General features: G+C 39.1%; 1 protein-coding gene and 1 non-coding gene across 7 annotated transcripts; both read left to right on the forward strand.

The window, feature by feature from the left end:
• Positions 1-19,219: 19,219 nt before the first annotated feature.
• On the forward strand, positions 19,220-48,416 carry LOC101401621 (retinol dehydrogenase 14). 6 transcript variants are annotated; one of them, XM_087437117.1, is made up of 10 exons: positions 19,220-19,252; positions 21,044-21,134; positions 21,524-21,654; positions 22,265-22,402; positions 23,710-24,165; positions 24,466-24,633; positions 25,771-25,900; positions 28,339-28,461; positions 28,860-29,044; positions 40,335-40,667. In XM_087437117.1, the coding sequence occupies exons 1-10, from the start codon at positions 19,220-19,222 to the stop codon at positions 40,665-40,667; spliced, it is 1,788 nt and encodes a 595-aa protein (XP_087293243.1). The 6 variants fall into 6 exon arrangements, with proteins under 6 accessions (XP_087293243.1, XP_087293242.1, XP_004418360.1 ...); XM_087437116.1 differs by having other exon boundaries at positions 21,044-21,133; positions 21,472-21,654; positions 22,265-22,406; positions 23,708-24,165; XM_004418303.3 differs by having other exon boundaries at positions 21,044-21,133; positions 21,472-21,654.
• On the forward strand, positions 25,283-25,394 carry LOC147916020 (U6 spliceosomal RNA). The gene has a single exon (XR_015553706.1). It is a non-coding gene; the product is annotated as a U6 spliceosomal RNA (small nuclear RNA).
• Positions 48,417-72,089: the final 23,673 nt, after the last annotated feature.

The raw sequence follows: 72,089 nt of genomic DNA on the forward strand, positions 1-72,089 counted from the left end.
ATATTTAATATATATATTGATTCTGGTGAACTTAATCAATGAGCAAACAAGTTATTTTCTGTGAACAACAGCAATATCATCTTTTAATTATTCCTGACTCGGGTTGCCAGATGAAATACAGTATATTCAATCAAATTTGAATTTCAGATAAACAATTTTTTATTGTAAGTATGTCCTTTGCAATATTTGAGAGAGTCCAAACAATATTTGGAACATACATATAATAAGAAATTATTCATTGTTTATCCGAAATATCAATTTAATTGGCCACCCTGAATTTTTATTTGCTCTATCTGGCAACCCTATTCATGATGTCATTTCAGAAAGCCACATTCTCTGCTCTGAATATCCATTACTCTAGTTCCAGCAGGGGCTAGAACAATTGAATTAACCAGAAACCAGTTCATCAAGCTAAAACTCAAGCTTTCTAATTCACAGGAAAACACTCCCAGGGAGGACACTTGAAGAGATTCCAAGCTTGTAAAACTTGCTGTGTACACTGCACTGTAATTGCCTTTGCAGACCTCGCCCTGTCCCCATCCCTGTTGCACAGTCCCAGATAAAACAAGAGCAGCAGGGAATCCAAGCGCCCTCATTTCCAACCTAATCCTAAATGAAATATGTGGGAGCCCAGCAATCCTTCCCCCGACTCTGAGAGCCGCCGCCGCCGCACCGCTGCACCATGCAATCACTGCACCACGCAACCCCTAGAGGAGGATGGCCCTGCACCAGCAGCGGGTCCTCTCTAAAGCACAGAAAGCAAGCGAGCCAGGGATCGCCATAGTAATTCCTGTCACCATCGGAAGAAACAGAGATGAAGTTGTGTAGCTTCCTTCTTCTTATTTCAAAGATGTTTTCTCAGATTGTCATCACAGCAAAAGGGCGGCTGGGCAAGGACAAGAAGGGCACCTGGGCTGTTGATGTGTTATTATCCTATGGCTGTTATTCCATTGTTATATGAACAATAAATAAAGATACAGAGCAAGAGAGGCAGTTATTCAAACCTCTGCTTCACAGATAGATGAGGACTCAATCTCCAAGAAGACTTTGGTAGCCAGGTGGCTCTCTGGATCCTTTACTAAGTGCTGGCCCCAAACCCCAAAAGATATCTACTCATTGTTTAGTGCATTACTTCCAGGAAAGTTTTTTTAGAGGAAGATCAGCAGCAATACTGAACTCTGAGAACCAGATCAGGAGGAGAAAGAATGAATCCAGCAGAGGGCCTCAAAAGAGGACACATTCACTCTCTGACCTTTTAACCAGATAACCCACCATGCCAACAGGGACTCACAAGGGCAGGTCCAGGTTCCTCCCTGGATGACATCCCCTCCCTGCAATTCTCCAAGACATACTCCATCTCAGCAAGGTTTTATAGCCTAGTGGAGAAAGTGACAAGCAGACAGCTGCATGGTTCACTCCTGCCGTTTAATCACAAAAACATGAGCTAATACTCAAGCTGATAAACTATACATTTATCATCCTGCAATTTTACATTTATTCACCCTGAAACTGTCCTATTCACCTGCAACTGTCCTGCAGACACTAAATCAGGACAAGCACCGTTGTCCGACAGTTTGAAATCTATTCTATTAGCCCAATGCTGAATGGATGCAAACCAAGAAATAGAAATCTTGCTTTCTGTATTCTAAATTTTGCAACTTAAATATCATTTGCCTTTAAAATTACTTGCATTTGCTGAAAAGCCAATGTTATCCTGGTGTGTGTTTAGCACATTTTCTTTTCGCCCCATCCTTTGCAATGCTATATACTTTAGTTATGTATCACTCTCCCTAAGAGCCAGTGGAAATCCTGTTTCCAGTCTGCTTCACCCAGTCTGGCTTCTCAGCTAAACTTTTCTTACCTATCTAGGCTGATTGTCTCCAAATGTCTTGTGGCTGGGAGTTTCCATTCAGCCAGCCCCATAGCACACCCAAAGAAGCAGACACCTGAAAGAAATGACTCCTACCCATTAGGAATAATTTCTATTTCCACCTTTCCAGTCTTTTTTTAACTGATACTGGCAAAGAAAGGCATTTTTCCATAAAGGACAAGACCCAGTTGGCTCTGAAAATCTTCAAGAAATTGAAAGGTACTGTCTCCGTCAACAGAATATTTCTGATAACAGTTTGCAAATCAAGCCTGCTGTTAGAGAACCTGGAAGTCTGGGCTCTCCATTGACCCAGGCAACCACATTTTCTCCTTCCTCACTGAATCCATATGAGTGTGAGGTGGGAATGGATTTCTAATTCGTCTTGGTTACCTCTCTGTCTTGCGAGAGGACAGCATCTAAACTAACATGACTCCATCAGGCTACTTTCTCTTCACAGAAATGGAAGCTGGGTTAATCCACTATATATTTTCATCAGGAGAGTAAAACTCTATTTCTGTGCATCATAAAAGGACTACCTCCCTCTTTTAGTACAGTACTGGGGTAGGGAGTGGTCAAGAGGCTAAAGGTCTAGTTGAGTCCCAGGGCTTCTACTTGCTAGAAGTATTGTAAGGGTCATTGTGCAAGGCATGGTATGAGTGTTAGCTTCCTCATCTATCGCATAGGAATGAAACCCTACTTACCTCCTAGGCCTCTTGTAGGAAATGAATGAGATAATGTGAGTGAAAATACTCTATAAACTGTAACGGCCCCAATAAAAGCAAGTTCGTAGTATGTGAGCTATAACTACAGGGGAGAGTCAGTCTCTAGGGATTCCCCTCAAAGCAGGGGCAGAAACTGTGACTTGAACATAATGTTTTGTTTTAAGAGAAGTATTTTAAACAATGTATATGTGCACCAAACAGATATGTTACTTTGGAAAACAAAACCCAGCATGCTGGTATTTTCAGTTTGTTTATTTTACACCACTCCTACAGAATAGTGTAGTTCCTCTCTCCATAAAAGCCTTTCCTGATCAATAACGTGTTTAACTTCAACGTTAAGAAGGTATTTAAATTAGTGCATGGTTCTCAAGTTCCTTCTTCCCAGAGAAGTTCCACAGGGTGACTTTCTAAATATTGCTTTTGTCTGGGCCAAATCAACTTGCAATGCCAGAAATACATTACTGCAAAGTTGCATTATAAGACAGTGCCATCATAACAAAATGGTGAAAACCAGAGCAGTTTTTATTAATAACAGCAGGACCTAATTTCATGGGTTTTAATTTACCATTTTTACATTTTACTATGACATTATCCAGATATAAATTGTTATGATGAGAAGCTATTCACTAGAGACAAAAAAAAAGTTACAACTCTGTTTTTAAAAAAAGACTTTGCATATATCAGTGAAGGACACACTAATAAAGATTGGTCTGGAACATTTCTCTTTATGACGATTGACTTATCAGCGATAGTTACTGCAGCAGAGTTGGAAATTACATAATTGCCAGAAACTGTAGATATTTGACTTGGCAAGAACCCTAGGTTTATCTGATTTATTTTTGTAAGAATTGGGCCCTGTGGATATTTAGAAATGTTTAATGAAAGAACAGTAGAATATAAATGAAACAAGCAAAAATCCTCTTTTCAAAGGCTGCATTTAACTCCATCGTCACTGTTGTGATAACACAAATAAACCAAAGACAAACCTTTGGTGATGGCATTGAGCAAAAACACTACTCTAAATTTAAACATTATGTGCTACTAACATCTGGACATTTTCCCCCTCTTCATAATCATTCTCGTCCATTGTCTGCCTACTATTTATCAGTGGGTACTGCAGAACGTGACACTGAGCCTTAGAACATATGCACAATAATGAGGAGCAAAAACACGAAGGGCTGCATTCACATGCAGGCGTGTTCTGACCTCTGTCTGCACGCAAGAAAGAGGCCATCTGTTGTTGAGAGAGAGAGAGAGAAGAGAGGGGGGTGTTTCGCTAACCCAGACTCTGTTCTCCTGCCTTTGGATCTCCAATGCCTGGTATAATGCTTGTTACTAATCTGATCCTCAATAAGTGTTTTGTTGTTGAATTGAGGCAAATACGAAAGATGGACTGACTAAGAGAAAACGAAAGAAAAGAAAGCAGCTAGATATAGTAAGAAGAGATAGAAGGCAACGACCTGGTTTCTAGTCCTGTTGCACCATCGACTTGCTGTGTGACTTTAGGTAAGTCCTCTCTTCTTTCTAGGCCTTCTTTCCTCATCTGTAAAATGAGTTCATTTTTCTTGATGGTATCTGAAATATCATCTCCACTATTAAATCATAATTTTTTAAAAGCTTGTTGTCCCACTAGAAGTGTCACACTTCCTCCCCAATGCAACAAACTGTTTGCATTCACCACTGTATTTACTTGACCAGTTCACTTATTTTAGTAATGCTCCTCAGCAGAATTTCCTCCATTCACTAACTTTTCTATTCTGTTTCCTCTTGATTTTTCTACCTGGAATAGCTCTGATATAACCCAAACTCTGGGAGGCAGAGTTACATGGCAAAAAGAGTTCAAGCTTTGAAGTCAGACCAACCAGAGTTTGGATTTTGCTTCCTTCATTTTCTCAGAAAATTACTTCGCTCCCATGAAGCTTGCCTCTGCAAAGTGAGATTCCTATTTGCGTCACCACTGAGTTGTTGTAAGGCTGAAATACGATAAATACATAAAGCAGTCTTTGGGCGCCCAGCAGTTCCTCAATATGTGTTTTTGCTTATAATCCATCTGTTGCCTTGCAGATCCTATTTCAGAAATGTATGTATGGCCCTTCTTTCCTATACCACAGCTTCACATCATGAGATCAGGTCTGGAAGTTAATGGGTTAAATAGATCCTAGAGAAGGGGAAAGCCACGCATTTCAGAAGTTAGTCACCCTTCCTTCATTCCTTCAGACACATTTATTGAGGGCTGTGATGAAGCAGGATGGTATTACGCATCAGAGTACAAAATATAATCAAGGTGTTGCAGGAGAGACAGACATATAAATGACAATCAAAGTGTAGGGTAACATGTTTGACAACAGAGGGATGTACTAGGGTGATATTACAGGAGCATCCATATCTGGTAAGAGCTGCCACTAACTTGGTAATTTCAAAACTCTCTTGTCTGCATTAGTAAAAGAGAGAAATCCTGCTGAGGGAAATACCCAGATCTCCTTGAGGCTCTTCCTTAAAGCAGGGTAAAAATTAAATAAAGAATTGACCTCCTCAATAGGCATATAAGTAATGGGACTTTAGTTGAATAATTATTTCACAGATACCTATGAATATAAAAAGATTATTACAAAGAAGATCTATTTGTACATTAGAACATATTAAGCTTGTGGTTTTTCTCATCACTTTAAAAATATTCATGCCACAAGATGTCCACAAGATCTTCATTTATTCAAAGTCAATATGGGTAGCTAAGAAGTTTCTCACATTAGAATATTATTCAGATTAATAATGATTAACTGTTATATAGATCAAGTATCTTCAATGATCCAATTGCTAACTGACTAGCAAAATTAGCAGAATTCTAATCTAATGCTTATCATAAACATAGTGTTGACTCTGTTTTCAAATATTTTTCTCAATAAAAATGACTTAAGTTCCTTTTAGGTCCTTTGCATTTTATCTTTCATTATCTCTTGAGTAGCAAGTAGCAATAATGGTTGCAATGTCAGATGTTCAAAATTTGGTCTGGTAGCAATGCGGAGGTAAGAAATTGGGGCAAAAAACATCGGAGGTAAGGAGACAAAGAAGAAGGCTCTTAATGTGTTTAACAAAACTATATTTGCACAGTGTTATGAGTTAGAAATTCTAAAAATATCTTATGTATACTCTAAAGTTGAGGAATAAATATGTTGAGAGAAGCCAGAAGAAGGGGGTTACAAATATAGAAAAGGAGATTAGAATGAACCCTGTAGAGCTGGATTGCAACTGGAGATACTAGCATAAAGTAGTAGCATAAACTACTAGCACAAACTCATGGTTTTTAATACTATTGACAAGTAGATAGATATGGAAATAAACATAGATGTGTGCATGTATGTGTATGTGCATGTGTGTGTGTGTGTGTGTGTGTGTATTACATAGCTCCATCCATTGGAAGGGCCTCGAAGAAACTAGATACTAGATACTAGATACTAGAAACAACAAGCCACTTAATGTCTATATATTGGTGTCTAAATATTATTGTCCACTAAAAGGAAATAGAGCTCTGGAGAAATAGCTGATTCCAGGGATGGAAGAGAGAAAATACAAGATAAGTCTAGAGAATTTTGTTATTCCAGAAAGTAAGAAAATAAGAAACAATCATGGGGACATTTAAAAGGCACGTAGGAAGCCACTTGGAAGGGCTACTACTGGCCAAATCTAGGACAATTTGAGCATCAAAATAACTAATGAGAGTAATGAATTATACCCATTGAAGAAAATAAGAATCTATGAGTTCATACTTATAGAAGGGAGTAAATGTGTGAGAAGAGAACATATTTTATTAAAGCAGAATGCCACCTAATAAATAAAGAAGGAATAATAGAGCTGGAAAATCATCAACGGAAGATAAAACTAGAGATGGAAGTTTAATGAAGAATGGATATTTACTCAGCCTCTCAATGTATCTCCCCACAATTACATATTGTTTACAAAGGGACAATTAGTAACTTTATAATGAAAAAACCTGGAGGACACAAATTCAACCAAGTCATCAAACTAATATCACCAATAGTGGGACAAATTGATATTGTGATTCTCCTAATAAGATGCACTGAGAAAGACACAATATTGCTTCAGTGACATTACCGCCAAAAATACACAACCAAATCTAATGATAAGGAACTGTCAGACAAACCTAAACTGAGAGGCATTCTAGAAAATATTTATCTAATAATTTTCAAAAAGTTCAAAGTCAAAAAAAAACAAAAACAAAGAAAGGCTGAAGAATCATAACAGAGATAGAAGACTACGGAGATGTGAAAACTAATGTAACATGTGATCCCAGATTTGATCCTGAACATGAAAATAATAACTATAAAGAATATCATATTGAGATAGTTGCCAAATGTGAATATAGACCATGGATTAGATAATAATATTATATCAATGTTAAGTTTCCTGATTGTAATAACTATATTGTAGTTATAAGAGAACATCCTATCTTAGTAAATGCACACCGAAATATTTAGGGGTATAAGGGGCACAGTGTCTCCAACTCTCAAATTGTCAAAAACAAAAAAACAAAAAACCACACATTATCAATCTATCTACCTACCTATCTAGGAGGAGAGAGGAAGAGAGAGAAAGAGAATTAAATGGGATAAAATACAAATAATCAGTGAATTGGAGTAAAGGGAATTCAAGAGTTCCTTTTACTATTTATTTGACTGTAAGTTTCAAATTACATTAAAATTCAACTATATCATGCATTTACTCAATGAACATGATTCTTTCTCTCAATCAGTTCACAGTGTAGTAGGGAGAATTCAAACAAATACAGGAAATGCCTTGTGTTGGTAGAGATTTTTCATGGGCACAGTGGTGGCCCAAAATAAGAAGGGGTCATCTCTGCTTGGGGAAGTCAGCGAACCTAGTTCAGAAGTTCCTATCAGAAGTGATGAGGGCTGGAACTAGACAGTGATGGGGAGGAAGAGACAGATTCAAGAGATGTTATGGAAATTGAATCAGTAGAATTCAGTGACCAAATGAATGGCAGGATGGTAGAGCTAGGAGAGGCTCTGCATGACTCTCGTGTTCCTGCTCAGGTAACAGGGCTCACTGGGATAAGAAACACAGGATGAGGACAAGATTTTGGAGTGAGAGAATAGGTCCAATTTTGGACATGTTGAGTTTTAGATGTCCGTGGGTCATCAGGCAGCACTGATACCTATGTCCACTAAGAATAGTTTCTGTCAAGCTATCAATTAGACACTAACTATTGAGTACATTTTGGCTGAAAGTTCAGAAAACTCAAAGAGGTACAATGTCATTCAAGCCCAGGGTTGATGGAGATAGGATTAGGGGTCTAATTTTAGGATCACAGAAAGCACCTCCTCAAACCCTAGTCTGTTCTCTGACACAGAATGTCTTTCCAATTGGGGAGGCAATGTCTTACACTCACTCTTTTATTCATCAAGGAAACATTTACTTCAAACACTGTATGAGGCACTAGAGACACAGAGACGATTAATTCTTAGGCCCTGACCCCCAAGGTTTTCATGGACTAACGGAAAAGAAAAATAAATAAATAAATCAGTGTGCGTAGTGCCTAGGATAGAGGTTGCAGCAGGTGGTGTGGGAGGGACCAGAGTATGACAGGGAATGCGTAACGGAGGGACCTGGCTGCTTTTGAAGGATATTAAGGAAGTCAAATCGAAAGAGGCTGAGGAGTGCCAGGCTGTGATCGGGAGGAAGATACAAGAATCTAGGATAAATCTGGGATTTTACCTGAGCTACTGGGAGGACGGTGGTCATCCACAGGAAGAGGACAGAGGAGTAGAAAGCTTGTTAGTTTTACTGGGGAGAAGAAAGTGGGCAGCCAAGGGGACTTACTGGAAAAGAGAAGAAAGGCTATCAATCTTGAAGCCAAACTCCAAAAAACTGAAAAATGTCACGAAAGCCAATTTTGCCCATATGCGCTACCAAAAATACAGAATCCAAGCTGGACTAGACTTGGGACTCCACTTTGAGTTGTGCTGCACTCAGGGGCATTCATCGCTGACCTACATTTTGCACAATGTTGAGGGAGGGAGGAGCACCTCTCGAAACAAGCTGCTTGCTCCTCAAATAGCAAACACATATTTTCTCACCACAAACGGGGCTGTTGCCAGGAAATCACACAGACCCCAAATAAAAAACAGGCCAAAGGAAAACAAAGAGACAAGACTCCTAGTCTCCTGTTCATGGGGCACTGAAGTTCAGGGCAAGGCTCTCCCTAGGTGGTCACAGGGTCCAGATAAAATCCTCCCCAGAGCCCCTGACTTTTGTTTTTGCAGGTGAATCAGGAGGCAGGGGACCTGGGAAGAGGATGGTTACGGAGTGCCTGTTCTGTGCCGGGCATTGTGCTTCATCCTTCGCATTCCTTGTTTCCTTTCTTTCTAGGAGGTCAGTATTATTATCACTCCTATTTTACAAATGAGGAAGCAGGCTGTGAGGTTAAGCAATGTGCAGAGACCCCTAGGCAGTGGCAGCACTAGTGTTCAAAGCCAAGCCTGCAGACGATGAAGCTGTTTCTTTTCTCAGCAACACGTTGCTTGTCACAAGGAGGTAAACACGCTGCCTGGGAGCTCCTGGTGCCTGGAAATGAAGCACCTACACCTGCTACCCCCATGCAGGAAATAACTCAGTGACAATACAGGGGCAGTGTGATGAACGAGCTTATGTGTGGATGTGTCAACCCTCTCTTTTTTATTGTTGTTTTTTAATTTTTTAAAAGATACCTAATAGAGAAAGCCCCTTAGTCCCCCAGTCCCTCTAAGATCATGGGGTCTCGGAGCAAGATGATAAAATCCTGACGGTCCCAGGCCAGGAGGTATTTCCCTGCTTGGTTCTACTCCAGCTACTCCAGACCTGGCTCTGGAATGCAGAAGCATCAGAACATCATACAGACACAGAGAGCTTAGACAGCCTCTGTGACACCCAGGACACATCCTCCTTAACACACTGGAGTTCCAGGTGCAGCAGCCTATGGCCCATCAACATGGGCAGGGTACACATTTAAGCTCTATTTAGCACTTGTTCATCTGGCTGGCATGCAGCAGGAAACTGGATAATTTTTTTTTTTTTGGATGAGGCATAGCAAGCTGATTAATGATGTGAGGGAGAGTGGGCTAAGGAGGGGAATTCTACAAATGTTTCTTTTAGGAGAGCCATAGCAGGCATGGGAAAAGAAAGGTGTGCATTGTAAGGGGGTGGCAGGCAGTATTGGCTAATTAGGGTTTGGTTAACGCTGGTGAGTGTCGAACATTCCTGCTAATGGCTGTTACTAATGGGAGAAATGGAATCATTTGTTAACTTTACTTAGGAAAGTGAGTGTTGAAGGCAGGATGGAGAAAAAAGGTGAACATGGACCATTCTGTCTAAGCCAAATGAAAAGTGGAAAAACCTCCTCATGCTTTTCTTAAAAAGAGCAAGACCCCAATTTCACACTAGCACCAAGCTCTCTTGCCTTTATAAGAAAGTGTTACCAATTCCTACTTAGCCTGCCTGATTTTCAAGCCCTTTGGCCATCTGCCAATTGACTTTTCCTCCCTGTTCAACACGCAGATTTTTCAAACGGAAGTTGTCTTGAAGGCATGTGTTAATAAGAACCTAGTGAACTGTGCTATATGCTTTTACTTGCATGATTTCATTCAAGTTTTACAACAAAATTGTGAGATGTATATATGCAATTAATTTCTATTTTACAGATGAAAAGATTGAAGGTCAGAGCCCTAATCTATACAACAGCTAAGTGGAACTTTTATTTTGCAAGGTCTTAGATTTTATAGAGCATCTTTACCTTTAAGGCCTCCCCCAGGATAATTTTTAAAATTTATTTTCTGAAGTGCAAATGTTTTACATTTTTTTATTCTTTCCTAATCCATCAGACACATTCCATCCCAGTGTCCCACAGACAGAGTTCTCTGGCCCCCTGAATCCTTGCTAACCCCTAAGTCATGTGAATGATCAAGATGGATGGACTCAAGAAATATGAACTTCAAAAACAACTTATTCTTCACTGGTGAATTCTGAATGGTATACTCTCCTCTCTGGATAACCTTCCCAGAATTTGTACTTTACATCCTTGACCTATGTAAGCAGAATGCTGATAAAATCACCATCTGGGCAGAGCCTGGTATATGCACATTGGCCTCTGGTCAATATTTTGGACAAGGAATTTCCACTTAACAGCTTTGTGCAAAAGTACTCTGCACATGCACTACAAACAGGGTTGATATGAGAAGCTGCTCCTTAATCATGCTCTGAGACTTGTAGTCTCATGGGACAGGGCTTATATTTAGACACTATGAAGACTTGTCTGATCCAGTTCTTTAGGCTATTGAATCAACTGCATAAGATTTCAGACTGACCTGTTGTTAAGCTGGGTATAGAAGAATGGGCCACTGGAGAAGCTCCCTGAAGAGGAGGTGTGATTAAACAAATAAACAATCATTGCTAAGCTTTAGAGGCAGGTAGGATTGAGTTAGAATCTTGATTCTACCAATTGTCAATCTTGTGACTTTGGACAAGTTGTGTCACTCTGCTTGGTAGTTAAAAAGCAGTAAATAGTATAAAATATATAAAGTGTTTAGTATATGCTTAAAAACACTAGTTCTCACTGTCCATGTTTTTCATTCATGAAGATTTCAAACCATCCCTAAGGCAGCAGCATCCCCAAAGGGAAAAAGTAGTCACTGTAAGTCTTTGAAGGCCTGGGCTCTAGAACCCACACAATGTTACTTCCCCCATGTTATATTAGACAAAACAAGTCACAGGTAGGCCTGGATTCAACAGCTGGGAAACAGACTCCACTTTGTGATTGGAATTGCTACAAAATACTCCAGGTGTGACTCAGCCAGCCCTAGAACCAGGTACTCTGAGCTAAGCACATTACATGCATTACACATGTATTTATCCCTAAAAAAACCTCAAACTAGGTATGATATACCAATTTTATAGACATGAAAAACAAAGCACAGAGACATTAAGAACTTATCTGAGGTTAACCAAGTGATCAGTAGCAGGGCTGGCTTTTAAAACTCAGGTTTGACTCCAAAACCAACACTGATACCTCAGACATATATTTTGAAGGCCAATCATGAGAGATGCCTCCATTTCTACAGAAAGGAACTAAAATAGACACATCCCTTTATCTTCACATTTAATTTTTAGGATTATTCCAAAGAAAAGATCTTGAGTGTATAAACTATTTAGGTGTCAAGGTACTCCCGGGTCTGTTCTATGCCCGCCTCACCAATCACGGACCTCAGAGAGCTACAGGAAAATGCCCACCACTCCTCTAAAAATATCCAAACACACAATCCAAGGGACTAGGAATAAGCTCAGACACCTCTGTGTCTATTACCTTTCCCAGGCCATACTCTCAAAACATAAGAAATGTCTTTAAATCAAGTACCCAGACCAGCTATGTTTAGCCCATATTCTCTGAGGTAGATGATAGTGATTATCAATTTGCAAGCCTGGTTTATTCATTTAGCTCCCTGTTTTGAAAGCTCACTAAGCTAAAGTCAGTTAAATGAGTCTGGTAGGCAAAATTCTATGATGACTCCCCGGCCCCTGCCAAAAGATCCTCACCCTTGAATAATTCCCTCCCCTGTCAATACAATGGGACATCGCTCGCATGATTATGTTATTGTACACGGCAAAAGGGATTTTGTAGTTCTAAGTAAGGTTACTAATCAGTTGACTCAGGGTTAATTGAAAAGATTTTTCCAAGTGGGCATAACCTAATCATGTGAGTTATTTAAAAACAAAGAGTTTCCTTTGTCTGGTAACAGAAGAAAAAGTCAGAGAGATTCAAAGCATGGAAGGAGTTCAACACAAGAGAGGTTCTTCATTAACAAAATGGAAAGCATGGGGCAAGGGTGTGAGAATAGCCTCTAGGAGCTGAGAGTAACGTTTGGCCAACATCCTGCAACTTGGACCTCAGTCCTACAGTCACAGGAAACTGACTTCTGCCAACAACTTGAATGAGCTTGGGAGCAGATTCTTCCCCAGAGTCTCCAGAGAAGAGCCCAGCCTGGCTGACACCTTGATTTTAGCCGTAGAAGACCCTGAACAGAGAACCCAGATGAGCCCACCCACACTTCTGGCCTGCAGAACTCTGAGATAATTAATAGATGTTATTTAAGCTGCTAAATGGGTGGTAATTTGTTATGCAGCAAAAGAAAACAAATACAGCAAGCCAATCCAAGTGGTAGATGGAAACAATAGGAAAACCTGAGTCTTTATCCTTCTCTACAACCCATTCTGTCATCTCAGGAAAGGTGCACCTGTGTTGACTAATCTTGGGCCCAATATTCCCCAAAGTATCCATTCTATGACATGGACAGTGTCCATGGCTAACTACATTAAGTTTTCTAAGATAGTCTTGATGTGAAATATCTCATTAGATCACATATGCTCATTTTCATTGAGTTACCTTATCTAGTTGGTACGCCATTGGTCATAGGATCACAGCAATGTTTTTTGCAAAATTCTACATTCAGAATTCACTAAAACAAAATGGTAATTAATACTCACCTATTATTGCTAGGCAACTTATTGTACTACCAATAATCCTAACAGTCTCTCTTACAGGTAGATATTATTCCTGTTACATTGGCAACAAAATTGAAATTTGAATGAAGTAAATGGTCCAAAGATATTGACTAGCAGAGGTCGGATTTGAACCCAGATCAATCTCACTCCAAAGTTCAGAAGTCTATTGGGGAGTTGTGCATAGGTCTGTAAAATGGGCTGTTAAGAAAGTAGATTAGTGATTATTTGGTGCTGAGCAGGAAATGGGCAGATACAGTACTAGGTTTATTTGGGGGATGATGAAAATGTTCTAAAATTGACTGTAGTAATGGTTGCACAGCTCTGCAAATATACTAAAAATCATTGAATTATACAATACAAATGGGTGAATTATATAGTATGTTAATTATACTTCAATAAAGCAGTTTTCTAAAAAGGGCAGCAAGAAGAGTTTTGTAGGGGAAGCTGAGGTATATAAGGCTAGGGAAGCAGATGGGGAATGGAATGAGGCTAAGTCGTGGAAAGCCTTGCATATCAGGCCTATCTGCTTGAAATTTGTTCCTTCAAAAACAATGGTTCTCCAGAAAGGGTTTCAAATAAGAGAGTGAAAGAACCTCTTGGTGTTTTTGCAAGATGCGTGTAGTGGCTATGTAAGGACGAATTTGAGAGGAGGAACACAATACTATAGACTAGGAGGTTAGTGAGGAGACTCTTGCTTAGCTCACTGGAAAGACGAAGACTTGACCTAAGGCTAATAAATCAAAAGAAAGCCTAATGCTGGAGAAATACTGCTAAGACAAAAGAGACGCAACTTTGTAAGAATGTGAGACAAGAGAGAGGGAAGAGTGAAAGAAGACTGGAGTTTCTAGCCTGGGAGTCCAGCTTCACAAGAATGACGCTACTTGGCCCTTTGTAGAGTCTGGGGAACTGGACCCAAGGCAATTGGGTTGGGGAACAGAGAATTAGGTACCTTAGAAATTCTACTTAGCACCTGGGGCTCAGACCTCTAGTCAAACACAAATGATACTGATATGTGGGTCCTACACTCAGAGATTCAGGTTAAACCTGCCTGTGATTGTGGTCTGGATAGTAGGATATTTAAAAGCTCCTAGATCATTCATGTGAACCTCTGGCTTAGTTCCTTTCCAGTTGAGGCAGTCAGAAGAGGACACAGCTGTTCTCCAACTGCTTCCCACCCAGCCAACCAGACCTGCCCCTGCGGAACAGAGGTGAGGCTCCATCATGAGCACTTGAGGTCTGATGGGCCCATCCTAGAGGCAGTTTCATTCAGGATGAGCTTTATTACAACAGATGATATTTAAGATGGGGAGAAGACTACTTGAAATGGTTCACATGGAATCAGTGGGCTAGCTAAAGCTTAACTGTGGGCAGGAAGAATTCCTAATTACTCTAGTGCAACTGATTATCAAAGTGAGGTTCTTAGACCAGCAGTATCAGCTTCATCTGGGAACTTATTAGAAATTCAAATTCTTGGGCTCTAACCCAGCCAAGTGATCAGAAACACTGGGGATGAGGCCCAATAATCTGTTTATTTTTTTAATTAATTAAATTTTGAAATAATTGTAGATTTATGGGCAATTATAAGAAATAATACAGAACAATCCCATCACCCTTTACTCAATTATCCCAATGGCAACAGCTTGCAAAACTACAGTCAGTATCACAGCCAGGATATTGAAATTGATATAGTCAAGTTAAAAATACAGAATATTCCCATCACTATAAGATCCCTCATGTTGCCCTTTTATAGCCACATCCACTTCCCTCTTGCCCTTACCCACTCTTTAACCCCAGGCACCACTGACCTGTTCTCTAATTCTATGATTTTATAATTCAACAATGTTATATAAACGGAATCGTACCGTGTATAACTTTTGGGGATTGGCTTTCTTCACTCAGTGTAATTCTCTGGAGAGTCATCCAAGTTGTTGTGTGAATCAATAGTTTGTTCTTTTGTATTGTTGAGCAGTATTCCACGATAGGGATGTGCCACAGTTTGTTTAACCATTCACCTATTGCAATCTTGTTTTAACAAGATATCCAGGTAATTCCGATGCGTGCTCATGTTTGAGAACCAATGATCTCTAGACAAAGAGCTTAAAAAAACAGGGAAGAAATATAGCACTTTTGTAATTCTACCTCCCACTCACTGACCACATGGGCCTTCTCAAAGGCACGAGGAAACAACGTTTTTTATTTCACCGCTGCTGTTAACACAGTACACTGTATCCTGCTTATCACTGCTGTGCACTTCTTAAGGGATGACATATTCATTCAATAAATATTTACTGTGGTACCTCCTAGTAACTGCTCTAAGCACTAGGAAGACAGCAGTGGAAAAGGTATACAGGTCTCATCTCACAAGTAGCTTTCACAACAGTGGGGCCAGAGGAGACAAGAAGCGGATAAAGACAGGTCCAAATAAATGCCAACTGCTTACAGCCCAAGAAACCGGATTTGGCCCTGATGAACAGATGTGAGGCTCCATCATGAGCACTTGGGGTCTGATGGGCATATCCAACTACAGGTTTGAAGGTACTAGTCATCACGGAAAGAAAGATTTTGTACTAAGGAACTTGAACTTTAGCTAAAGAAAGGAGATATTCAGGAAAATATTTATAATAGTAAAAACTCAGAGATACCCCAAATATTCAATAGTAGGGAAATACTTATGCAAATTGTGGTATACCCACTCTAGAACACTATGGAGTCATTAAATTTATGACTACTCAAACCAAGTAATACCATGGAAAATACCTGTATGTAACATTATATAGGAAAAATCAGGATACTGAATTATTTATACTATACAATTCGAACAACTGTTTACAAAGGAGGGAAGGTCAAACTTTAGACAAATGGATGAAAATGCTTTAGAAGAATATAACTCTAATTATGACTATCTTAGGAGAGTGAGTTCGTAAATACCTTCTTTTTTCTAATTCTCTAATTTTTACTAAATTTCATTATCTTTGAAGCTGTCTACATATACATAAACACTTAAAATATTAATAAATGTTGTTCACATTCTGATATGTTTGTGACTTTTGTATCTTTAGACTCAGGGAAGAAAAGCTATGAAGGCAATAGAGCCACTTTCCACAATATTGGTTTCTACAGATCAGGGTGGAGCAGGGTGACCATGGTGAAGAAAAAAGATTCTTCGGAGTCTTCCCAGGACACTAGTGCCTAGTTGTATTCATCTATCTGTACCACACGTTATAAAATGTATAGTCTACTAGTAGACCAAAGAGGAGTCTACTAGTATCTCCAGAAATTTTGAATAATATCACAACTCCCCTCCAAAATAAGAAAAAGCAGAAGGATGGCCAAGTGAGGGCCATGTCCCACAAATTCCTCTGCAATATCCTCTTAGTATACCACAGGAGTGGGTATATTCCTCTCAGTAACCATGGTAAAAATCAAAAAAGATTTACCAAAAATAGATGGAGAATGCCTGCTTAGACTTGTCCATGTTTGTGTCGTTCAAAATGTCTTTTAAGTCTCTTTATGCAGCTCTTTTTAAAAATTTTATCCACAACTAGAACTGACAACAATAATTTCAATATCAAAATCAATTTTGGGTGATCTGGGAAGACTGCATGACAATGTGATAACATCATAGCACCTTGGCTTTATTACCAAAGTTGAACTCATGGAGAGAGGAACCCAAGCCTAACAAAAGTTATGCTGCTGTGATGGTTAATTTTATGTGTCAAGAGGACTGGGCTAAGGAATGGCCAGATAAATAGTAAAATGTCACTTGTGGGTGTGTCTGTGAGGGTGTTTCTGGAAGAAATTAGCCTTTGAATCAGTAGACTGAGTAAAGAAGATTGCCCTCACCAATGTGGGCAGGCATCTTCCAATCTGTTGAGAGTCCAAATAGAATGAAAAAGGTGGAGGGAGGGCAAATTCTCTCTCTTCTTGAACTGGGACTTCCATCTTCTCCTCCTTCCCTCAGACATCAGAGCTCCTGGTACTTGGGCCTTCAAACTCTAAGACTTAGACCAATGGCCCCTCAGGTTCTCAGGCCTTTGACCTCAGACTGGGACTTAAACCATGGGCTCGTCTGGTTCTTAGGTGTTTGGACTCGGACTGAACTATACCACTGACTTTCCTGGTTCTCCAGATTGCAGATGGCATATTGTAGGACTTCTCAGCCTCCATAATCACACGAGACAATTCCCATAATAAATCTCCTCTTAAGTATCTATATATATCCTATTAGTTCTGTTTCTCTGGAGAACCCTGACTAACACAGCTGCCTACACGTACATATAGTTTTCCATGCTCAATAACAAACTTAAGAATCAGAAGATAATAAAGGAACACAGATTAGGAAATCTGAAAAAGAAAACATAAAAGTAATTCTTTAATTTCACCCTCAGCACTCAGAACAAAACAATACAGTTATATATTTATACCTTAACATATAAAATGATTCAAAATACACAGTAGGCTCATATTCTATCCTAGGCTGTGTGAGATGGGCAAAGACCAATAATCAAGGAACTTATTGAATATATGGACGCTGAATTACATGGAAGAGGCGGGGAAGGGGGCAAAGCAAAAGCTGATATTGGGTTTTGGCTAGGTGGGCCAGTCAGAAACCAAAGACTCTTTCAAGTCCTCAGATCTGCAAAATCTTCCTCCTGTGTTTCATAGGACACAAATCTCAGAGCTCTCCAGCTTCTGTTCCTAATCACTACTCTAATGCCTGCCCCTTCTCAGCCTGCCCTCCTTGCTCTGTCTGTACTACTAAGACTCAGAGTTCAGGAAATGGGAAGAATCATTCAAGTGACATTTGACTGGCTATAGACGTATATGAACGATAAGTAGTTTTAAACTTCTGTTCCTACAACCAGACTGCAGTGTAGATTTAGTTACAGATATTCTATTTGAACTCTGTAGTAGCTGTAGCAAAAATTATGAATAAAAGTAATAGCTAACATTTATTAATCACTTATGAATGCCAGTCACTGTCTTAAGTACTTCATAATACTTCAAGTGTCACAACTATCATAGGGTATTGATATCATTATCATCTCCATTTTATAAAGGAGGAAATTGAGATTTAGGAAAATTAATCAACTTGCTCCGAATCACAACAAGATATGGGATTACTACCTAGAAAGCCCTTGGAGAACTCTGATTGACACTGTCAAAAACTTCTCCTGATAATCAAACTAAGTTATCAACTCCCACGAAGAGAGGCCAGAAGTCTGTCTCAGTCCATGATGGTTTGACCAACTCAGGCTGGCATGGCACATGTCTCTTACCTAAAACTTGGGTGAAGATAAAATCAGAACCATAAAATGCAGAACATTATTAGACCCTATAAACCAGAGTTGGGGGCTAGATTTTACATATTCTTCTCTGTGTATACACAAGAGGGACAGATGTGTGTTTACATGTGTAAGAATGGGATAAACAGCAGGAAAGACAGTGCAAGCGTTATTCTGCCAGTGTCTAGCCATAGGGAACATGCTTCAACTTTGTGAAATGGAAATGGCTGTGCCCTTATGAAAGAAACACCAAACACTAAAAGTAAACTCAAGTCTAAACTCCATGTCAAGAACAAAATCTCAGCTGTTAAAAATAGTCTTCAGATTTGCAGAAAATTCTCCAAAACCTGTCAGAATGAACAGTAATAGTTGATTGGGACCACAGGGAGTTTGACATTCATTTTGGCAGTACCAGAAAATGTACAGCCACAAATGGAATTAATATGATGAGTGGCACAGTAACGCTTAAAGAGATTTAAAAAGAAGAAAGCAGCAATATCGATATTGCTACATATTCAACACTTGAACATTTTTTAGATATCAATTCCTAAAAACCCAGACAATGGTTATGAGTGGATGTACTCAAATATGAAGAAATAATATTGGTTTTTCTTATAATCACACATTCAGAGTCAGTTTGTTACTATGGAATCACATATGATGTCACAAATTTGACATTCTAAATGCAAACCTAGACTGAGCAACAGAAGCAACAGGAAATGGAGCTGGGGAGAGGAAAACCTGCATAACAACAAAAGAATTTCAAGAGTTAAGAAATGAGTCAAACATCTCTGAAACAGAAAAAGAAGGTGAGAGAACTGAACATACTAGAATCTTGCCACAGAGCTGAGTAAATGTAGTTATCAGTCTATCATTTACCTCTGGGAATGCTCTGCAACAATCAAATAATTTCAGATGATGACGACATGTAGAGAAAAGGGAGGGGAAGTAAAGGAAATGAAGGAGGTGGAGAAAAAGAGAATTAAAGCACATAGTATAAGCCAATCCAACAAGTAAGAATTTATTGACATATGCTCATATGTTATTGGTCAGAGATGAAAACACAGTTTGAGGAATGCATAGCATAGTAGGAAAGAGAATACATAAACAAAGTACAATTCAATACTCAGTAAAACTATGTGCAAAAGACAAAGGCAACACAGAGTAATGTGTAACTCTGGGAACTTCTCCCCGGCCACATTGAGCTGAGTTTTAAAGAAGATTACAGGGAAGAGGAGGTTACAAGAAAATAAGGGTAGTGTATAGGCAAATACAAGTCATTTGGCATCAGCAGAACATAGAGTTAAAGTGTAGAGTGGAGGGCAAGCAAGTTGGAGGTAGGAAGGATGTATCATGAGGCTCCTGGTCTCTCTAACCAAGTGAATGAAGAGCTTATCTAGAAATGAAGCATAAATTGATTTACATTTTATAAATGTCACTCTAAATAAATGGAGTGGATGGATCTAGAAGTTGGGGGATTTGAGGCCATGAAACCGGATCAAAAAGCTATATTCTAAGAATATAGGCCCATGATGATCTGAAGCTTGGAACAAGGGAACAATAATAGGGATGGAGAAGGGGGATTGAATTTAAAATATCTTTTGGAGTTAGAAGTGGCAAGATTTTATGGTGTGGGTGGTTGATGGAAGGATTTTAGGATTAGTTCTAGGACCACATAGCTACACCATTCCCTGCAGTCACATATTCAATCATCCAACTAACACCGATCAGATTTTTCCTGGGTGCAAGGCATAGAGCATAAAGAGACAGAACAGACTGCCCCGGAGCACCTTGGTCTGAGCTAGAAGTTGAGCTCCTTAAATAGATAAATACTACTAATCTTCATCGAATTGCAGCTACTGAATTAGCATGAAACAGTACAATTAGTGCTCCAATACAACAGTATTTCCTGCAGTTGAAAATGAAAACAAATAATTGAATAGGCATCCAGGAAGTGAGTTATCTTCTTGTGCCCTCTTCGTGGTCTTCCCTATTAGTCTGTTAATAAGAAACGTCTTTTCACTCTAGATGCTATGAGTAATTAGAAAATATCAATAGAAAACATGCCTGTCAATAGATCTGTACAGGATTAAAGTCCTTGATTTTAAAAATCAGAGTAATATTTGTGAGTCTTAGATCCACAGACAATCAGAGTTAGAGTTTATTAAGAAAACAAACAAGAGAAGTTTCAATTCTACATGGCAAAAGACAAAGTTCTATAAGTAGGAATCTTCAGAGTAAAGGAGAAAAAAAAGTTATATTGTTGAGCAATTCCACATTTAAATCTAAGTTGTGTTGACCCTTGGAAAATTCTCCCATAGCATTTCCCATATTATTTTTTAAGTGATAAATGCCTCATGCCTCAAATCTATAAGCGAATAAATTTCTATATTAAAAATTTATTGATATAGTTCCCTGATATGTGTTATTTTTACTCATGCTTGTTATAATAGGGGTAAAATAATGTCTAAAATTTATGTATTTTTTGATATTCGCAAAAACACAAAACCTAATTTTTATTTATCCTTTTATTCCCAAACCCAAGGTTTTAATGCCCTTGAGATTAAAAGTTAATAAACACTCTTTATTTTCATATTAAGAATGAAACTGGATCGAGATATTCAAAAGACAGTCTGGAAGCAGAGAAAAGAAGGGATTCTGAGAAGTCGGGAGTTCGTCTGAGCACGCAGGTGAGCTGACCTCTTTAGAGTCGGTGAGAGAATTAAAGAGCAGAAAGTATAATAGAAAATATCAGGGGGCAAGGGAGTTCTGGGAGAGAAGACTGAGCTGTCCAGATTCATATTAAAGGATAAACAATGTCCTTATGGAGAAGTTAAGGAAAAAGTGGGAGAAGCTGGTCCCTGCTTCCCCCTCCAGCACACATCCCCGTGTTCACATAGAATATATGGTGTAGATACCTCAGCCACTTCCTCTGCTCAGCCTAGGGGAAGAGACTGCTCTTTGTTCAAATCAGGGAGGGATGGGGAGTTTGGCCATGGCATTGACTATTTTCTGCACAATCTTTCAGATGAGGCGTGCAGTCAATCCGAATCACTCGCTGAGATGTTGCGCCATGCGGTGTCACCCATCGTGTAGACACTGCCTTAGTGCAGCTGAGGGAACAGTACTCCTTGGCCCCTGCCGCACAATACGTATTTATATTCACATGTGCCTGTTGTGGGAGCAGGGCCGGCAGATCACCATGATCAGGGTGAGCAGAGATCAAACTACCTCTTTGAAGGGAAGCCACAGGCAATCTGGGTGAGGGGAAGGATACGGGGAATAGACACTCTTCCACTTGCCTCTCCATGGTCTCCTCCATTCTTGTTCCTCCTGAATGGAGTGCTGGAGGGCTCTAGTCCCTCTTATGCGGCTGTCTTGGAGCCCTGCTGCAGCCTTGGTTAGGTACCAGCTGCCCTCATCTTTGTAGTCTGGTCACAAATAGTGGCTATGTCTTTTTAGCAGCTCCTAACAGGCTTATCCTCAAGGGAAGAAGGGGAAAAGGGAGGAAAAATGGTCAGCTCTACTAAGTTCCATATAAGAGGAGTCACGGGTGAAAAAGCATGAGATATCAGATTTGTTTCTTGGATTTGGATGCTCTCCTGGGTGGATCTCCACTTCATTGCTCCTCATAGAAGTTAGGATTGGGCCACAGCTAAAATAGTATGCAAGTGCCAAGGTTGAATTAAGTGTCATAGAGGCCAGGGACCTTCTCACTGTGTGTTGCTATGTTTAGCTAGACATGGCTATTCTGTAGGCACATGCAGGAAAGGAGTGGGTGATGGGGTATTACACCCATGGGTCTCTTCTCTCCTTGAAAGGGATCACAAGAAATATCAGCGCCGAAGACAGACTCTCGAGGGTACCTCGTACGAAATCAGTGGTCCCGAACTTCACGGAGCCCATCCACCAAAGCCCCAACAGTAGATGAGACCAGAAGCAAGACAGCCAGTCTTAAGGTAGAGATGAAGATGAAAGGGAGGAGTATATGATAAAAAATGATAATAATAATAATAATAACGGTTCACATTTATTGATGTTTTCTACGTGTCAGGCCCTGTTCTACATACTTTATGTGTTTTAGCTAATTTAGTCCTCACAAAAATGCCCCTATAAGCCCCGTTTTATAGTTGAGAAAATTGCAACACAGAGTAACTTGCCTAAGATTTCACATTAATAATGCTCATAGAGTTGGATTAAAACCCAGGGTCTCTGGGTCTATAAACTGCATACTTAATTATTAAACTCTATGGTTTCTCTTTCCTTCCTTCATTCATTCAACAACTATTTATTGAGTACTCAAGACTCAGAAGAGGAGGTGGAAAGGTCAATAAAGGAGGTAAATTGTTGAAGAGTGTTAGATTGTGTGGTACTTTGGGCCCTTAGCTAGGCCTGGCCAGATAAGAAGAAAAAGTTTGAGATTAAGTTTTTGGATGCAGACAGAATGACACAGATCCAGCCACTGGGAGAACAGGTATTCCTACCAATCCATCTATCTCTGTGAGGAGTGGCTCAGTAATCTAATCAAGAACATATCTTTTGAAACTTATGAAACAATCATAAAAAGTGAAATAATATGTAGATGCTTAATAACTTATTGCACATCTCAGGAAATGAGTCCTTTCTCTAGAATGATTCCTTCCTCTTTCGGAAGATGATTCTCTCCACTTGAGCTCCACTGGCACAGGAAGCTCTGAAGGTGATGGGGACAGCTTTCCAACCTTACCAGCAACCATTGCAGTAATCACAGGGCAGGTGTGGAGAGGGATGTGCCCGAGGTTCTTTGTAGAATCTTCTGGTGGGAACATCTGGTCTAGTTGCTCATGGAGTTAACTGGAGGTCACAGATGGAGGCAGTGGCAAGCAAGGTCCCTTGCTCAAGCCCTGTGTCCTACCTGGCGGTCTCTGACTGAGCAGGTATATGGGAAGCAAGTGACAGAACTTTGCAAACTATGTGCCAGCTGCCTAAGGCCAAGGAAGAGGACCTGTGCCCTATCCACTCAAGAAAAAAAAAAAGTGTGAGGTGCTGATGGGGGAGCTATGGGAAAATGAACGCAGACTACCTCTGTGTCCACTTAACAGAAATAGTTAACATCTGGAGCCCTGAAATGTCTGAGCCCCTTTAAGCCTACTTTAAAGGAGCTGAGATGAACGAGGACCTAGGAATGGAACAGAGGGAAGAGGACAGTTCCTTGACTCCATCCAGCTTGGCAGAGATGAGGGTCCTAGGCGAGCATTTAACTCACACGCCTACTTTCTTGCTCCAGCTCCCCAATAGCTCCGCGACCTCCGGGACTTCCTCCACCTCCCTTAGCCAGCAAGAGTTGCCTCAGCAGCTGATGGCGCAGCCCTCACCGCCCACGCCGCCCACGCCGCCCAAGCCTCCCAACCCGAGTCCTGCCACGCCCCCGGAGATCCAGCCCAAGACCGGGGCCCGGCGCACCAGCAAGATGTATGAGAATCCCGAAGCCTGGGCTCACGGCATCGTGCGGGACATCCGCGACTCCCGGGACACGCCGCAGTCCCGGGAATATCCGCGCACGCCTCCCACCGAATGGAAGTCCTATGCTCAGCGCAGGGCGCTCTACTCCTCCCAGCTGGACCACGACTGTGTGACAGATCTGCCCCGGCGGCGGGAGGAAGAGGAGGACGAGGACGAAGCCTACTGGGCATCCGTGAGGACGCTGTACGAGAAGACCGCGAGCTGCTCGCGCCCCAAGCCGGTGAGCAGGACCCACCACCCACGGTACCTCGGGTGCCCCTCCTGGCAGCCTCGCAGCAGGATCCTCTCCCAGCCTCCCTCCTCTCCATGGCGTAGAGAAGTCCCTCCCAGCCCTCTGCTTGTCCTCCCCAAACCTCCCCCTGCAGCCTCGTGGGGGGTCCCAGCTCTTGGCTGTCTAGAGCATGCCAGTGCTCCAAGCAGGGGCCAAACTGTTTTCCTGCCCCTCTGCCTGGAGATGAGCCCTATTCCTGTTTCCTTCGGGTCTGTGTGACTGTCCTCCCGTTGGTGCCCCTCTCTGCAGCCCAAACCCAAACATGCCATCACCATCGCTGTGTCATCCCGGGCGCTATTCAACATGGTGGACGACAGGAAAATCTACGAAGAAGAGGGTCTGGAAAAGTATATGGAGTATCAGCTCACCAACGAGAACGTCATCCTGACCCCAGGGCCCGCGTTCCGCTTTGTCAAGGTACTCTGCAAAGCTGTCTTTGGCCTGCCAGGACTCTGGATGGCGAGGGAAGGACCCAGGCCGACCCTTGGGATGTCATCCAGGTTCCCTTATAATTCCTAGTCCACCCTCGTCATTCTTTTGAGGTTGACCCTGGGTCAGTTTATGCTTTCACGGTGGTGTCCAGACTGTTAGGAAGGGACTCCAGCATACAGCCCTAGATTTGGGATGTTGAGCTTACCTAAGTGGAGTCCTAATCATGAGACCTGATACAGAAACCTTTGTTCCCCCCCTAGAAGGAGCAGTAAGACGGAATAACGAGTTTACAATTCCAAGCAGTAGAAATAAAACGCCTCATCAAAATGATATGAAATTCACTTTAGCTGCTCTTGCCCCAAACACAGAATATTAAGAAAATCAAGAAGCTCTTGGCACTTAGGGGAGTGATTTTAATAAAGTAAGGTTCTCTGAACTTCTACGGAAATGCATAGCACTTAAAACTCTGATCCCCTATACAACTAATACAAATATTACGCAATAACATCATAACCAGGTAGAAACAAATGACACCTCCACAAGTTGTGAGTAGAAAGTGCTTACAGGGCATGGTAGAAGCATGGGAGGAAATCACAAACCTAGTCTAAAGACTCATGTTTAAAAAACAGACCAAGTGCTCACTTTGGCAGCACATATACTAAAATAGGAACAATACAGAGACCATTAGCATGGATATCCTTCTGCGCAAGGATAAAATGCAGATTCATGAAGGAGTCTATATTTTTTACAATAAAAAAATAATCACCAGATGATCAAGAAAGGCAGATTTCTTGAGTCAAAAAAAAAAAAATAGACAAAGCATAAAAGAGTTAACCTGAGCCTTCTCTCTGCCTACCCCACAGAGATAATTCTAGTAAACCAAATGTTGTACAGTCTTCAACAAACGTGACCCGTGTATTCAGTAAACATTAACTGAGGTCTTGTGTATGAGAGGCTGAAAATACAGAAATGAATGGCATAACCCTGCCTTTAAGGAGCTATACTCTTTCAGTAAAGAGTCTTCAGAACTTGAATTTGATATGATAAGATCATTTCCCTCCAGACTCCTAGTGCCCACCTTGCCTGGCTCTCCTGACACACACTGGTGTTTGTAACCTACAGGCACTGCAGCATGTCAACACTAGACTCCGAGAGCTGTATCCTGATGAACAGGACTTATTTGATATTGTGCTGATGACTAATAACCATGCCCAAGTGGGAGTGCGTCTTATAAATAGCGTCAATCACTATGGTAAGTAAAATAAATACCATGTGGGTGAACAGCTCGCTGCTCTGGAAGAGAGAAGCCATGTTATTTTGCTAACTGCGGCCTAACTAACGCAATGTCTTTGATACTGACACCCTCTTCTGCGTGAGGAATGTTTATTTGCCTATGTCAGAACAAGAGAGGCCATGTTCATTTTTAACTTCAGCACAAAGTTGGGCCCAAAGCTCTGGACTTAACTTGTCAAGTGTGAGTTTCAAAGTCTTAATCCCAGGTCCTGCAATATATTTCTCTGTTTTATGTTTTTCACTTCTGAACTTGACTTCAAGGAGCCGTCGACCCAGAGGCTTTCTCTGTGTGATCAAACTTCTCGCTCACCACAGGTACATGGTAAAGGTTTAAAGGTTTTCACCTTTCCTTTCCACTCTTAAAATCTGATTCTCCCTGGCTGCTGTCCCCACACATCAAATCCATACTCATGCCAGCAAAATTCTTTATTCCTTTACATGGAAAATTTGATTGATTCTAGCCTCTTCCTAGCATTTCCATCAGTGTTTTGGAGACTTTAAGAGAAAGTCCTCATTTTTCCTGTTGTGGAATTACCTGACTTTATTTGGGGACCTTTAGCCTATTTTCTAAGCAACATATCCAGTCTTATGAGTATGTCAAGTCAAAAGAAGGTTTAAATTTGGCATATTTAAATTCTAGGTTTAAATTGGGCATACTTATAAATAGTCAAGATATATTACAAGTTATGAGTTCTGTATTATATTATCTTAATTATAAGGCTGATGTCTTACTGAGACGTACTTTAAAAAATGTTTGCCTTTCAAACATGCAGCCTTCATATTGTTATGACATGAAAAGAGAGAAGGTATAAAAGGTTTAGCATAGATGAGTGGCGTAGAGTAACTACTCAATAAATAGCAGCTATAATTTTTACAACACATACTCATTTCATTTAGTAGGTGATTTAGGTCTATCTGTCCTCACCATAGTGAGCCCATCAAGGCTAGTATCATAAGGAATCATAGTTATTTACCTATTAATTCTGCTAATGAATGAATTGAGCCCAGTCTTCTTCTTATGCAGCCTTATTCATGGAATAACAACCTTTCACCTAGAAAAGTTAGTTACTTCTCTTCTCTGGGTGCCGAAGGCAATTTGTATCTCTCTCTGCTATGGTTTTTGTTATCTTATAATTATCTATTTACATGCCTAGCTCCTCAGTGAACTGTGATCTCCTTGAGAAAGAGGGACAAGTTTTAATCATTTCTGAAGACCCCAGTGCCACCAAATAATCGCCGATCATTAAATTAATATTATTTAAAGATTTGTAGAGTACACTTTTGTGCCACTTATGCCCAATGTTGAATTAAGCGAAAAAGTGGGAGTATTCTGTTAATACCACAGCAAACACTTACACCTCAACTGTCACTGGACCCTATCTACTCTCTTGGTCCATGCAGATGATAAACAACTGAATAGACTCAAAATCTTACTTTATATCGTCTGCATCTATTCAGATATGTGATAACATATGTCTAAAAACATTCTGAGTGGGTACATAATCTTATATGCGTAATGTTATACTTTATTCTCACATTGTTGAACAATGTTTTACTTTTATAAATACTCCTGCATGGACACCTTTCTACGTAAATCTGTATCAGAATTTCAGATTATTCTGTTAGAATAAACTCCTAAAAAAAAAGGAATGCTAGGTCAAAATGTACAAACCTGTTAAATGCTTTTGATACCTATTGTTGTCAAATTATTTACTAGATAGCTTGTACCAAGTAATGCTTTCATCCATAGTCTATGGGATGCCTATTTTACAAGCCTCTCGCCAACATCTAGTGTTGTTTTTTAATTGTTGCTGATTTGACAGGGATTTAATGGTATATTAATGTTTAGTCTGCTATTAATTGCATTTAAAATTTCAGGTCAGGAAAGAGACAATTTCAGACCTTTCATTGTTGTTTTTAGAAAATAGTTTAAATCCTAATACTACCTATTATTACTATTGCATTGTTACTGAAGAAATACGGAAATGGTACTTAAAATAGAGCCACACATTAACTGGCCTTTTTAACAAGTGAGGAGGCTCTTTTGAAGGAAAAAAGCACTGTTCTAGCCTAGACAAGAGTCAACGTGAACCAGCAGGCTTAGACAAGTGTTTATGTCTCAGTTTCTTTTTCTGTCCTGAGGATAATTACGCCTGCCATAGAGTCGTTGTGAAAGTAAATTGTCATGGTCCGTGTGGATGTACTTCATGAACTATCATGCACCAAACACATCCACCATTATAAAATAGCTGAGACATTTTTCAATACTGGTGCTATGAAGGTCATTCTGAAACCTCAATAGGCACTCAGTTATTCCTAAGATAACTTTCATTTGCATTTACAGTAAGTATATTGTCTTTAGTCTCTGACATAACAGTCTTTCTTGCCTGATAATAGGCTTACTAATTGACCGCTTCTGTCTGACTGGTGGAAAAAGCCCCATTGGCTATTTGAAGGCATATCTTACCAACTTATATCTTTCTGCGGATTCTGAAAAAGTACAAGAAGCAATACAAGAAGGTATTGGTTTGGTTTTATCCCTCTAGTTAATAAAGAGGTTTGTGCTAGTGGTTCCTTCCATTGGGCTTCACGTCTGATTGTGGTTTATGTGCTTGTTGGATTTTCTGCTAAGGTGTTTCCTCAGTGGCAGGCCTTAAGTTCGTCTTGTAGAGCTTTGACCTTCCTAAGGTGGGCATCCTCAGTGATTGTCCTACAACCCATTTCACACTTTCCCATCTGTTATAGAAACGGATGTAGCGTGTAGACAACTTTTCCGAGATGTGTGGTTGTGATGAGGAGTTGAGTCATCAGGTAATAGCTAGAGAGGAAATGCAAGGTCTGGGAGGACTTTTTTTAATGGTAGAAACTAAAATTCATGGCCCTGAGAAGAGTATTAATCAATCCCCATGGTGTGCCAGGAATTGCCTCTGCAACGATGTTTGATGGAGCCAAAGACATAGCTTACTGTGACACACAGCTCCGCGTGGCCTTTGATGGGGATGCTGTCCTCTTCTCTGACGAGTCCGAACACATTGCCAAGGAGCACGGGCTGGACAAATTCTTTCAACATGAAACACTATTTGAGAATAAGCCTCTTGCTCAGGTAGGTTCAATAGGCTCTAGTTAATTTTCATCTACTTATTTTCCAACATATAGATGTAAATATTTGTTCACTGTGATGGCCTTTAAATTATCTTAGGCAGGCCACACCTCACTTTTCATCCTTTGCAGTTTTCTCCCTTTCTTTTGTGAACTCCTCATTTTGAAGCATCTGCTGCTGTTTTTTTTTTAGTTTTAACATTCTTTTATCTGTCCTTTTGGAAATGTTTCTATGATCTTCTCGTGTTAATGAGTTCACCTCCTCCAAATTATTAGTAACAGAGGTAATACAGCTTACCGATAAGCCATTTCTACACAATAGGTTCTCAAAATAGTAACAGTCATTTCCAATAGGTTAATAAACATTTGTTGAACCTCTCTGTCCATACCCTCAAACTCCATAAAAGAATCACTTAATTGAGAAAATCTGCAAAACTGAGAGCTTGAATTGAATCAAATAATGAACCACAAACAAGTGCAAACTATGAACATCTAATCAAACTGAAACTGAATATTTAAATTTGGAATCAATCCATGAACAGAAGTGTTCAAGTCACGGTCTAAAGTGAACAAAACATACAGCTTCTGAACCAAAGGAAATTTGAAACATCAAAACATTCTCCAAACTGAATTGGAACTGATGGATCATTCAGTTTTAATCTATGAGTCTTAGCAACAAATTTAATTGGCCTTTTTTTCCTCAGCTCTTCTTGAACGTAAGATAAACTTATATAGGTAGTGTTGTTATTTTTTATTAAATTTATGAAAGTATGAATAGGCTAGTTGAAGGCTGGAAAGTTTTACTAACTCACCTCATGGTTGTATGTGTATGTGTGCATGTATGTGTTTAACTTAATAGTCCCTTCCTAAATAGCTTCTTTGGAAGCCTTGATCTCATGTTATGAAGTTGTTCAGTATTAACAAAGTTTACTATTGAGAGGAAAATCCTTTGTTATATTTTACATAAGTCTGCTTTGCTGAAATTCGGAGCTCATTGTATATTATTAGCCTTTAACTATTATTGAAATGTGGAAGATCTCCAAAAAAAGAACATTAAAAAAAAAATTCAAGGGGGAGCTGGCCTGGTGGCATAGTGGTTAAATTTGCGCACTCTGCTTCAGCAGCATGGGGTTCACAGGTTCAGATCCTGGGTGCGGCCCGACACAACACTCATCAAGCCATGCTGTGGCAGCGTCCCACATATAAAATAGAGGAAGATGGGCACAGATGTTAGTTCAGAGCCAATTTTCCTAAGCAAAAAGAGGAAGATTGGCAATGGATGTTAGCTCAAGGCAAATCTTCCTCAGCAAAAAAAAAAAAGAAAGAAAAATTCAAGGGGCTGTCCCCGTGGCCTAGTGGTTAAGTTTGGCACATTCCTCTTCGGCATCCTGGGTTCAGTTCCTGGGCACAGACCTAACACCACTCGGTGGCGGCGATGCTGTGGTGGCAACCCACATACAAAATAGAGGAGGACTGACACAGATGTTAGCTCAGGGCAAATCTTCCTCAAGCAAAAAGAGAAAGATTGGCAACAGATGTTAGCTCAAAGTGAATCTTTCTCAGGAAAAAAAAAAAATCAAAAGAGGAATTACTTCAAGATAATCTTCAAATACCATTTTCTCATCTCATCATCTAAATAATCCAAATTTCTTTTAGATTTTGCATTTATGAGTTCTTTTTTCTATGTTTTAAATCATTTTATTTTCCCATTAAACAATTGCAGTTTTGAAGCCAACACCAGTCATTGCAGGAATACTCTACAAACTTCTACTAAGCATACTTGTTTTCATTATGCAGTCCTTCTGGCAGCAGATAAAAATGTTTTTTCACATAAAAAGGGTAGCTTTCCTATAAAGACCAGGCTTTGCCACGTGTTCCACTGATGAGAAGTTATGAGGTAAAATTCCTACCTAAGGCTTTCAAATATGTTGGTCATGGGGCTTGTGATTTGGTCATGATAGTGTCCTAATTGTCTTAGATGGAGGAGATATGAGAGTCACCAGTAAAAGGAACAGCCATAGAGGAGTAATTTGACACTCGCAGTGTAGCCTCCAGTGTGGTACTAGGACTAGTAATGGATGTCTCCTGATTGGATCTCTACCTCATCTTGACATTTTGGAATAGTGTATCTGTGTGTATGTGTATGTGTGTGCCTATGTTTTCATCAGAGTTGCTGAGGTATAATTAACATACAGTAAAATTCATCCTTTTTAGTGAATGGTTCTAAGAGTTTTGAGAAATACATACAGTTGTAAAACCACAGCCAAACTCAAAATACTCAGCTTACTCACAAAATTCCCTCATCCCTCTTTGTAGTCATCCTCAATCCCTATCTCCAGGATCTGTCAACCACTAATCTGATTTCTGCCCCTATAGTTTTGCCTTTCCCAGATGTGATATAAATGGAGCCACACAGGATACGATCATTTGAATCTGACTGTTTTTATTTAGCATAATGCCTTTGAAATTCATCCATGTCATTCCATGTATCAGTAGTTCATTCCTTTTTATTGCTGAGTAGTGTTCTGTTCTATGGATGTACCACATTTTCTTTCTCCATTTACCTCTAGAAAAATATTTAGGTCATTTCTAGTTTTTGGCATTTATAAATCACTATAAAGCATTGGCATACAGGGTTCTGTGTAAACATAAGATCTCATTTCTCTTGGGTAAATACTTAGAAATGGGATTACTAGGTCACATGGTAACTATATGTTTAACTTTATAAGATACTGCCAAACAATTTTCCAAAGTGACCTTACCACTTTGTATTCCCAATGGCCCTAGATGAGAGATTTTGTTGCTCTGCATCCTTGCCAGTATTTGATAGTGTCAGTTGTTGATTTGTTTTAAGCTATTCTAGTGGTCATATAATGGTATCTCATTGTGGTTTTAATCTGCATTTCCAATGACAAGTGGTACTGAGCATCTTATCAGGTACTTATTTGCCATCGGGTTGTTTGGTTTTTTTATTATTGAAGTTTGAGAATTCCTTATATATTCTGGATAAAAGTCCTTTATCAGATATGTGTTTGCAAATATTTTCTCTCAGTCTGTGCTTATCTTTTCAGTCTCTTAACATCTTTCAGCGTCTTTCAATGAGCAGAAATTTATAATTTTGGTGAAGTGTAATTTATCAATTTGTTCTTGTTCCAATTGTGCTTTTGATGTAATATCTAAGAATTCTTTGCCTAAAACCAGAAGTTACAAAAATTTCCTCTTTTATTTTTGTACAGAGGTTTTATAATTTTAGGTTTTATTTTTTTAAGATTATGACCTATTTTGAATTTATTTTTGTATTTGTGCAAAGTATTGGTTAAGATTCATTTTTACTGCGTATGTATATCCTAATTGTTCCAGCACTATCTGTGGAAAATACTGGCTTTCTGTTCCTTTAATATAGATATTTAACCCTTTACCAATATCACACTGTCTTGAGTATCACAGTTTTATAATAAGTCTTGAGATCAGGTGATGGGAGACCTCCAGATTTGTTATTTTTCAAAAATTTTTTGGATGTTCTGATTCCTTTGCATTTTCATGTAGATTTAATAATTAGCTTTTCCATTTCTGGAAAAAAGAATCCTGCTGCAATTTTGATTGTGATTATGTTTGTTGAATTTATAGCTTAATCTTGAGAGAATAGATATCTTAACAATATCAAGTCTTTCAGTCCTTGGACATGGGGATATCTCTTCATGTATTTAGGTCATCTTTGATTTTTTCCATCAATGTTCTCTTGATTTCAGCATACAAATATCACACGTATTTTATTAGGTTTATACTTAAGTATTTCATAATTTTTGGTGCTATTGTAAATAATACTTTAAAAATTTTAATTTCCAAATTGTTTATTGCAAATATGCAGAAACACAACTGGTTTTTGTATATTGACCTTGTATCCTGCATTTTGTTAAAGTCACTTGTTAGTTATAGTAAAATTTTTGTAGATTATTTGAGATTTTCTATGTAGACAATGTTGACTATAAATAAAAACACTTTTATTTCTATGTTTCTATTCTGTATATCTTTTAATCTTTCTTGCCTTATTACTGCTGGTAGTACCTTTAGTACAATGTTCAGTAAGAGTGATAAGAGTGGACATCCTTGCCTTGTTCCCTGATCTTAGGTGGAGATCATTCAGTCTTTAACTCTGAATTATATTATCTGTGGGTTTTTTGAAGATGCCCTTTGTCAGATTAAAAGAGTCGCCTTCTATTCCTAGTTTTTTGAGAGCTTTTATAATACATATATGTTGAATTTTGTCAAATGCCTTTTCTGCATCAATTGAGAAAATCATGTAGCTTCTCTAGTCTGTTGATATATAAATTATCTTAAAGGATTTTAAAATGTTGAAGCATCTTTATATTACTAGTATAAGTTCAACTTGGCCATGTTGTATTACCCTTTTTTTATAGCACTGGATCCAATTCGTTAAAATTTAGTTTAGAAATTTTTTTTCTTTATGTTCCTGAGGAGTATAAGTCTATAGTGTTCTTTTCTTGTAATATCTTACAGAGTAATGCTGACCTCATAAAACAAGGGGGAAGTATTTTCCCCCTGTCTATTTTCTGGAAGACTTTGTGTAGAGTTGGTATTATTTCTTCTTTAAATGTGTGGTAGAATTATCCGAGAAGCCATCTGGGCTTGGGCTTGTCTATGTAGCAAGGCCTTTAACTAACAATTCAATTATTTTCATTAGATACAAAACTACTATTCCGATTTTCTTTCTTCTCCTTCCTTTTCTGGATGTTTATTAGTTTGTGTCTTTCAAGGAATTTGTCTATTTCATTTAAGTCATTGAATACATGGGCATAAAGTTTTTCATATTTTCTTATTATGCTTTTACTATTTTTAATGATGTATCCCTTTTCCATTCCTGGTATTAGTAATATTTGTCTTCTCTTTTGTTTTTCTTTCCCCCTTGTTCAATCTGGCTAGACTTTAACAATTTTATTTATCTTTTCAACAACCAGCTCTTCCTAAGTTTATAAAGGTGGAAGTTGAGGCCACTGATTTGAGACTTCTCTTCTTTTCTAAAATAAGCATTTAATACTATAAAATTTCCTCTAAATGCTGCTCTAGTTACATCCCACGAATTTTGATAGGTGGTTTGTAATTTTCATTCAAGTCAAAGTATTTTTTAATCTCCCTGTGACTTCCTCTGACTTATGGGTTATTTAGAAGTGGGTTATTTAATTGTCAAATATTTGGAATTTCCCCAGATACCTTTCTGTTATTGATTCCAAGTAGAATTATGCTGTAGTAAGAGAATATATTTTGTGTGATTTCAATTCTTTAAATTTGTTGAGGAGTGTTTTATGCCCAGAATATGGTCTGTCTTGGTGAATGTTTCATGTGTACTTGAAAAGAATATTTATTCTGCTATTGTTGGGTTGAGTATTCAATAAATGTCACTTAGATTAAGTGAACTGATAGTGTATTATTCAGGTCATATTGCCTAGGTTTGTAATATTGTCATTGACTTTCTCTTTACTTCTTCTATCCACTATTGAGGAGGCAGCATTGAAGGGTTAATTGAGGATTAATCTATCTCCCCTTTCAATTATATCAGTTTTGCTTCATGTATTTTTAATCTCTGTTATTCAGTGCCCAAATATGTAGGATTATTATGTCTTCTTCATGAATTAATCCCTTTTCATTATGTAATGCCCCTCTGTCTGATATTCATATAAACACTCTAGCATTTTGGGGGTTTGTTTTTTAATATTTATTTATTTAGTGTGTGTGTGTGTGTGTGTGCACGAGGAAGATCAGCCCTGAGCTAATGTCCATGCCAATCCCCCTCTTTTTGCTCAGGGAAGACTGGCCCTGAGTTAACATCCGTGCCGATCTTCCTCCACTTTATATGGGACGCTGCCACAGCATGGCCTGACAAGAGGTGCATCAGTGTGCACCCAGGATCCGAACCCGGGCCGCCAGCAGCGGAGCACGCGCACTTAACCGCTACGTCATGGGGCCAGCCCCATTTTTTTTTTTTTTTTGTACTGATGTTTGTATGGTATATCTTTTCTATGTTTTTGCTTTTAACCTATTTATGGTTTTACATTTAAATTGTCTCTATCTTTAATTTGGTTTTCTTGTAAGATATATAGTTTGTGTTGCTTTTTTGTACAATCTGACAATGTCTGTGTTTTTATTGCTGTTTTTAGACCATTTACATTTAATATGATCATTGCTTTGGTAGGATTAAAATCTACTATCTTCCCAGTTTTTTATAGTATGTTCCATCTGTTGTTTCTTTTCCCTTTTCTTATCTTTTGCTTTTGAATTTATTGCGTGTATTGTATATTTTTAGGATTCCATTTTATCTCCACTATTGACTTATATCTCATTTTAAATTTTTCAGTGGTTACCCTAGGACTTACAATATAAAACTTTAAGAAATGAAAGTCTACTTTCAAACAATATTATGCCACATCATGTACAGTTTAAGAACCTTACAACAGTATACTTTCAATCTCTTCCTCCCATTTTTTGTACTATTGTCATACATTTTACTTTCACCTATACTATGAACTCACAATACCTTGCTTCTATTTTATATTTGGGTAATCAATTATCTTTAGAATACATAAGGACAAGACAAAAAATATATCTTTTGTATCCATCTTCATTCTGACCATTTCCAGGGATCTTCATTTCTTTGTGTAGATCCAGGTTTTTCCAGAGGACCATATTTTAACATATCATGTAGAACTGATATGCTGTTCAGGAAAGCTCTCACAGTGTTTTTTTTTTTTTTTTTTTTTTTTGCCTAAAAACTCTTTATTCTCCTTCATTTAAAAAAATATATTTCATTTTGACTAGATACAGCTTTCTGCATTTACTCTATTTTTCTTTGGGCACTTTAAAGATACTTATCCATTGTCTTCTTGCATAGGTTCTGACAACAAATTGTTGGAGAGTCTTTTCTTTGGTCCTCTGGATGTAATGTGTCTATTTTTCTCTGGTTGCCTTCAAGATTTTCTATATTTCTTTGTGTTTCAGCAGTTTGAATATGGTGTGTGTGTGTGTGTGTGTGTGTGTTCCACAGCATTTCAATGGCTTGTTCTTTTTTCCCCATTCTTTTTCCTCTTTATTTTCAGTTTGGGTAATTTCTACTGATCAATCTTCAAGTTCACTGATTCTTTCCTCAGCTATGTTGACTCTAAAAGCATTCATCATTTCATAATTTTATTTCTAGCATTTCCATTCAACTCTTATCTTTTCCCTTTCTTTGCTGAAATTACTAATCTACTAATATATGTCATCCACCTTTCAATAGAGTTGTTAAGATATTAATCATAGTTACTTTCAATCCCTTTGTTATATTTATGACATATAGGTCATCACTGAGTCTTCTTCTGTTAATTACTTTCTCTTGAAAGTTGATTGCTCTTTTTGTTTTGTTTTATTGCAGTCTCATAAATCTTTTATTAAATTCCAATCACTATGTAGACAGTAGAACCTTTGGTAAATAGTATTTTTGCCTGATATTAGGCATGCCTCCTTTTCTGATAGCAATTAGTGTGATGAATTAAGTCAACCAAATCAGGAGTTTGACTAGGTACACATTTTGTTGTTGCTGTTGTTACTTTCATTTCATTACTGGCATCAAATTCCTCTGGTAGGGTGCTGGAGGGTTTTTCACAATATTCCTGTCCCATTTTCAGCTTTAGGGCGTCTCTTTGTGTTCCCACCTCAGAGATGGTCTCTATATTGTTAACCCTTTCCCAACAGTTGCTTCTTTGTTTCTGCCAACTAGGTTGGTGATGAGGGGGTGGGGGGTGGGGGTGGGGGCAATGGCATTCTCTGTTGTTCTAGTTTAGCCTAAATCTAAGACAGCACTTGTAACTCCCTAGGTCTTAGGGATGAAGTTTTATCATTGATCTTGCCTTTCCCCCAGTGAAGGGAGATATCTAATGATCTGGGTCCATAACAGTCTCCTGTCCCTTTCCTGGGGGTGGAGGGTTTTTCCTTTCCCCTTCCCCATAGCAGTAGATCTTTACCTGTGCCTTGGGGGTAACAGTGTTTGAAGCCCTTAATCTAGCAGCTCAAGACTTTTGTTCCTTAGGAGATATAGGACAAGGCAGAGTTTTAGCCTTTTCTCACAGTGACAGCTGCTCCTCTCCTCTAAGCCTGCACTACCAAGGACTGCATTCTTTCATCTCTCACCCTGCCTGCAGTCTTTCTCATAAGTAACTAGTGATGTGTGGAAAAAAATCCTGTAAGGAAGTGTGTATTTCTGTGTCTGTGGCTTCCAGGACTTCTGTGCTCTCTCTCATTAGCCCACACTTGTTCTTTATCAATTTGCTTTAAAAAAATTACCTGAATTTTTCATACCTGCTTGTATGGTGTCTGGTATGTCTTCCTTCAGTGCTCTGCCACAGATGTGCCAGTATTTGAATTCCATCTGTCTTTGAAGATACCTTAGATTTTTCCTTAGTTTTTCCCCCCTTAGATTTTATGTTAGTTGGTTGTCCTGTTACCTCAGCTCTCTAACGAGCTCAAGAAAAGTTATGATTTTTTACATTAGCTGGCTTTTTCTTGTTGTTAGGATAGGAGTAACAATATTTCCAGCTTTCTACATCCTAGGCAGATTTCAAATGTTTTAAATCATACAGCTCCTCAAAAAGGTATTTTTGAGTAACTTTCTCTCATATTTCTATATTTTTTGATAAATTATATACTTGTACTACTGTAAAAATATATAAATTATAAAACATACCCAAAAATAGAAGTAAGAAAGGGTGCTATAGATACCTGGTTTGAATATGGTGACATAAGCCGACCAGTCCTTATTTATTCTCTTTTGAAATTACTCAAAATCACAAAGAGAACTGCATTCCTCTGTGTTTCAAAGCCAAACTGTGAGAAGGGTGGCTCCTGCCAATAGTCACTACACTCCCTTTGCTGACAGTGGCAAAAAAAAAAAAAAGTTATAGCCTTTTTACCTCGAACCTTTAGGAAGTGAATTTTTACTAGTTTTTTCTGATATATGCCGTCTCAGAGAAAACAGGGCTAAATACATGATCACATAGATAAGTCACATTTGTAGAAAATAGTTTTTTTTCTGTGACAGCAAAGAAGAAGGGAGCTTTTGAATTGTGAAAACAAGTCAGTCTTAAAATACTATCCTTGATCTTCCCCAGAAACTCTCTAATTATTCCATGGAAAACCAATCTGCTTAAGTGATGAGTAATAAAAAGAGAACCAGCACAGAACATATGCAAAGATACTATGAGAAAAAGACAGACAAAGAAGAGCAAACACTAATAACAGATGAAGAACTCTCACTAGAATAGCTGCCAAAGGATAGGTGAAAATTGTGACTAAACATTTGCTGTGATTCTTAAAAACTTAGTAAAGCAGGGTCTTAAAGTGGAAATGCAAGAATCAGAGAAGAGATGATAAAATGTTAAATGATAGATCTCTGGAAACTAGTAGAATTGAAAAATAAGATTTTAGAGAGAAAAATTATAGAAAAAGATCACAGGTTAAGATAATCCAACATACACAGAATTGGAATCCCTGAAGAAAAACACTGAAATTATGTTGTGTGGAAAGCAGGAGAGGGTTGTATGCGATAAATATAAAGATGCAAATTTATGCGATAATATAAATCAAGAAAACATCCTAAATTATCAGAAGATTTTTAAGGCATACCTTAAACTATTAAAAGATTAAAGGTCACATTATATAATAGAGAAATAGAGTAGAATAATCACCACTGAGGCATGCCCTAGTAAAATTATTTGACTTCAAAGCTGAAGAATTATTCTTTGGGCAGACTGCACACACAAGTGAGGGAAAAAAATCAAGCTGTCCTCCATCTTCTCCATAGCAGTGCTCTACAGCAAAAGACAGTGGAGCACTATTTATAAGATAAATGGAGAGAAAATATAAATCACAGATTCTATACAGCCAAAAGCTCATTCAAGTAAAAAGGAAACAGATCAAAAGTTGAGAACATCCTATATTCTGAGGGATTTTTATTTCCATAAGACATTCTTGAGAAAACTGGTACTAGAGAACACATTTTGACCAACATGTAAATGACTAGAAACACAAAGGCGCAAATGGGCATAAAATATATTTAACCATAGAACTGAAACTAAAACAATTGTAGAGATTAGGATGACAGAAAAGAAAGCACATATTATGTGCCCTAACAATGTAGAAATTATATAACTAATGAAAATTGAAAAAATGGGGAGGAAAAAAATCTAAGGAAGAATAGGTATGCTGATATCTTCAGTAACAATAGCTGATTAAAGGATAAAATGTTAAACGGATCAATAGAAATGTAAGAATCTTTAATAATGCAAATGTAAACACCAAGAAACATGAAATAAGTAAAATTAGATAGTTGAAGAAGAAATAGAGGATAAGAAAAAAGTGAAGAAGTACCTAATTTCATTATTTGTCATTGTAAAAAATAAGATTCTGGATTAAAAAAAATAAGAGACTGAGGGTACTATAAAAAGTTATATTTATAAACGTAACCAATAGAAGCAAGTAATACAATACTTCTTCCTAGAAGAAACACGTATACACACATGCACAAAGAAAAAAGACACGTGTTAGTGAACAATGCTTTAAAATCTTTAAACATGAAAAATGCAATAAAAATCATGACGGAACCGTTAGCACATATATTTGTAATACCAATAAATATAAATGGCCTAAAACTCAACTTTTATTTTAAAAATCAAGGTTTTCAGATTTGATTACATAGCAAAATCCAATTCCATGCCCCATACCAGAGTTACAGCTAAAACTAAGTGTTCAGAAAGGTTGGAAATAAAACTAAGTGTGAAGATATACAAAGTAATTGTAAATATAAGACAAGGTTGGATTCAAGCCAAGAAGGCATTGAATGAGATAAAGGAGTATACTTTATAATGTTAAAATGTGCAATTCACAAAAAGCAAATTAAAAGAGTAGTGCTTTTGGTGATTAACTGAACTTTATTTAGAGTATCCCATTTTGCCATGGATAGTTTATGTCTGTTGCCCTGGTTTAACTTTTTATAGAAACTTCTTTACTCTTAAAATATCTGTGTTTAGATAGTAAATTATATGGTCATCCTATGTTTATTCCAGGAATGCAAGGATGGTTCCATATAAGGAAATGTATTCACATAAACGCAAGGAGTTTCAGAATTGTGCCATCAGCCTTGAGACATGCAGTATTATATCCTTTTATAAGCTCTTATAAGCCTCTGCTTTTTCAGCATTCACTTTCTTTGGCTCATTGGATCACAGCTGTGACATATGTTCCTTTTACAGGGTCCCTTGAAAGGCTTTCTGGAAGATTTAGGCAGACTGCAAAAGAAGTTTTATGCCAAAGATGAACGGTTACTTTGCCCTATCAGGACCTACCTGGTTACAGCCAGGAGTGCAGCCAGTTCAGGCGCCCGCGTGCTGAAAACTCTTCGCAGATGGGGTCTAGAAATAGATGAAGCTCTTTTCCTTGCTGGAGCCCCCAAAGGTCCCATCCTGGTGAAGATACGGCCCCACATCTTCTTTGATGACCAAATGTTCCACATCCAAGGGGCACAAAAATTCGGCACCATCACAGCTCATGTACCATATGGCATTAATCAAAAAATGAACAATTAGGGATGGGGAGGAGAAATAAAGTAGTGAGTCTGGTATTACAGAAGCCACTTCTTGTGGATCTCTAGGGTAATTAGATAGCTATTTCAGAAGATTGGACCTCAGAACTTAGTTCATTTGGAAAGGTTTTCTTGATTTTTGTTAAACATTTTGAACCTTCAAGTTACCTTCAAGCTACTTCTCTTTGAGCTGTCAATGCTGTTGAATACCATTGCACCTACTTTTGTGTGTAAGTCATAATGATGGCTCTTCATAAGTTTAAAACTTGAATGCTTGAATGCTTAAAGGGCTATATCAGAAGCCTACTTAGTTTTACAAAGTATTGCTGATTTTTGGATGTTGGTAGACAGAATGAATTTTTACCCATCATCATCATAGAATAGCAGTCTTCAAAGGTGGAAAGAGTAAAGCACACTCTTGAAAATTAGAGGTTTTTAGCCTGTTGTTTCTGTGACCAGCTTTTTAATCAGAGCAAAATGAAAATGTCACTCCCCCTGCATAAGTATACCAATTTGACAATGCTCATTCACAAATAAATCAGCTGGTTACTCATACAGGGCACTTTCCATCTAAGATGAGCTCCAGACAGAACCTCCTGAGAAGGATTCTTTGAAGCTTGTTTGGTGGGTTCATGCCTGTAGACCACATGTCTTCATATTTCAGTCTCTGGCTTTGTGCCCAGCAGGTAGGCCCAATGTTTGTACGGAAAAACAGCCTTGGCCACCACTTCAAAATGTGACATGAAGTGTAGTACCCTGGCCTTTTATTGTTGTCATTCTGTTGTGATTTTTGTTTTCAAAAAACATTGATTATTAGCCATAATCTACTACACATTAGGCACAGTGAGCTGGTTATTTTCACATTACCTCATTTTCTCATCAGACCAAACATGTGTGACATTATATTATTATTGTCCTCCTTTTTAGTCAATGAAGAACCTAAGATTCAAAAAGATTCAATAGCTTATACAAGGATGTGCAGCTAATAAATGGTATGACTAAGATTCAAATTCAGGTCTTACTTACTGCAAAAGCTATATGCTGTCTGTTTTCTCTGTGTTATATAACCTTCCAAATCGAGTTGTTGTGATTAAGTCCATGGCCACAGGACCCATCCTGAACAGATTAGTCATTCCCTTATGTTCTGTGCTTAAGCTACACAACCGTTACACAGCATGTCCAGGGACTCCTCTCCTCCTCACCCTCGCTTGGTCCTTCTGCCTCCCCGTCTCCATCTCTACACCACCCACATAAACATATTCCACCCCTGGCTCTAGTTATAGAAGACCACTGCTGACATACATCTTTTTATCTGCTTCCTAATTTGATGTAAGCCAGTCCAAAATATATCAGTCATAACACTTATTGAATACCTACTGTTTTCTGTGCATTCCCCAATGTGAAAACCACAAGGGAGACTCAGACATATGCCCATCCTTTAGCAAATTTAAAACCGTAACAGTTAGTAGAAGTCAAATGTGTAAACTCAAATAGCCAACACTAAGGGGCTGTTTGTCCTCAGTGCCAAGTGAGGGTCACACATGAGGTTGAAGCAGAGATCTGTATGGGCTGGGATAGGTCAAGAAATGGAGAGAACTGAGACAGACTTTGAAGGACAGGAAAGGCATGGATGGATAGAACGGAAGAGAGAGAGAAAACAGATGTGCTATGGGCTCAATGAGTTTGAGAGGCAGCTTCAAATTACAGATAGGGTGGAATAAAGGCCCACCCTTCATGAGTTCTGTTCCTGGTGCCACTAATCCTCAGTGACAGTGCTCTTTCCCACCTGTAAGCTCCATTCTCAGCGCTCATAAGAAACCTTCTGGCATTCTACTGCTGTTTTCTTTGTATTGTGACTACTCACTGCATGTTATATCCTTCTCAAAGGTAAGGGAGTGGAGGAGAGTTTATCAAAATCATTTAGGGACTTTATTTCAAACTATACAAGTTTTGTGTCTCTTCTCTTGTCCTGAAGACTCTAGAATGGGGGCTGGGGCAGGGGAGTTCTCTGTACCAGACAGCAAGCACCCTCAAGGCAGAAATGGTGTGCTCTTTCTCTGTGACTCTCGTAGGGCACAGGGCCTGGCATGTATTGGATGGGTGAGTAGATGAATGAATAACGAATTAAGAGTGGCTTAGTCTAAAGCTATGAAGTTTGCAACTTGAAGATGGGTACCTGTGGAATAACCCCTGACATTTCTGAAGCATTCTACAGTATACAAAGCACTTCCCCTTCCATTGTTACATTTAATAGTCTCCTGGAAGGAGTGGGGAGGCACTTGTGAATCAGCCTGCTCAGAGGTCTATGTTTACAGTAAGTCCAAGCTTTCCCACTGTATGTCTGCCAGTGTCAGACCATGTAAGGATGACGTTTTCTATAGGGACCAATGCCATAATAGTCTTCAGTTCTCAAACTGTGGCTCCCAGATCAGCAGCATCAGAATCACATGGGAACTTGTTAGAAATGCAAACTCTCAGGTCCCATCTGGGATATATTGGATTCAAAACTCTGCTACTGGGACACTGAAACTTCTGTTATTTGTTTTGTTTTTATAAGCCCTGCAAGTGATTCTGATGCAACGCTAACGTTCCAGAACCCCTGGCCCATTCTATTTGCAACCGATTCATGTTGCTAAAGTTCTTAGCCTCATCTATGGAAAAAAAAGAGCCCTTCCTCAGACTTCAGGTGGGCAGGAACCGTTTTCCAGAAGGTGAAAATAAATTGAACTAAGGGTTAACAAGTCCCAGGAGCCCTTAAGGGAAAATACAATAAACCAGCCCTGAAGTGTGGGATTTGTAAACCAGCCTATAAAGAGATTTGTAAATTCTCTCGTATTCCCATGGGGAAGGCCACTACCAGTCTGGAATTTCCATGGGCAGAAACCTCAGCAGCCTGCTGGCTCTACCCAGGCACCACGACCCTGAGCGCTGTATTCTCCTAACCAATCAGGTGCCCTCAGAAGGGAACTACAAGTCCCGGCATGCCCCACGCCGTCCCGTCAGGGAACGACAGGCTGCGCCCCAGAGTTCTTCGCGTGCAGGTGGCAGCTTCAGCCCGCTGCGGGCGGGGACTCCGGAAGTCCCGCGCAGCGACCGGTGGGCCCTCGGCCCGGGCGGCTATGGCTGTGGCTACAGTGGCGGCACTACTGGCCGCACTGGGTGGGGCCCTGTGGCTGGCGGCCCGGCGGTTCGTGGGGCCCAGCGCCCAGCGGCTGCAGGCAGGCGGGGACTCCGGCCTCATGCACGGGAAGACAGTGCTGATCACGGGGGCGAACAGCGGCCTGGGCCGCGCCACGGCCGCCGAGCTGCTGCGCTTGGGGGCGCGGGTGATCATGGGCTGCCGGGACCGCGCGCGCGCCGAGGAGGCGGCGGGCCAGCTCCGCCGCGAGCTCCGCCAGGCCGGGGGCCCCGACGCCGGCGGGGCGGGCGAGCTCGTCGTCAAGGAGTTGGACCTCGCCTCGCTGCGCTCGGTGCGCGCCTTCTGTCAGGAGATGCTCCAGGTGTGGGCCTCGGGGAGCCAGCAGGAGAGCAGGGGACGGCGCGGGCCTCGGCGGGCGGGGCGGGGCGGGAGCCGGGAGGGGGTCGCCCGGAGTCCAGGAGGTGTGACCTTGGGAAAGACAGAGACTAAGAGTGGAAACAAGCAAATGGTTTTGAGGTGGCTTGGGAGTTGCAGGCCGGCAAACTTGGGAGGGCAGTCTTGTTTTCCAAGAATGTTGAGAAAAACACGAGCCCGAGAGGAGAATAAACTAGTTTCTGAACATTTCCTTTTGTTATGTGAGGATGGCCCAGGAGGAGATCCGCCAGGTCTTGGATTGTTTTTTTCTGTGTCCAAAGAAAAAAAAAAAAAATCTGCACCAAGCCATCTACTCTCAGAAAGCCTAAGAGCACTTCATTTTTTTTTCATCCTGCTAGGGTGGGAAGTTTAGCTCTCTGCCACCAGTGGACTCATTAGCACCATCCTTAACCAGACTAGACTGCAGCTTGGAATCCCAGTTGTCATGTGCTCTAAACCAGGACAGAAATAAAAATAATATAATACCTAGCATTTATTGAAGGTTTCCTATGTGCCAAGAGCTGTTCCAAGCATTTCAGATACTTAAAAAAAAAAAATTTAAATGAAATTAAAGTGCCTTTGGCTATTATTGTCATGGAATCCTCACAGTAACTCTGTGGGCATTATTATCCCCCTTTTACAAGCATAGGTAGGCTAAGTAATTTGCCTAAAATCTGTTTCCAGAGCCAGCCGTTTTAAGTGCTACGCTGTACGCCTGCTGCCTGCCAGTGAGGTGGAGGATGTCTTTGTTTAGGTGGTAAATATGCCACTGAAGTGGATGCCCTCTGTTGAAATTGAGGTAGAAGGGTTTCCTGCAGAGGTGACTTGCAGGAGGGCATTCAGAAGAGTGAGATTTAAAATTAGCTGGCATAGGAAATGTGCCTATATGAAATGGAATCTCTTGAGTCTAGAGGAGAGGTTCCCAAACTTTCTAATTTTTTCATGATGCCCTTAGGCCAGAAGAAATATCTGCCGGTTTATTGATTAAGTGATTAGTTCCAAACAACTTAATAAGTATTTATGTCCTAACAACTTAGTAGCTGTTTGAAAAAATAATACACTTAACTGAGAGGAAAAAAGATATTTTCATTTAATTCTTCAATAACCATAATTACTAACGCGAAATGTGCATCTGTTGTTCACTGCCCCAGCTTCTCAGATTTGGGAATCAGGTTGGACGTTGCCATCTTCATTTCTTGTTCTGCATTGATTTTTAACATTGTACTTGCATTTTATTACACCAACTGCTAAACACTCAGCATTGCAAAGATATGAAATCATCAAAAAGAATATAGCACAATATAACGGTGAAGCTGTGAACCACCTGGAGGTAGTAGTTTTTGAGATGTTGAACAGAGTATGGCTTTGTTTCCCCTGAAAGTTGAGAACACTCCATAGCACCCTCTAGGTTCCTTATGACATTCTAGGGCACCTTGATGCACAGTTTGGGAGCTATTGCAGATGTAGAGAGACTTTTTGTTTTTGTTTTTTATGGCTAGTGTTTCATTATCAGGTAAAACAGGTTGAGAAATAAGAAATAATATTAATGCATAAGAGATGTTGGAAGCATTAAAAGTAGGTCTTCCCATTCCTCATTAACATGTAGATCGGGCTGGGTATACTCATCCGTGATGCCTATGGTGTTTTACTACTTTGGCCATTGGAGACACAACTGATTAAAAGTTAGGGACATAAAGAGATAATTAAGTTGTTCTTGCTTCTAAGTATTAAGTTCCTTCCTGGATCTAAAGTTCAGTGACTATAATCAGAATAAAAAAAAAAAAGGAAGTGTAAATTTCCCACAGGTTGGTATTCTTGGTATTTATGTCATTTATCTCCTAGAATTTAAAAAATAGCAAATGATAAAGTCTTAAAATAACACAAGCCCAGCAAAGAATGATGGCTCAGAAATGATTAATACATGAAACTCTTCCAAAGGATTAGTGAAAAAGAACACTCCTTTCTTTCCCCCACGGGTGAACTTTTGCCTTCTTTTTGAAGTTGACTATTGGAAAAGCTAAAGGTGCTTAGACAGACAGAATGAGAAATAGTTAATCCCCTGACAGGCAGGCTTTGATAACAGTTGTGAAATTTAACACATTTTTCTTTCCACTTATACTTGGCAAAAGGGCTAGTGAAATTTGAAATTTGACCTCAAATTAATTTAATCGTGAGTCATCACTGTGTCTTCACACCTGGAACATGTTGTACATTTCTTTTTCTCTGCCTATCAAAAGAGACAGAGAGGAGCCAGGAAAAGGGTAGGGAAAACCAACTTATCTGAATTAAGGAATGAAAAGACTTCTCTCTGAGGACAGTCTAAATTTTAGGACTTTAATCTGGAAAGATACAGGAGGACATGGTCAAAGTGCAAAATTCAGACTATATAGATCTCTTCATCCTGGGTCCCCTTGAAGCTTGCAAGAGGTAGATTTCGTATAAGGAAAAAGAACTGTGAATTCTGGAGTCATGACAGAGGTTAAAGGTGTTGGTTGATCCTACCTCCTGTTAATTTCCTGTGTTATTGTGAGACTTAGTATTTATGATTGTGTTGTTTCTGATATTTTTATATTACCTATTTAATTATTTACTTGAAGTTGGTCCATCTGCGTGGTACCATTTGCCCTTAGAAAACTACAGAATAAAGCAAGTCTAACTTTCCCCCAGGTGTTGATACTTATAGCTGAGGGAATAAACAGTGCTGACCTGTCTTCTGCTGTATTTCCACTCTCTAGCTCACATGGACTCGCTGGCTATGGTTTGAAAATCCCAATTAGAAAAGCGAGCCAGCTTACTAATTAAGAGCAAGGGCATTGGTGTCAGAAGATTTTATCTTCAGATTTTTGTTTGCCACCTAGGAGCCCTGTGATACTGGACTAGTCACCTAACTTCGTTGCGTCAGTTTGCTTATAGAGTTGTAGAGAGTACATGAGATAACGTGAAAAGCACAAGGCCAGGCTTCTATTAAGCGTGCAAGTGTTGTTTTTTCTCTCTCTCTCAGTTGTTGAAAACTCATTATAGAGTTTCAGGCATTATAGACTTCTAGAAGTTTGCAAGAATTCTTTGAAATTTTATTTTAGTTACATTTAAGGCTTGTGTTCATATTTCTGCCATTCTTTTTTTGACATTTAAAGGAAGAGCCCAGACTGGACGTCTTGATCAATAACGCAGGGATCTTTCAGTGCCCTTATATGAAGACCGAAGACGGGTTTGAGATGCAGTTTGGAGTGAACCATCTGGGGCATTTCCTACTCACCAATCTACTCCTCGGACTCCTCAAAAGTTCAGCTCCCAGCAGGATTGTGGTAGTTTCTTCCAAACTTTATAAATATGGAGACATCAACTTTGAAGACTTGAACAGTGAACAAAGCTATAATAAAAGCTTTTGTTATAGTCGGAGCAAACTGGCTAACATTCTTTTTACCAGAGAATTAGCCCGCCGTTTAGAAGGCACAAACGTTACTGTCAATGTGTTACACCCTGGTGTTGTGCGGACTAATCTGGGGAGGCACATACACATTCCACTGTTGGTCAAACCACTTTTCAATTTGGTGTCGTGGGCTTTTTTCAAAACTCCAGCAGAAGGTGCTCAGACTTCAATTTATTTAGCCTCTTCACCTGAAGTAGAAGGTGTATCAGGAAAGTACTTCGGGAATTGTAAAGAGGAAGAACTATTGCCCAAAGCTATGGATGAGTCTCTTGCAAGAAAACTCTGGGATATCAGTGAAGTAATGGTTGGCATATTAAAATAGAAACAGACTGAAAGAGAGCTATTTATAAAACTGGATGTCAGTTATATCTGTGATCAGGAATGGTGTGGCTTGAGCACTTCCCACTTGAAAACAATTTTGGTTTTACAGTACTACTGCTTAGAGGTAACATGGATATTTTCAAGGTACTAAAATGTTATTTTTTGGACAACATAAAACTTGAAAAAAAATGTTTTAAATATATAAAGCATAATGAATACTGAAATAAGTATAATGAACAATACAATTATATTTTAAAAATTACAATTGAACAAGCATGGATTACAAATATTAAAGAATTCAGTGACTTAAAATAGCCGAGAAGTTTTTCAAGTATCTTTTGAGTTTCATGGCCAAAGTGTTAAATATTATTACAATGCTGGGTTTTGTGTGGAAATGATATGCCTGGTGTGTGCACAATTCTTACTTGGAATAAATTTACTGGTGCAAATTCTTAGTTGTGTATTTCTTTAGGAATTTTACTGAAATTAGTCCTTTATCATCTCAATAGCCTCTACTGGTCTTGGTATGCCCAATGTCTTTTCTTCCTAAACATCTTGCACGCTACTTCAAGAGGTAATATTTCTAAAACCCAGATCTGTGTCACAATGTCCCTGCTTAAAAACCTGTGGTGGTTTTCAATTGCCCATAACAGTAGATTTCCAGCTTTTTATTTTCTTTAAAGCTGCAGAATTCTTTCTTCAAAAGAAGTCTTACTCATATGCAGAAGCTGGATCGGTAAAACAGGTCATAGCAATGCTGCAGGGCTGGAGTCCCTGAAGGCTGTTCCTGAAGGGACTTAGTAAAATATGGTAGTTTATAAACCATTGCTATTTAAAGTTTCAACTCTAATATACGTTTGAGACTCTCCTGAACTGGGCTTACCTTGTACTCTTACAGTCAGTGCTGTCCAAACGAACTTTCTGCAGTGATGGAAATAATTCTGTCTGCACTGTCCAGTATGGTAGACTCTAGACACTTGTGGTTATTGAGGACTTGAAATATGACTGAGAACAGAATTTGTAATCTTATATAATGTTAATTTGAATTTAAATGGGCACATGTGCCTAGTGACTAATGTCTTGGACAGTGCATCTCTGGTCATTCCATTGTATAACCCAGTCCTCCAGTCCTCGGTATAGACCAATCACCCACCCACTTGCCTCTTGGCCTTTCCTGATACTGTTCTTTCAATTGAATACCCTTTTCCTTTTCACCGGGAATACTACTTACCCTTTAATATTCCCTTCTAATGTGTTCCTTTCTCTCAGCCCTGTAGGCAGAACCAATTCTCATTGTACTTTGTTTTCATTGATCTTGGCAGCTTTACCAGGAATTTAGTGCACTAATTATTTGTTCACAAGTTCAGTTAGACAGTTGGAATTCTCCAAGGAAAGACTTTATTCTTGTTTTCTATTCTTATTTGCTTTTCTTCCTCAAGGATCAAGTATAGTACCTGACACATGTAAACATTGAATAATGATATTTGAATAATAAGTAATGAATCAATAGTGTCAAAAATAATTGAGTCTAACTAGGACTATGGTAGGCATCTGTGTTATAGCATCAAAAGTAGTTACTTAATAATTTAATTATTTGTCTTAACCATCTCAATATTGGAAAAAGGAATTATGGTAGTAAAGGATAGACTGAACTACACTGAATTTAATGACCATTTTGGTCAGGGGTCATCCTTGATTGGTTATTATTTTTAAGACTGTTTATAGTATCTGGTTACCAGTATCAGTTCTTTTTGAGAATGGCAGGATCTTGGCAAATCATGCAGAAGGTCTGTTTTCTGTTAGAGCATCGGGTTATGAATATGAGGAACACTGAGAGTTTGTATCATCGCAGGTGTGTCTTTGCAGGTGTAGTGGGTATATAGCTGCATGTTCTTCGAAATGTATTTTTTAAAAATAATCCTACAAAGAGACCTGCTGAACTTAGAAATATGGGCAGGAAATACACCAGAATGCAACTTGGAAAAATGGAAGCTAATAAATCTGTCCTACACCTCGACTTCATTAAAAAGGAACCCTTTTTTTCATTTAATACCATCTTTTCTGGCTGCATTTTGATACCTGATGCTTTTCAGGGGATTTGGACCTTTTGTAAAAGTTGAGCCTTTCAGAGTTCTTGTTTGTGGCACCATAATAAAATAGGATATATTAATTTATCATGATGGAAAACTAGAAACTCCTCTGCAAACACCAACTGTTAAGGTAAAATGAGCTGCCATTTGGAAGATGTCCTTCCCACCTGTTTGATGGAATCGAGGACTGATAGCTCTAGTATGACTGTTAGATTTTGAAAATTATTTAAACTCTTTGCTTCTCTCTTCTTTCTCCTTTCTGCTGACTTCTAATCATTTCACTCGACAAAGAAATATGGAAAAGGTAATTCTGTTACTTTGATATTTACTCTGACCGTTAGCAAAATATAGTTAGAAGTGTGTAATGTGCCAGATAATGGAATGAGTTGGAAACCCATTTTCATGTTGTTTATTGGCCTTATCTTTTGAAATACTGACTTCTGTTTCAAGCAACTTGTTCTGAAAACGGGTGAGATTGCTAGGTCTTCTGCCTCAACTTTACTCAAAGTAACTATTTTATATAGTGAGGTTCTAAGTAGCATTTAATTGGGAAAGGGATTTCACTGCTTAAACACACCACCACGTTGGGTTTTAGTAACAGCTCCACTAATTTCTCCCTGTGACACTGGCAAGTTACTTAACCTCTCTGAGCTTCTATTTTCTTGGCTCTATCATTGAGATAATGAATGCCCACTTTAAAGAATTCTCAGTGAATAAATTGGCAGAGTATGGAAAGCATTTAGCAAAGTGCCTGGCACATATGGGCACTCATCCATTTCCCCTTCCTCAATGCACCTAATTATTACTATTAATAATAATAGTAATTAGTAATGTTTAGATGAGTACATATGATGGAAACAAAACTAAACCATGGGTCAGCAAACTTTTCATAAAAGGCCAGATTGTGAATATTTAAAGTTATCAGGCCATATACAGTCTGTGTTACATATTCTTTTTTTTTCTTTTACAATCCTTTAAAAATATAAAACCATTCTTAGCTCATGCAATCCATACTATTGTACTTTTGCAATAGGCCGATGTACTCACCTATTTGTTTGTCTTTAAGACACTGTGCGTGGCAGCAGCTCTCATGTATACGGTGACTCCTATTTCTTGATAAGGCTCCTGTCGCTTCTCCATATTATTTCTAATCTTGTAGGACGATTTGCTTGCAGACCCGGGAAGTCTTCAGAGTATATTTTTAAAATCTCTCTCCAGCTATAGATGCTGGTGTGAGGAATAGCAGTTATCTGCCTTCAACAGTCTCCCCTCACAAACCTGCTGGGCCTGGCTAGAGATCTGAGAGAAGCTATATTTGAATATTTAATTGATTCCAAATGTCCTAAGGAACACTGAAGAGAGAACGTGTTACTAATCACCCTTCAGGAGCTTGGCCCCGAGAGACAGCTTCAGATGTTTCACAAACCTTCTCTGGACACTAGGGAGTTAAATTAGTTACAGGTTAACATGGAGGAAGGTAGTCTATTCCTAGAGGAAAGTTAGAGCACTCAGATTTATGCAGCATGCAAGGAAAAGTTTTTGCTAAGTTAGATGTTTAATGAAGAGCCATCCTACAGATAAATGAAGTTAGGGGTGTTGCAAAAGTCACTGAACGCTTTTGGAGGAGGGTGGAAAAGGCTTGGATATATATTTTTCATTTTTCTCTTAACCAAACATCATATAACAGACTTGCTGTAATAACTGATTCTCCATTCTTTTAGTAAAACACTGACTGATGCCCGTAACGTGCGAATGCTCTAGGCTGGCAGGCTCCCCTCCAGCACACCCCTGGCAGTTCTGCTCCCACCTTTTCTATTGCATACTTAGGGAGAGTGAGTTGTGTACCATTCATTTATCATTTAACAAATATTTTTTGAATACCTATTAAGTACCAGGCATTATTCTAGTCTCTGGGGATACAAGAGGCAACAAAGAAATCCCAGCTAGACCTGTGTGTGTATGCTAGTTGTGCTTGTTATTAATCATAATAGAAATTATTAACTATAATGCAAACCAGTGAAATATGAGTACAAAGCAAAAGAGAATTTCTGTGAAAAGTAAGCCGAGGGCTTGGTAAAAACTAAATGAAGGTGAAACAATAGAAATTTATTGTTGAATAAAGTTTCAAAACAACTGTTAAATACTAAAAATAGAGATTATAAAAATCTAAAAGGTGTCTGTATTTAGTGCTTTGCAAGTGACTTTAAACTTTGACTCCACTTTAAAGGCACAAAAGATGAAAATCGTATACTATTCTATTTAAGTGTGCATAATATAAGAATATGGAATGCCAAGCGAACTCATACTCAGAAAAACAACAAAGACAAGCCCTTAGCCATATACCAGAAGATAGGCAAATAAATGAACATGTTATATGTTTTAAGTTCAAATAATAATTTTGTGGTGAGTATGATTCATCTTTATAATTTCCTTCTTTAATCAGCTTTTTCAAGTAACCAACCTATTCCAAAGAAGAGGGTTTCTAAGGTAGAAAATAGAGCTATCGCCAATATATCAGAGAGCTTCAGGTTGGAGGAATTGGCAATAAATGTGTTCTGGGTAGTGAATCATATTTCCCCCAAAACTTCCAATCTAAATTTGAGATATGTTTTATTTTTTAAAATGTCTCAGTATACTTGATTATTTGATATATTTGGTCCCGATGGTTTTTGCAAACTAAGATTTATTTTCATTGTCAACCGCCTTTGCTTCTCTCTCTCATTTAAAGCTCCTACTAATTGTGTTGAATAGTTAAGTTCCTGAATGCCTAATAGAGTTACTTTCAACAGCAAAAAAAGAAGTTCCTAACTTCCTTTAAAAATTCTGACTTAGGAATATACTTGTACCCTTTCTTTCCTTTCCTCTCTCTCTCTGTTTTTTGTTTTTTTTTTTTTTCTGGTATACCCCCATAGATCTAGATAGTTATCCAGTTATCAGCAGAATGGTTCTAAATCCTGAATGGTTCTAAATCCATGGTAGCACCTTTTTGCTACCATGAGAGCAGTAAGGTGAATGAGTAAATAGAAGTTTAAGTTGTAAATATATTCAAAAGATGTTTATCTGTGCAGACCTACAAACAGTGTTGGCATTTTAGGGTATATCTTGAAGTGGTACACATGGCTTGAGGAAATGCTGAGCACAGAGAAATATATGATCATTATTAGTTTGTGAAAAAAGCAAAACAAGTTTCTGCCACCAGCCCATGAAAGCACAGGAAATGGCTTCATGTAGTAGGTGTTGGAGCCTAAGCATTCTGTTGACAGAAGCGGGTTCTACCCAGGGCTCTTGTATTAATGTAATCAAACACTTCAGAGCTGCAGCCTAGCAAGCTCAAGTCCACCCACCTCAGAGTTTATCTTTAGCTCATCTGGAAGAGTTTATTTTAAACATTGGACATTGTTTGCTGCTGTTGAAATGAAAGTGAGAGAGTTACAAGCTTTCTTCCACTGCCATCTGGCAGATTTACTGATGGGTCGGGCTCTTTAATCCATGTAGCCCCGTGTGTGGGAGCTATTGTCTTTGTGTTGGTCATGCAGCTGGCTTGGCTGAACTTTAAAAAGCTCACACAAAGCTATCAAGAGCCATCCTATAGATAAATGAAGTTAGGGGTGTTGCAAAAGTCACTGAAGCCTTTTGGAGGAGGGTGGAGAAGGCTTGGACATATATTTTCCATTTTTCTCTGAATGCACGTGTTTTACTCTGTAGTTCTTTGTGAACTGGAAAAGAGGAGAACTATATTTGAATATTTTGAAAAATAATTCAAATGAATATACATAAATTAGAACTGTATGCAGCAGCATAGAGAGGACAGGAACAGCAGATAGGGGGTGTATATCTCACTCAAGTAAATGTGGGAGGTAAGAAGTCAGAGTGTGCTCTTCTTCCCTGTGGGGGTTTGTCTTGCTTTTCTTCACACTGTGTGTGAAATGGGGATTCAATGATACACAGGTTACATACTTATTCATTAGTTGTAGCCTCCTTGGCTACAACTCAGGATCTCACGCAGTACATTGCACTAGATATAACTTACAACTAACTCCAGTGCACAGTTTGGATTATATCCATAAATTCATACATATGCATTAAGAGATTAAATGGAAAAAAAAAAGAGATTACATGGGAACAGTGGGCTATGTGCAAGATAGGATACCTTCGATAAAACTTATATTAAGTTTATAGAAACATAAGAAGAAAAATAGAACCTGAAATATCTTGGATATGGTCAATTGGTGTTCAGTTTTCTTTCCTATCTACACCTAGAGCACCATTTTTTATCTTGCATAGGCTAGGGGTGGCATCCTGATTCCAGTTTCCTGATCCCTGAATCGTGGTGCTATGTGTTGTGAGTCAGCATTTCCATTGGCACCCTCCAGGTCCCCATCTTCCTGATCATGGCAGTAGTGGCCCCCCTTGCAGGTCAATTCTGTAGTATTTTTGGAGTCATTTCTCTTACCTTAACCTATCCCACTCTTCCAGGTCTTCCCATTATTTTGTAGGCACCTACTTTACTGTATTCTATCCCTTCCTCCTTAAAATATCTGGAACGGATTCTGTTTCCTATAAAGAGAGTAGACTACCAGGATTACTGATCAGAGAGAAGAAACATAAATTTTAAATAAACACCACCTTGCAAATGAGCAAGTGAAGGCATATGCAAAAGGCACCAAGAAATTGAGTATTATAGCTTGAAAGGGAGGGGGCTGATGAAAGAGAGGCAGCCAACATGGCATTTCTTTGGTGAAATCACAATAGCACAGCGCTTGGGCCTTCACTTAGCAGCCTCAGATATTTAAATTTGTCAAAATGTTAGTTGATGCTGAGAAACCACCAAAGGAACTGGAAACCTCTTTTCTTTGGGTAGCACATTGTATCCCATGGAGGAAATCCCTTTGGGGAACCAAATTATAATCAGAAGCTTGACTTGTTATTATAGAATCAGAAGAGAAGAAGTTAATTCTGAGGTTGAATATTTGGTGACATGAGCAGTGATACCCACCGTTAGGTGGATCCATACGCACGAGATTTGTGCTCTGTATGGATATGGCTCTTGAAGTAGGTCTTGTAAGGATGTTCTGTTGTTGCCAACTGTGCTGCCTTCTGAGTGACATTTTCTTTTTGTAAATATGTGTTCATCATCTAAATATTGCTGGTCTGGCTCAGGAAACATTTCACCTCTAGTGTACCTCACAGAGAGGTAGAAGGAGCCAAACGAATTAGCCACACTCAAAGACACAGGTGGGGTAGAGGAATATATTATTCATAGTCGGAAAGACTGGCGGTTAAGAGAATATCTGAGAATCTTTCCTAATATGAGATTTCTCGTGAACAGATTCATTTATCACAGCTGTTTTCCATTTAGGAAAAATGTAATAAATACTAGGCTTCCTTCAGCAGGCAATTTGATTAAGATTGTAGAATGACTTGTGATGGATAATCCTGCATAAGTGTTTTGGGTAGTGTGAATGGATTAGAAAGACATTCATAACTGAAACCCTGGCTACCCTAGGAATATTTATTTCTATTTATCTGCTGCAAATTGAATCAGAGAAGTAAAGGTAAGAGAGGATTCAAAGGCTAGATGTGAGTTTTCAAGAACCAGACTATAATATGTTGAAGGCAGGGAGGTGTTTTAACATTTTCTGCTTCCTGCTAACATCTGGCATGGGGCTGTAATATATCAATTACTCACGGATAGTAGGTTGATTATTTAATTAGTTAATTAATAACCTAAAAACTATGGTGTCTATCACTCTATTGATGGCCAGGGTAGATGGAGCTGATTTAATTGGCCTGGCAGATGGTCTCTTCCTATATCCTAGAAAATGAGTTCAACCTTGACAGCAAGAAGAGAGCCTCTCTGGCTTGTAAAAGTAATGCAGGACTTTCCTGCACACTCTTTCAAAATAGGAAATAATAAGGATGAAATAGCCTTGAGTAAGCGTGCCATTTTGACAACTGTAGTCAACGGTAATTGGGAATTCGTATGAGGAAAGCTAGAATGTCAACAAACGTCACAGGCTAAAAAAAATTAAACTTGCCACAAATTCCTCTAGAAGCTTCTATATAATTCATATTATTGACTACTGCCTTCCAGTTCTTTCTGCAGATCCCTGTGTATTCTAGTAAGCAGTCTTCCTTCAGTTGACTAGATATAATTTGCTAAAGCCAACACAAATAATTCTGCCATAACCGGTGTATATTTACTCTGGCAAATAATTAATTTTTAAATAAATATATATATAAAAAAATAAAGAGGGCTTATTTTCTTTTTAAAATAATGCCATATTCTTGCAAAGCCCTAAGATTATGGATCATCAATTAATAGGATACATTAGGAGATGTGATTAAATCACTAGAGAAAGTTATTTCTAGAATAATTAGTATTTATATGAGATATTTTATGTATACTGTCTCCAATTCTTGTAACAACACTGCAAGGTATTCTTATTCCTAACTTACAGATAAGGGAAGTGAGCTTCAGAAAGCCTAAGTGACTTGCCTGAAGCCTGATGAGCCCAGGATTTGAACCAAAATCTTTCAGATTTTAGAGCCTCTGGCTCCTTCCTACCATTGGACACTTCTTTTAGTGAACTAAAATAAAGTACATAGAAAAAGTTACAATTTTCTCTAAAATCAAAACAATAGTATTTAATTTTCATATCTATAATCATTATTGTTCCCAATCTTTCCCTTTAATATATATTCATTTTTTAGAGTAGATAATATTTTAAATAAGGTTATTTCTACCTGATAGGTCAAGAATGTTTAAAAAATTTTCTTTCATTGACTATTATATTTAGTTTCTCTGTCAACACAAGTTAATTGAAAACGTTTCTGCATAATATCCCCAAGTGTAAATTATTTATCACAGTGGTTAAATAACCCAGTGCCTAATCCAGAGTGTTGGTTTCCTGCCAGAGCAATATATATCATCTTTTGTGAGTTTGGAGAAATTGCACAAACAATGAAGATGTCTCAGTTAAATCATAATACAATGATCAAAAGAACCATATTACTGTACTTTATAGTAAACACATCCATTTCTTTTGAAATACAACAGTTTTAATTCTCCACCATCTGCTGACAATTCAAAAAGATTACACATATCCTATTAGTGAAAACCCACTAAAGATTCCAATACTTAGAATAGTTTCCCCACTATGCAGCTGATAAAATACTTGACATATCAATATTATTTCATGTAAAATTTTCTGAATAAAGTGAGAGGTGACAAGGAAGAGATATTTTGTGTTTCTTTTTCAAAAAAAATTATTTGAAAGAACTTTGGCTTCTGGAAATGACAGGCTAGTTTACTTAGATCAATCCTTATCTAAGGACAAATAAAAATTCTGGGTGAAAATAGAAAACAATATATTATCTTAAAAACATCAAAGTGCTGACAAGATGGTGAGAAATTCTTAGATCAAAACCAGGTAAACAGGAAGGTAAGAATCCTAAAAGTTAAGAGAGAAGGCAAAATTACTTTTGCCCAGAGGACATTTATCTTCCTGGAAAGAACAATGATAAATGTAAAGTTTTGTTTTGACTGCCTAGAACCTGAAGGAGGATAGAGGTGAAAGCCTATACAAAATCGGTGGTTCGACAGACACCCACACAAATTCACATTAAGCTGGGATTCTGAAGGACAAATCACTCAAGGTAAGAGTGAGCAAGAATTAACATTATATTAGACTCCCAACTGTCCCATGGAACAGGGGAGTTGTCTTGACACTGAGAAGAAGATGGAACATATAAAAGAAGGGAAAACCTATCCCTGGAAGTCTATAAACTAAGCCCTGGCCCCCATGTGGAAGGGCAAATTGATTTCACCAGAGCAATCCAAGAAAGCTCAAACCATCAATTTGGTCTAAAATTGTTAGGGACTGGTATTACCCTAGATGACCAGCAGAAAAAAAAAACCCAAATCCTCTTCAGAGGAAGGTATCTTCATAAAAGGGCTTGGACAACCTCCATAAATAATTTTTTCAAGGTCAATAAATAGTGCTAAGGTTATGAGTACAGGTACCATGAGTGAGAATCAGCAGCACTGATGCAAAAATTTCAGCGGTGAGAATTATCAGACGTAGATGACGTGACAACTATGCTTGCTATGTTGAAAGAGATAAAAAAAGAGCTTGAAAATTTCAGCAGAGAGAAAAAAACTATAAAAGTGACAGCTTTTAGAATGATATAGAGTTTCTAGAAATGAAAATTACTGTAACAAATGAAAAACTCGGATGGTGGATTTGGCTGCAGATTGAACACAATAGAAGAGAGAAGTAATGAACTAAAGGGACAGATCAGAAGAAGTTATCTAGAATGTTGCAAGAGAGACATAAGGAAGGAAATTTTAGGAGAGAGACTAAGAAATGTGATAGAATTAAAATATATAATACATTTTTATTGGAGTTATAGAAAGAAAACAAAGAGAGAACAGGGACAGAGGCAATATTTGAAGAGATAATGAGAAAGAATTTTCCAGAACTGATGAAAAACAATAATCCACAGCTTTGACAAGCCTAATTCTAAACAATAACATTAAAAAAGAATACATTGAAAACTTATGTCCACACAAGAACTGCACATATGTATTTACAGCAGCTTTATTCATAAATGCCAAAACTTCAAAGCAACCAAGATATACTTCAGTAGGTAATGGAGAAGTAAACTGTGGTACTTCCAAACAATGAAATATTATTCAGCACTACAAAGAAATGAGTTATCAAGCCATGAGAAGATGTGAAGGAACTTTAAATGCATACAGCTAAGTGAAAAAAGCCAGTCTGAAAAGGCTACATATGAAGTACATACCTACGTGAAAGATAACAATGGACTGAATGAATATAACTCCCAACCTGGAATTCTATACCCAATCAAAATATATATCCAGAATTGATGTAAAATAAAAATGTTAACAAACACACCAAAATGGAGAGAACTGGCCACAGCTGAACCACATCAAAGGACATTCTAAACAATTTACTTCAGGCATAAGGAAAGTAATTCCAGGTGGAAGTCCTGAGATATAGAAAATAATAAAGACAAAAGAAAATATTGAGTAAGTATAAAACTGATAATTATTTTATGAAATAAGAATTATGTAAACATTTATTATATAAAATAATAATGTACATAAAATAATAATGGAAAATAACAGACAATTTATCTGAGAATATTTGGATATAAATCAGGAAGGAGTAAGTTGAGTTAAAGTGTTCTAAAGGTTTTCTATTATCCAGGAGAAAGACAAAAATCAAAATCGGTATTCAAATTTGTTAGTCAAGGATGCATGACGTAACATATAGCAATCACTGAAATAATTTTTAGAAGGTATAATCTTCAAACTAATACAGCAAAAACCCAGAAAATAATAAAAATAATCTTTCTGAAAGAAAATAAATAAGAAAAAAGTAGAAAATGTGGGACAAATGTAGGACACAAAATAATACAGTAAATTTAAACCAAAATGTATAGTTATAATAAATGTAAGTGATTAAGTACTCCTACAAAAAAGAGATTTTTAGGCTGTTTTTTAAAAACCCAATTGTATGCTATTTCATAAGATACATCTTAAATGTAAGTATGAACATATTGAAAGCAAAAGAAAGGAAAAATGATGCATCAGGAAAAGAGTCACCAAATGAAAAATGCCATAACTCTATGAAGACAAACTAAAACTTAAACCAAAAAGCATTATTATAGATAAAGGTCACTTCATGATGATAAAAGTTTTAATTCACCAGGAAGATGTAATAGATTTTTTTTAAAAATTGCGTAAACCTAATTGTACAAAAATTTAAAATTATAAAGCCTCAAAACATACAAAGCAAAAAGCAAAAAAATATCTATTTTTAAACACATCTCTCTCAGTAATTGATTGACAAAGCTGAGGAAATGTCAGTGAGCCTGAGAAGATTTGAACAACAATTTGATTAACAAAGTTAATTTAATGGACAGATATAGAACACTGCGCTTAGCAACTGAGGAATACATCACCTTTCAAGCACATGTGGAAGAATTTCAAAAAGTGATTTTATATTGGGGTATAAAGTTTCAACATATCTCGTGAGTTTGACATTACATAGAATGTATTCCCTAGTCACAATGCACTTAAGATAAACGTCAGTAGCTAAACGATAGCCAGAAACTCTCATGTGTTTGAAAATTAACAAATATACTTCTAAATTTTCAATGGGTCAAATAAGAAATAAAAACGGAAATTTTAAAATACTTTGAAAAAATGATAATGAAATGATAGCCTTGAATAGATATATTAGAAATAGAGAATAGCTGGAAATCAATCAGCTATGCGTTCATTTCCAGAAGTTAAAGAAAGTACAGGAAAAATTAACTCGAGTAAAGAAAACTAAATAAAAAGGAATTTAAAAGATAAGAGCAGATGTTAATGAAACTGGAAAGCAAACATAAGAGAGAGGAACAACAATGTTGAGTCTTTGAAGGGGTTTGTAAAATTGACCTACCTCTTGTAGAGAAGGCACAAATAAACCATATCACTCACTGCCCTTCAAGCCCTCACTGGCAGTCTTTTTAAGACCTTTCCTGCTTTCACTAATGATCTCCCTGAGACCCTTTCAACTTCTGCCTGCTCTCTCGTCCCAAAACCATTGTCATTTTTTGGCTTTTTGCATCATTCTACTTCCAGGTACTAAAATTTATTCTGCTTCTCTATTGCTATGAAACAAACCACTCCAGAACTTAGTTGCTTAAAATAACACAACCATGTATTTTGCTCATGACTGCAATTTGGGGCTGGGCTCTACATGGATTGATCATCTCTTTTTCTCTTGGCATAGCTGAGAACTAAGCTGGTTTCAGGGTTGTGCGACCAGTATAGTTGCAGAGGGTCTCATGTTCATAAGAGGGCCCTGTGCTTGAATTTTAAGGCTCTGCAATCTCTATCTTATGTTTCTTTGAATTTCTTTTCGTAAGTGTAGTCTAATGGGACAACAGAGCATACAGTGAAGGCTTGGAGCCTAAGGTCACATGTAGTCTAGCCTTCTGCCCTCTCCCAGCCTCCCAAGGAGGGTTCCTAGCTTCCTGGTGCCTGCCTCCACCTGACACCTGCCTCAACCCTCTCTATTCTTGCAGGGGGTCTGGGTACCTTTGAGGGTCTGTGCTCACTTGGCATGTATCCCTGTGCCAAAGGGAGCTCGACATTAAATAGCAAACAAAAAACACCATGGAAGATCAACTGAGAGGCCATGGAAGCAAGAAAAAACACTTTTCTCCTACTTTAAGAATACAGGTCTCTGAATTTTCGTTTTGCACTAGGCCCCACAAAATATGTCGGCAGCCCTGACCGGGCAGCTTGCCTGGACTGGAAGATCCAATTCCAAGATGGCTCATTCACATGGCCGGATGGTTGGTATTAGCTGTCAGCTGGTTGCCCAGCCAGGACTGTTGGGTGGAGGCCTTGATTCCTCTCCTTGTGATGGCTTGGACTTCTTATAATGTGACATTTAGATTTCAAGTGGCAGCTGCAAGTTTCCTAAGCCCTGGGCCTGGAAATCTGCATAGCATCACTATCGCCAGATTCTATTAGTTGTACTAGTCATAGAGCCCATTCAAATTCTAGAGGAGGGAGCATGAACCCTCATTTCTCTATGGGAGGAGTTTCAGGTCTTTGTAATCATCTGAGATTTGCTACACATACATGGGGGGTGAAACAGTACAGCAAACTGAGGAAATGAGCATCACAGACAGCAGGATGGTGAACAACTTTAGGAGGGAGGGAGAAGGTGGCGGTCAGGAAAGGGTTTCTGGGGTGTTGGGAATGTTCTGCCTCTGGAGTAGTTGGTTTCAGGTACTTTAAACTATTTGCACACGTGCTACGCATTTTTTTTTTGGTGTGTACATCATTTTTAAAATAAAAAAGTAAAAAAAAAGAAAATGAATTTAGAAGTAAAGTTAGTTTTCAGATGCTTTCAGTATAGCTTTAATATTACTAAAATAATCACATTTGTATCCTAGAAATGCATCTTTTTCCTAAAGTAATTGTAAATGAAATAAAACCTTATTATTTAGACTGACTTAATTGAGAATTGTTAATAGCATGTTTGGAGATGAAATGAGTTACCTTTACACTCTCTGAAAACAAAATGTATGAAGCAAACGGAAGTGCAATGCAGTGCTTCATCTGACCAAGAGGAACAGTTTTCAACCATGCAAGTAACTGACGTACCTAAAGATCATCATATTTCCTTTAAAGTTTGCCGTCTAAGGACATATATATATTTGAAAGAGATTTCTAGTTTATGAATAATGATCCATATTTGCCCTTCTGACCGATCTGAATTATTTTTTCTATGATAATCTACTACCCTGTATAGAGTTGCCAAAATTATATTATTCTGTAAATTAAAACATATTTTTAGGGCCGGCCCCATGGCTTAGCGGTGAAGTGCGTGCGCTCCGCTGCTGGCGGCCCGGGTTCAGATCCCGGGCGCGCACTGACGCGCTGCTTCTCCGGCCATGCTGAGGCCGCGTCCCACATACAGCAGCTAGAAGGATGTGCAGCTATGACACACAACTATCTACTGGGGCTTTGGGGGAAAAAAAAAAGGAGGAGGATTGGCAATAGATGTTAGCTTAGAGCTGGTCTTCCTCAGCAAAAAGAGGAGGATTAGCATGGATGTTAGCTCAGGGCTAATCTTCCTCACAAAAAAAAAAAAAAAAAAACATATTTTTTTTTTTTTGGAGTCGCGTCAGAATGAATATAGGATCACATGTATTACAGACTCTGTCTCCAAAACTTATAATCCGCCTATGTTAACATTTTGGCAACCCCAAATTCCATTTTGTAGTCTTTTGAACATCACAAGGAAGTTTCTCTGGGAAGCAGATTCCGATAGAGATATGCATACCAGTGGCTTCTTGGAGAATGCTTATTCCATGTAAAGAAATAAGGAAAGCAAGATTGGGTAGTGGCAGAAGGTGAATTGAGATGCAGTTACAGCAAAGGCTTCAGCCAATCCTGCAAAGAGCTCTAAAGCTGGGATGGTCCTTCAAAGATATTTCCAGTTGAGGTAAGGGGCTGGACTTTTGTACTTCCTTATTAACCAGTGCCTGTATGGGGGTTGCCCATTGAAAGGGTACGTAACTTTGATGAGACAGTTGCCATTAACTGAGGGAGGTTTTCTGGAAGGGAACACAGCTGATAGCTAGGGAGTGTTTCCGTCCCTGGAGGGGGCATCTGGGTGGTGAGGTGAACCGTAGCTTCTAATACATCCTATTTCTTACAACATTCAAATTCTCTTTCTTAGTGAAAGAAATTCATCTCATATGAGAACAGCTCTTCCAGGATTCTGGTTGGTCTCTATCCCTGGGGATGTTAGTGGAATATAATACAATCACTGCCACTACAGCAGGTCTCTGGGCAGCAACTGATCGTCAATACCACTTTCTTTTTTCTACCAATTTTAGATGCCCCTCACCCTCAGATTGTACCTCTCTTGGTCTAAGCAGCTTCCTTTGTGAGGTGACTGAGATCCTTATTCCTGAGAGGTCTGAGCTCCTTGTCACCATTCTCCTCTTGAGCCATAGCAGCTGCACTTGTCTATTTGCCATCAATATTAGGCAGGAAAGTGCCAAGGGATTTCCCAATAGAACATCTGAGTACCAAACATATTCTTCCCTACCATATTGTGTAACCACATACCTGCCTCTTCCTATGTTGGGACCAATTACCACTGATGGATGATGACTCTTTTTCTTGCCTATGGTCATTTTGGAGTCCAAAGTGACTGAATGACAACCTTAGTATAAAATTTAGTTGAATTCTTGCTTGCCCTCTGGTGGAAATGATCCTCCTTTAGGAACAAGAACCTCTGGATTTGCATAGACTAAAGTTGCGATGATAAGAGAAACACAAATTTCCCAAATGAATCAATGAAAGTCACGGTAAGAGATATCATTTCTATTTCCAACTCTCTGTTCCCAGACCCACGTATTAAATTTATTTGGGACATGGCACTATATAATTACTATTGATTTAGTGTGGATATTGTATCATTTTCAATATGGTGCCTCGGCTACACCTTAAGCTGTTCCATTTTTCAGGCCGACAGCTTATGGCTATGGTATGTAACAGGACAAGTGGATCCCACGGTCATACCTATTGCTGCACTTATTTTGCCATAAATTGATTTCTTTGTCTGAGTTGATTTATGCAAAAACTCATGTCAGTGAATCAAACATTCTGTATGCCCATGGATAGTGTAGCTGGCTGAGTCATATGGTCAGGAAAAGCAACCCCAACTTGGAATATTTGTAAATTCTAATCAAGGGGAATCACTGGTCCTTCTAGAGAAGGAGGAGTCCAATCTAATCAACTTGCCATCAAGTGATTGGCTGACCTTCTCAAGGAATGATGTGATAGCAGGGGCTCAGCACTGATGTCTGTTGAGGGCAGGTTGGAAATGCAGCTGTGGCGGTAGCTAGTTCAATTTCCATAAGCGGGAGCCTATGGTGCTGGACCCGTTGATATTCTCCATCACTGCTCTCAGGGGTACTCTAGCCATGCACCCATTGGCCAATGGCCAATGAGAGACTAGCTGACATTAACTCACTATGTCATTCTATCTACTTGATTGCTTAGTCCATCTCCCATGGTGATGCTCTCTAGTGGGCATTAAAGTATAATTCAAAGATCTTTACACTTGTGTCCACTTTCTTGGGTCCATCTACGTGCTTCTTTCCCACTTTCTTGTCCCTAATATTCCGATATTTCTCTTACCAGGTCCCTGACCTAAAAACCCAGGCGAGTTGTTACTGTTCATGAGTCCATATATATTCTTGCCTTGGCAGTTGTCTTTCTACACAAAGCAGATGATCAGATGTACTGCTATAGAGCCAGATATTTCAAGGGAATCTGGAGGTTTAAAAGTTTTGAGTTCGTTGACCCAGATGTTTCCATTCTGTGTCTCAAGAAACCACTTCTTCTGATCCAAGTCCCTGACCTTCACATAGCTGAGCTGCCAGGGCTGTGCATTCAGACTTCTGTGGGCTCTTCTACTCCAGTCTCAGTCTCATTCCCCTGCCCGACCTACCCCACCCCTCGACCCTGGCTGCAAGATATTAAGTTTCTTAGCCTCCCAGCCTGCCTTATTTAATAATATTACAAGGTCTCTCAGAAATGCTCTGTCCCTCTGCCTATTTTAGCATTGTCTACTAATAGAGAGGAAAATAGTATATTTTGAGCAGTTTCTATGTATCAGGTGCAAACCTAGGCAGCTTATCTGTGAGATAGGAATCAGTGAACATTAGGTTGAGTAAATTGTTGTACAGAAGTACAGTCACTTGCCTAGCACCACACTGTTAGTAACGGGGGAAGCTTAGATGCAAATCCATGCCTGGATGCCAACCCAGAAATTCTGATTTAATTGGTTTTGGATGGGGCCCAGGCAGTGGCGTTTCCTAAAAGAACTATAAGTGTTTTGACTATGTAGCCAGGATTGAGAACCACTGAGTTACAGAATCTACCCTTAATGACATAGAGAAGAAGAAGCTCTCATGGAGAAACCAGGCCATCTTTATCCTGGGTCTGAGCTGATTCTCCGAGAAGCATTGTATCTGGGAACAGGACTTCTGCTTCCTCTGCATGCTTTCTTGTTTTCTTCTTTCACTCTGGTGTCACCCTCTGATGTCCATTCCTAATATTACCTTAGATTTGGATTTCCTTCATCAAAACATTTTGAATACATTATGGGTGGTCTTCAACTTTTTTACTGCATATATTTTACACTGAAACCCTTAAAACACATCTCTATGCTGAATTTAGAGTTTCACCATCACTAATGCAAAAACATTTGAGCTATCCCTCATACATTGCTGCTAGCCAATAGCTCTGTTTAGCAGGAGCATTGTCTATGTTCTGCAGTGTTTGGGAACTTATTTGGATATTGATTGCATTTTATCAATATTTTAAATAATAAGTTGAAACTTAAAAAAAGGAAAGTTATAAATCTCATAATCCTAACACGTTTGAAACTAACACGCCAAGTAATGGAGACTCATTTTTTTTTTTGTCATTGCCGAATGAATGAATGAAATGTGTGTACTGAACTGAAAGGAAACAATCTATAACTTCAATCATGTGTTCATTGGGCTCAAGCTCATTATCTCTGTGTTCAGTTGTAAAGTAAAATATATACATATATATATATTGCAGAACATAAACAAAATGCTAGCAATAGTATTTCTAAGATTGTACCAAAACGGTAAGGTCCACTTAGGGATTTTTTAGTTTATAATTATCTGGGACCAAACTTTCCTTATAATATATTTATATTGCATGTTCAACTTAAATATATCTGACTTTCACACATATCTAAGAAGCATATCATGTGTGAAAACAGGCATCTGATTTTGCCTTTTGATCTTCACAGTACTTTGTGAGGTAGATATGATTAGCCCCCTTCTAGAGATGAGGAAATTGAGGCTCAGAGATGCGAAGTGGCATCTAATTCATGGTACATCAGGAGGGCATTCTCAGGCTTCAATTATTTGTCATCCTTCAATCCCACAACCGTTTAAGCCTTTCCCTCAGCAGACTGCCATAAATCTCTGTAAATCTGATCCAAAATATCCTAAGGTGAGACCCACCTCCTTCCCAGTTACTTTTATTTTTTTAAAGGCTCTCAAAGACCCAACTGAATGATTATCTACTGGTAGAAGTTCAAAAACTATAAATTAAACTATGAAGGTGGGTGGCTACTCCTAAATCCCACCTTTCTATACATTAATCCCAGTTACCAGGGAAAAAATCTTGCTTGGGAGAACAAGGCTCCAGCCGCTTCTGAATAGTGGGAAAACTTTTTCAACGATCACCATTATCTTAAAGGGCTTCCAGAACTGCATAATACCCCAGAATTAAATAAATTACACGTGTGGTTATGAGAAAGTTAAGCACTTATTTATTCACATCATTAGTCATCGAAATTCTTGTAGGGAGTAACAGCCCAGCCCCACAGGTCAGCCACTTCATGTTTCCTTAACACTTCCACTGTTTTTTAAACACCCGCTTCTTGATTTATGACTGTACTGTGGCCTCAGCCTGGGCCTAATAATGCAGCACGTACCACCCCCGATCAGAGTGACACACACATTCCCTCGCACCAATTTAAGTCATCCCATATGTGGACTCTCGCCTTTTCTTCTGCTATCTGGAAGTTCATGAAAACAGGTGACCTGTATTGCAAGCCAAGGACCTTCACTTCAACATGAAGACATTCAGCAAATGATACTTACCTCTCAGTTAACTCCAGTAACTCAGTATTCTTGAAGTTTTTTTGGCTGCTCCTTATTTTCTTCCAGTTGGGCCACTTACTTCTACTGGGAATGCTTCCCCTTGATTTTACCCTGCATAGGCCGGGAGTTGTTTTTCACTTCCTTCATAAAATCACTACCCGTGTGATGAGCCCCAGATCACATGCCATCTCTACAGGAAGCCTTTCCCACCGCCCCCCATTCGAGCTGGTGACACAGTATTGTAAGTTGTGTGTATTTCTAGGTCAGATCCATGTGCGTCTCTATGCCTGGCACATATTAGGCATCCAGAAGAATTCTACTAACAGTTTTTGAGTATCTATTATATTTAGTACTGTGCTGGGTGCTGGCAATACATTGATCGATTTTCTTCCCAGCAAGATACTCACAGTGTAGCAGGTATAGATAAATATGTGCATACAAAATAGCTATAATACAAAGTGATTGAGTCTACTATAAAGAGCTCAAGGGACAGCTAATGGCTATGGGTGGGAAAGCTTTGGATCGGCACGTGGTTTTGAGTTGGCCTGGGAAGCATGAGTTCCCCAGGGAAGAAGGGAGAGAAGAGGACTAGGCAGTAGGGGAAGCACGGGCTGAGGCACAGGGACTTGGCCCTGCTGTGGCGGGAGAGAGGAGACTAAAGAGGACACTGTTTGCCTCAGCGGACTCTTGGCCCATCCTCACTAGCAGAAAGAACACAAGGCCTGCTCTGTCTTGAGGCCACTGTCTCTGCTCTGCCTGCCTCTTCTTGGCTTTATCCTCAGGCAAAATACCTTCACATGTTGGCTGCTGACAGCCCCCAGCCCACATGGCCTTGCCAGCCTGGGTTCCTCCAAGCCACCCCCCACCCGGAGCACACGGATCTAATCTCACAGATTGACCCTGCTTGAAACATATGCCCCCCTGTGCACCACCATAGCCAGGGAGGTGGGGTTCCGATGGCCAGGTTAGCTTGAGTGACAATACCAACCCGTGTGGTCAGTGCCATCTAAGCCACATGGAATGGCTTTAACACAGGAAGGAGGAGCCGTGTTATTAGATGTAGTAGAAGAAATACCAGGTAGGCAAAGGCAGAAGCTGCTCATTGCAGTACTGTTGTTGTTCCTATTTAGAGAAGGGGAAACAGATTCAGAGAGGTTAAGTGGCTTGCAAGCATTATTTATTCATTCATTTATTCATTCATTCTTTCAGCCACAATATCTTGAGCATTTACTATATGTTAAGCACTGTGCTAGGTCCTTGGAATCAATTAATGAACAAAACAAAGATCCCTCCCTAATGAAGCTTGAATTCTAGTGGAGAAGACATCAATGAAGAATAAAATTAATAAATTAATTATACTAAGAAAAGTATAATTTTCTGAAAAGGAAAAAATTGGGGACAGTAAAGGGGGGTCTGCAGAGATGGTGATAATTTTAAATAAAGATCACAGAGTAAGTCTCATTCAGAAGGTGACATTTAGGCAAAGATGTGAAAGGAGGTGAATGAGTTGGGCAGCCAACGGAAGAGCATTCAAGGGTCATGAAGAGGGGGCTGTGCCTGGTATTGTTTGAGGGACAGTAGCCAGGAGGACAATGTGGCTAGAGAAAAGTGGACAAAGGGTAGGGATGAACAAAGCCATCAGAGGATAACAGAGGTCACATTAGGTATAGCCTTAGGGGCACTTTTATGGACTCAGGTTTCTATTAAGAGAAGTGGGGAGCTATTGCAGGATTTTGAGCAGACCAGTGATTTGGAGCATACTGACTGTGGGCTGAGAATAAACTTTTCTCTCTTCTCAGGAGGTGAAGAAAGCACAAGGAGAAAGTTTCAGTCTGGCCCTGGCACCCTCTGACCCCAGAGTCAGAGCTCTCAGACGCTGCTGTACATGGAGGGCCTGCAGCCCATGAACTTTGTATTGAAAGTCTGCAGTCAGACCGTCTGTACTTAGCAAGGTCCATGTCTCCATGGCCCTGCCCTCCCTCGTCCTCTAACCAGGGTATTTTATAACTAGTAGTTCATGCTTGGGGGATGTAGAAGAGGTGCCTTGCCCAGCCCAATTCAGGGCAGCCCAGCCTAATTGATGTGATAATGAATGGATTTTATGGTCTCCTCTAAGAACTCCATATGCTTTTTTTACAGATGTTTTTCTTAGTTTCCTTTATACCAAAATGATGTTTTACAATTTATTTCATTGAAAAGAGTGTCATTGTGAAGATCCTTAGATAAATCACATGTTCAAAAGTTCTCTAACCTTCTCCTTCAATACTGAGTTATTTTGCGGGAAAATGAAGCCTGCTTCTGGATTACATTTCTCTGTCAAAGTTGGCATAATTATTATTGTCAAAAATTTATATTTCTTTACTCAGGCCCAGGTATCTATCCTCAGCAGGCTAGATGCTCCCCAAGAGCTGGGCCAACCTGTGCAGAGGGCCTGGGTCTGAGGAGAGGTGAGGTGGCAGGGTGAGAGGTGAGGGGTGAGAACGAGGGCATCCCTGTTCTCTGAAGACTGGGCATGAGCATCACCTCAGTGTAGAGGGCCTGCATGAAGCATCCTCCTGCCTCTGATGCCTCAACACCTTTCGATTTGAGAGTTGCATGGTGTGTGGGTAAAAACAAAGGCTCTGGAACCACAGACCCGGGGCTTCAGCCTCAGCTCTGCTGTCCAGCCATGCGACCCAGGCCAAGTCACTTCATCTCTCTCAGCTTATCTCATCGGAATGCAAACTGAATGTAAATGAGATAACATGAGTAAAAATACTCAATGTGAGGCATGGCACACAGTGAGAATGCCGAATATCAACTATCGCAATAATCGTTTAGACTCAAAAGACCCGAATTCAAGCCCGGCCCTCTCCCTTCTCAGCTTTATGAACCTGGGCAAGTTATTCCCCTCGGTGAGTCATCTATGGGCTGGGGTTAATGATACCTGACCATCCTCTAGCCTTATTTTGGAGACTGTGTAACATCAGAGACGTGCAAGTACCTGGCACATTGTAAAGTGCTATACAAATATGTGGGATTCTTATTGTTACAAAGCAAATAATCTCATGGAGGCATTGGACTTTCACAAGCTTCTGATCTGGGTAAACTGACAAAGGAAAAACACGCTTTCCCAGACTTGGCACAGTTAGAGCAGCAGCCAAGACCTGGGCTCTCCAAAGCCTGGGCACCAAAGCTGGACAGGATTTCATGTGGGGTAGAATGCAGCAGGACCTCTCATCTTGGTTTTATTATTGAATGGGTTCCATGTGTTACCTGAGACCTGTAAGCACCATCCTCAAGCATACTCCCCATGTGCTGCTACCGTACTGCCTAAAGTCGAGGACAAACTCACTGCCATGCAGTCCCAGGGTGAGGGTGCGAGGAGTCAAATAGCAAAGAGGCAAGAGGTAATGGGGAGAAAGTGAACGTTGGTACATAAGAGGCCTTCCTGGGAGTTAAGGCCAACCTAGCAGTGTATGGCATCTGCTTCAGGTACGTAGTATTGCACAAGTGTGGAAGGAAACACAAAGGCATGATCCTAATGGAAATGGCTAAGATTTTTGAGTGAATGTTAGGTCAAGCATTCTGCTAAAGGTGTAAAGGCGTTAATCTTCTCAGCATTTCTATGAGGTTGGTACTGCTATCTGCACTTTTCAGGTGAAGAAATAGGCTCAGGGAGGTTATGTAGCTTGTCCAAGCTCACACACTGGTAAATGTAGAGCCCACATACCTGACCTGTCAACTTGCGAGCTCTGTAGCACTCCACTGCCCTGGCCTCGAGGGGCTTCGAGTAGATCTGAGGGACATGAGAAGACAGAATATAGTTCTAGATCATAGCCATGTGCAACATACATGGGAAACAGTGGGGGAAGGCTTTCAGAGGAAGGGAAGCTCTTTGTGGAAGGGTTCTGTGTGGAAAGCCTTGCTGGAGGAGTCAGAACTGAGGTCAGCCGGAGTGTTGGGAAGAGAGAACAGGGGAGCAGCAGGAAGTAACTAAAACCTGAGGTGATTGCTACCCTTTCCTTGCTCAGGGCGAAGGGATGAGAGCACTCTTAGGCTTTCAGCATAGCCTGTTTGGAGAAGTCACCCTTGAGATTTGTAGCTGCAAGGACCGCTCCTGTGCGTCAGATCTGTGGCCCAATGGCTTGGGAACCCATTGGAAAAATAGACCAGAGATGTGAATAGGCATTTCCAGAAGAGAAACCCTGAAATGCGAAGAACTTGAGAACTCCACTAAAAATCAGAATAAAAAGATACGAATCCATTTCCATTTGATGAGCAAAAATTAAATGGTCTCACAACCAAACATTATCAAAGCTGGTGGTAAACACAAACACTCATACACTGCTGGGGAAAATGTGAAGTGGTTCATCTACTTTGGAAAGCAAATTGGCAATAAGTAATTAAATTAAAAATGAACATCCTCTCCGGCTGTGCAATTCCATTTCCAGATGTATATTCTAGAGGAATTCTCAAAGATGTACACAAGAAAACATGTATAAGAATATTCATTGCAGCATTGTTTTTAACAGTGAAAAATTGGAAAACACCTGAAGGTCCATCTATAAATAAATGCAATGTGCTATATATGTAAAATTTATTCATCTGTTAAAAAGAATGACCCAGATCTATATATACAAATCTCAGAGACATATACTGACTTCCACTTCTGCTTATGATGAAAGAGCTGTAGCAAGCAACTGTTGTAGTAGAGAACAATAAGAAAAGTAGATAAAATAAAAGGCAGCAGAGAGCTACTAGGGCAGCCAAGACTTATGGGCT

Source organism: Ceratotherium simum, chromosome 11 (assembly GCF_057802395.1).
Source record: "Ceratotherium simum simum isolate JZ-2026a chromosome 11, ASM5780239v1, whole genome shotgun sequence".
Classification (NCBI taxonomy): Eukaryota; Metazoa; Chordata; class Mammalia; order Perissodactyla; family Rhinocerotidae; genus Ceratotherium; species Ceratotherium simum.

Coding starts and splice junctions, on each gene's coding strand:
- LOC101401621 (XM_087437115.1), top strand. CDS start 19,220: ATGAGTCAAACATCTCTGAAACAGAAAAAGAAG. Junction 19,253..21,043: donor CTCTGAAACAGAAAAAGAAG/GTGAGAGAACTG, acceptor TTTCATATTAAG/AATGAAACTGGATCGAGATA. Junction 28,462..28,859: donor ACAAGAAGCAATACAAGAAG/GTATTGGTTTGG, acceptor ATGGTGTGCCAG/GAATTGCCTCTGCAACGATG.